This window comes from Zootoca vivipara, chromosome 6 (genome assembly GCF_965207765.1).
Source record: "Zootoca vivipara chromosome 6, rZooViv2.hap1.1, whole genome shotgun sequence".
In the NCBI taxonomy this organism is placed as follows: domain Eukaryota; kingdom Metazoa; phylum Chordata; class Lepidosauria; order Squamata; family Lacertidae; genus Zootoca; species Zootoca vivipara.
This window is the reverse complement of record NC_142589.1, coordinates 63,983,363-64,044,310: the sequence shown is the minus strand read 5'-3', so window position 1 is coordinate 64,044,310 and position 60,948 is coordinate 63,983,363. Positions and strand designations below refer to the sequence as shown.

The following is a 60,948-nucleotide window of genomic DNA, read 5'->3' as shown; positions in this document are numbered from 1 at the left end:
AAAAACAGGTGTTGGTCTGATGTAGTCGAAACAAAATAAAAAAATTCCTTCCAGTAGCACCAGAGACCAACTAAGTTTGTCATTGGTATGAGCTTTCATGTGCATGCACACTTCTTCAGATATTTCCGTGTGCATGCACACAAAAGCTCATACCAATGACAAACTTAGTTGGTCTCTAAGGTGCTACTGGAAGGAATTTTTTTAGTTTATAGAAAAAACAGTTCATCCGTGCAGAAAAATAGCAGCATGTGAAACATTCGGGATAAGGAAAACAGCAGCAGCTATTGGGCAAAGTGCTTAGAGGTTTAGGTGGCTAGTGGGGAGGGTCAGGATGTACTGATTTCTTGAAGAGGAAAAGTTTACTGAGGCAATACTGCAATGCCTTTTGACTTCCGAGGCCCGTTGTCCCTGATCACAGATGGGGATGACAATAAAATAAACATGCCCTTGTCATTGGTTGTTTAATGGCGAAGATGCTTTCAAGTGATGCAATACATAAAATAACTGCCGCCAATTTTCCAGCAAAGATTCTTCCCACTCCCCACCCCCCCTCTGCCTCCTTGGTGCAATTTCAGAATTCATTTTGGATTGTTTAGGCATATGCCTCAGTTGGATTCCGTTTGGACTGCTAATCCCATGGCGAAACAAAAGGATGGATTGTTTTCACAAATGGAGATTTAGTCTTTTTGAACAAGGGTTTAAAAGAACAAATAACATGCTGGAAGATTCCTAATGGCTCATGCTACAAAGGCAAGCATTGTGGTTTTATTAACTGATGCCATTTTTTTCCTTTTAATGGAAAGCACTAAATTGTATGCTACCTGGGGCAAAGTGCATGAAAAATCTTGAAAAACAGGGAACATTAACGTACTTGTTTATTACCGTAGTCTAAATGAGTGGAGAACCTGCATAAAAAGGGAAAGCGTCTATAGCCACTGCTGGATGGCTTAATGAAAACCTGTTATGCACACACAGAGAGAACACAAAAAGTGTAGCTTGTGTGGTCAGTGGTGGCTTGTTCATTACTTCAGAACACAGGCAGTGCAACGCTTCTGTTGCTACAGCTCAACCTATCAAAGAGGAAGTGAGGAAGGAGGGCAGTTTTTCAGCAAGTGAGGAGCTTCAGAAGCAACAAACCAAAAAACCAAAACAAAACACAAGTCTGAGGCAACAGTTTTGCACCAATTTTGATTTTCAGCCGGAGTTGTGCTTTTGGTATTGGAACACTCACTGAAAGCAAAGTATTCTGGCAAGTATTCTCAATTATATTTTTCTCCCAGTAACAGAAGAGATAGGAGGCAAGCCAATTGTTGTATGAGCACAGATTGATATCTGGGCTCTGGATACTGAGGACTGTTCTCTTCACAAGACAGATGCTGCCAGTTTAAAAATAATAATAATAATAATCTCTCTGTGTTGGGAACTGTACCAACGCTTTCCAACAGAACCACCATCCGCACAGAACTTCACAGATATTTTGCTATGCAGTGGGTGTCCACTGCATCCTTAAGAGTTAAAGGGACTTGCAAGGTGGACCATATTGGAATTTAGAAGAGGAAAAAGAGATGTTTGCTTCGAACAACCTATAATGAACAGCCCTCTCTCTGGCTCTTGCCCTGATGCCCTTTGTTTTTTTCGCAACCCGTGCCAATACTGCGACCTAGTTTCAGAGTCATAATGTCTTTGCTCATAAAACAAATCAAAATATCTATAAACAGCAACATTACAAAGAGTAAGAGGGAAATGAAAAAAAGAAAACAAATCCTCTATAGCTGTTTCTAATACTGTTCCCCAAAATACCAAAATATTCTGTCCGTTGGACAACCACTTACACCATAAATCACTCTGAAGGCAGAAAATAAAGTCTGTGTGTTTCAAGATACATTGTGTTCTCTTGGGGAAATATGTTGTGGGGTAGGGGTGGGGAGGGGAGGAGGCAGGGCCTAACGACTTTTGGCAGGTCTCCCCTCAAAGTCAGATATTGCCGCACAGTTAAAAGGTACGCTTCTCTGCAAAGCCTTAAAAAAGAATCCCACGGATGACGTCATGGGTACTCCACAGCTTGAGGTGGATTTCCCGCCCAGAAGAGCCATTTTAATCTCCCTGCCATTCCCAAGCATTATTTCTTCGTTGTTTTGCGGATCAGCGCCATCCTCTGAAAAGAGAGAAGAAAAAGAACAGCGAAAATCAGGAAAATGGACCATCAGCAAGCTTCAGTGGAAGGTAGATTATTTTGGGCCCAGAAAACTATTTCCACTCACCTGGCCACCATAGTATCCAAATACCTCAATCACATAACTAATCCGCTTAAGAGTCAAAATGAGGTATAGCTGCATTTCCGTATCAGCTTTTTTAAATTAAAAAATAGCAGCTGTTGGAGGGTCCTCAATCTGAATTGTGACCACAGTGGAGGAAGGTTTGATTCACCCCTTTTCCTAATGAACACTGCTCTGCATACTCTAGCTTTTATTACTCCTACAGGATGAAAAATATAGAGGTGCACATACTTTGTTTCCTTTGAGGACAAACAGCAGCTTTAGTAGGGAGGGGATCCATCTCAGTCAGGAACTGTGCAGGGAAAAGATGAACCTGTACCTGATATGTTGCAGTCCTGACTCAGATGAGGCGCCCTGCTAGTTTGTGTTTTTAAGTTAAGAGATGGAAACACATTTCTCTCTCTCACACACAAACACACACACACGCAGAAAGGGAATGTGGACATTAGAAAGTACAGTATAAACACCTGTTTTCTCTCCTCTCACTGACATGTTTGGTTTATCTGATGCCATTTACCTCCAGATTCTGGCTGCAACACCTTCCTTACCTGTTTGTGAGCTTCTGTAGTGCAGGCTTTTTTATATGGCCTGATTTCTTCAGAACCAAAACCTGGGATCCACATATTCCACTGCCGCTCTACATCAAAGAATAGGGCATGGGTGGAGGGGATGAGAAAGAGAGGTAGAGGAAACAAGAGTTAAGGGGAAATATTTATCGATTCAATCATGTAAGCAGAAATCATTGTCTGGTTTCTAAGAACTGGAACAAAGTGAGAAATGAAAAAATAATCCTGTTTTGGCAGGAGTTGTTTCTCTGCATTTTAGGGATTTCTTTGCATTAGGACAAATTCCAAGGGGACACTTCTGAATTGCATGTGACAGCAATTCCCTTGGTGCAGGGATTCACTACAGGCTATTTTCTGCACACCCTAACACATGGAGGAAGACTGCAGTAGCCTGACTGGCTTGGTGAACAGTTATACATGAAAGGCTCACTACACGGGGAAAGTAGGCACATACAGCCACCTATAGCAGCCTTCATGAAACAAACAACTCATGCACTGGCACTCACCAAGATGCAACTGGACATCTTTCACTTCCAAAGTGTTGGACTTGCGATGCCGTGCAAGCTGGCAGGCAGCTGTCACAACGCTTTCAATGAAGTCGTCAGCGATCTGCAGCAGCATCTGTCAAAAACAGTGAAGCACCAAGCACGTTAGTGATGGGTTTCGGCATGAGATATAACAATGCGTGAAATGATATTTAACTTCAGAAGCTTCACATTCTTCAAACAAGTAATCACCATCCCCAGTGACTTTACATCAAGGAAAACCACTTTGTTTCCTAACTGATCAGATTGAACCAGTGGCACTGTTCAACTAAGGATGAGCTCGGGCAAGTACCAAGGGGTCTGAGATTATTCAGGACTAGGGATACATGCAGCTCATTTCCCCCCGAAAGCCTACCTCCTCCACATCTTCATCCAGTTGTTCATTTGGATCCACCTCTCTGACAAGATCCTGTAGTTTCTTCTTAGTTAAGATCTGGGGCAGGGGAAAGAGATCACCAACATTAGTACAGTTCAACCAGGTCAATGGGCACCAAAGAGACAAAAGGAGATGGTGCCCATCTAATATTCATGGGGAGGGAATTCCAAAAGGCAGGTGCTACAACACTCAAGGCCCAATTCCTACATTGTGTGCAATGGACCTTCTGGAAAGATGGTATCAGTAGGAGGGCCTCACCTGCAGAGCACACATAGACTGGGCATGTAAGGAGTGAGGTTATCTTCAGGTATCCTAGTCCCAAGCTGCATAGGCCTCTATACACCGGAACCAGCACCTTGAACTTAGCCTGGCAGCTAACTGGCAGCCAGTGCAATTCTTTCAACAGCAGGGTAACATATTGGCAATGCCCTGCCTTAGTGAGCAGTCGAGTTGCCACATTTTGCACTAGCTGCAGCTTCTGGATCAACCTCAAGTTTAGCCCCACATAGAGCACATGGTTCTAAACCTAAAACTCAAGCTTTTATTCATTTCAAGTCACAAGATGGAACAGGGAGATTTTGGCAACTCTTGGGCATGCTCAGAAGCAGCCAACCAATGTTATTTTTCAACCTCACCTTACCCCACTCACTTTCCCAGTATCGCAAGTGCCATTACCTGGTTGCTTTCAGGACTGAGGCGCCCGCCACTGCTAGGGGTCCCTGGCATCTTCGCCACAGTGGTATTGTTTGCCATGGAGCTATGTGGAGGGGTGCTGGCTGGTTCTGGCTTGATTGAGGAGAAGTTGGATAAATTGATCAAGGTAGATGGGCCAAACTGGTTCATAATCTGCTGAGCTTTAGCCTTCAGATCATAGAGCTTGTCCAGATCTTGCTTCTTCTTGGGATTGTGTGGGCCCAAACCAATCAGCTGAAGAAGATACAAATCCCAGGGTTAAAATGAGGAGGAAGAGAAGACAGAGGCGATTGAACAAATTACCAATTTTAGAACAATTCCCAGCAGATTGGATCTCGGATATTCAAAGCCTTTGGAAGAACAGGTTTTCTGCAGCGGCTGAAAAAACACCTTAACTATGTCACCATCAGTCCTTTTTTTCTGGGGGTATGCAGGGGAACGCGTACCCCTAAACATTTTGTGAATCTAAGTTTATCCTAATTGAAGGGAAGTAATTCAATATGATTAGGAAAATGAGAGTACCCCTAAACATTTTTAAAGAAAAAAAACCACTGGTCACCATTATGTCACCCCATGGGAAGCTTTCAAGGCCTGAGTTCTGTGAGAGCTTTAATGCAAACCAAGTATCAGATCACAACGTGGAAATCTGAGCACAAACTGTGTTTGTGGGTGATCAGAAGCACTTCCCCAGACACTTGGATCTGACACTTGGATCTAATAAGAACTTCCCTCTCTCCTCCTAGGGACCCCTGACCATTAGGTCCAGTCGTGACCGACTCTGGGGTTGTGGCGCTCATCTCACGTTATTGGCTGAGGGAGCCGCCGTACAGCTTCCAGGTCATGTGGCCAGCATGACTAAGCTGCTTCTGGCGAACCAGAGCAGCACATGGAAACGCCGTTTACCTTGCCGCTGTAGTGGTACCTATTTATCTACTTGCACTTTGATGTACTTTCAAACTGCTAGGTTGGCAGGAGCTGGGACCGAGCAATGGGACCTCACCCCATCGTGGGGATTCGAACCACTGACCTTCTGATCGGCAAGCCCTAGGCTCTGTGGTTTAACCCACAGTGCCACCCTAGATTGCACAGAAAGCAACTGTGAGGCACTTGATGACCACTGGTGTCCGGAGATGTGCGTTTGTAGTTCTTGGACAACTTTTGATTATGCATAGGAATCTTCCACACCTGTCGTTTTGATAGTTCTAAGAGAAAAGTGCTAAAGGGAAAACTCCTGTTATATAGTCTGCTATAGATGAAAGCCAGTAATCTAACTAAAGGATGCTGTACACTTGTTTCAAACTTGATATTTAGCTTCCTAGAGCTTGACATTTCCCCCAAATAATACAGATTGGGATATGTTATGTTTATACTTCCATTACGGACTACATTATGGAAATGGACCGTGTTTATCAATCCACGGTTCCACCTATTAACCTCCAATATCCATTTTCTTAAACCCACCAGTGGCAAAGATACCTTAGGGCTACAGTTAAGTGGCAGCATTTCTCTGGGAATGTTTCTTCTCTTTGGTTCTCTCCAAAAATAGACAAAGGGCTTCGTCCAGGATAAGTTAGAAGTACTGTACTTATTTAAGCCATGACTAATTTATCCCATTGATTCCACCTGGAGCTAGCCTAGTCTGAATTCCAACCAAAATCTGTTTTCTGATCGTTCCAAAACATTCAAGACGCAACATCAAATTTCAAGGAATCTCTTTTCGGAATCTTTCAACATCCAGTCTATAATGCTATTGGCTTGTGTGTTCAGTTCAGACCACTCAGCAGCAGCAGCTTGTTACCAATCAACACAGCTGCAGAAAATATTTTAAAGAGGTAAACATTACCAACGTCTCAAGAATCAAAAATGAACCTTTCTTGAACCTTAATATACAGGCGATTAGCATGCGATTTTACCATATGCAGTTATTTTAATTCTTATGCATTTTGCTTAAAATTGTAATCCAACAATGACACCAACGTCGCATCAAAACACAAACCATGCTGAACACGGACTACCCAAGATGCAAGGAAGTCAATATGAAGGAAACGGAAACCACGCTTCATTATTATTTTAAAGAGCAAATTCTCTGTTAGTACAGTATTAATCCACACAAGAATTAATACAAAGGCTGCAATTGAAATGCTTCATTCCACCTTATAACCATGTATTCAATACAATAAAGGTTGAAAGGTAATGTAAACTTAAGTTGTTGGGTTTTTGTTTTTTTTAGCTTCACCCAGAACAAATCCTTAACCTTGTGCTACAACAGGTTTGCCGATAAAAATAGCCTGCCCAGAGGGAGGAAAAAGGATATATGCCTGGGAAAGGCAAGGCTCAGTGCCAGATGAACTTCAGGGGCTCATAGCCTATAAAATTAACCACTAGCAGATTCACACCTTTATAGATTAGTAGCTGCAACAGTCAGGGCTTTGTTTGTATGTTGACAGGATCGCTCATTCCACTTTTGTTTACACTAGATAATAGATATTGTTACTCTGTCATAGAAAATGGCACTGTTGTCAAAGTTGCTGAACTACAACTCCCATCAGCTCCAGCAAGCATGGCTCCACACATTTCTGCACACATGGTAGATATACTTAGAAGTTGTTTCCTCTTCAAGCAGCTGGCAGATGCACATAAAGGCCCTTCAAAGTATGAAGGTAGTTCTCCTATCATCTCAGCAATGGATGCAACCTTTGCTTTCTATCCTTACTTTCAGGACACCCAGCTCCTGCTCTCTCATACTGTATTTTAGCCAGTCTTTCTACATTCCTTCCTTTTCTTTTCATTCTGCTGCCTCCTTTTGACAAATCCATTGTGCTCTTTTCTGATACCTGGCACTGCATTGCTTTACTTCTTGAATCTCCTTCTGCAGCGGTGGGGAATCTTTTTCAGCCCAAGATCCATTCCAGCCTGGTTTTGGCACTGAAATGGACTTGGTCACACTGACTGATTACCTCTATCAGAAGAGACAGGAGAAACATGACCCTGTTGGTTCTCCTTGACCTCTCAGCAGCTTCTGGCACCGTTCAGAATGGTGTTCTTTTGGAATGATTCGGGGCGGGGGGGGGGAGAGTTGGAGGTATTATGTCACACTAGTTTAGTTCATACCTACAGGGAGCTACCAAAAAACAGTAGTAGGATATCGTTTTTTGGCACCTTTTGAACTATGGTGTCCCACAAGGGTCTAGCCCAGGCATCCCCAAACTGCAGCCCTCCAGATGTTTTGGCCTACAACTCCTATGATTCCTAGCTAAGAGTATCAGTGGTCAGGGATGATGGGAATTGTAGTCCAAAACATCTGGAGGGCCGAAGTCTGGGGATGTCTGGTCTAGCCTACTGTATCTCCTATGCTCTTTAACATCTACCTGAAACCACTGGGAGCTGTCATCTAGGGATTTGGAGTATGGTGCCATCAGTTGATGGCATGCAGCTCGATCTCTGCACTCCATTGGAATCAGGACAGACTGTGAAGATGTTGGGCAGGTGTCTGGAAGCAGTGGTAGAGTGGATTATCACTGCTGAATCCTGGTAAGAAGGGCTGCGGTTGGGTGGTTCCTGTGTCTAGGAATTAGGTATCTAACCTGTTCTGGGAGAAGTTGCACTCCCACTGAAGGATCAGGTTTAGTAGTCTGAGAGTCCTCCTGGATTCCAACTTGTCACTGGACTCTTAAGTGGCTTTTGTGGCCAAGAGTGCTTATGCCCAGCTCAGGCTGGTTTGCCAGCTGCAGCTATTCCTGGACCAGGATAGCCTGGCCTCTGTTGTCCATGCCCTAGTGACCTCCTGCTTGTATTGTAATGTGCTCTATGTGAGGTTTTTCTTGAAGATAGTCTGTAGGTTCCAACTACAGTAGTGAAAATCACAAAACCAACTAGGAGATGCATTACATTCCTCTGGGTAGGGGTCACCTGTAAAATGTTCCACATTCCTGTGCATCTCTATGGAGAAGAGTAACGCTGGCAGGAATAAACTGAAGTGAACAGGGAGATTGATTACTTCTTTATCAGGGAGGGATACAGCAATGATGCTGGAGAGAGATTCCAGCACTCAGTTCTACTAATTTTTGTCATCTTCTGGGAGACCATATTCACCAACCAAGCACACAAGACAGGATCATTTCCTACAAAACATTTTCAAATCTTAATGGAAAAGGACAATGCACTCTTGTACACTTCAATTCTGGCACACAAGCAAAACTGAAAAGCCACAAGCCCACCTGCAGCTTCTCACCATGATGCCATCATGCCATGTCCAGTGAGTTCAAGCCAACCTACTTACAGCTATCTGAGTGTCTAGATCTTTAATTACATCAGAAACTGCTGTGGGACCATTGAATGGAGAGGCCATTTTCCACAAAAACCTCCTGCAAATAAACAGTAAGGGTTAACCTATACAGCCATTCTTCCCCTGCTGCAAATGCTTATACAATTCCCCCAGAGCATTTTACAAGCCATCACATCTCTCTCTCTCTACTGGTTAAAATGGATCTCTGTAGGCAATCTAACACAAAGAGAAGATCCCCTCCACGCAGGCCTTACATGGTACAGGTGCATTAATCTGCAATGGCTGGATGTATTACAGCACCGGTGTGAAAGCTCAGTGACCAATCCACTTGTTTATAATTAAGCATAGTGGATAGGATTGTTGGCTGTGAAATGGAAAAATCACATCAGTTACAGACTTTTTAGGTGGTAAGCCACCATTCTCTCAGCTTCACCTCCCCCAATTTCAAATCTGATATACTGGACTTCTTTACAAAACCTCAGAACAAAAATAGTGAAATCATGCAGATTAAGTGCTTGGACAATGGCATTTGTTTTCTTTAAGTGATTAAAAAACGTAAGGGAACACAGTCTTATAAGATGTTGGGAAAATATTAACTTTATGTCCCAAAATGCGGATTAGGATACCGAGAGAGCGAAAGTATGGATGCAGTGCTTAATTAAAATTGCATTGCAAAATGTTTGAGAACCTCGTAGCAAAAAAAGGAGGGGGAGAAGGTTATGCTGTTAAATGAAACAAACAAATGAAGTTATTCAAACTGCTATAAGCATTACTACTGCTATTATAATGCAGTAAAGGAAAAATAGCGGAACAGGGATGGGCAACCTGTGGCCTTCTAGATGTTATTAGACTCCAACTACCATCAGAAAGGCCAGCAGCATTTCAAGGGCAATAGGTTCCCCAATCCTGATAAAGAATAAGAGCAGGTGTGCTCTCCAGAAAACTGCAAGACAAGAGCATAGGTGGGGCGGGGGAGAAGTAAGAAATATGTTGCTTTTTTAAGGAGACTCTGCAGATTCTACGGCAGTGGTGGGCAGAAAATAGATGACAATCTACTGGTAGTTCTCAGAGTCATTTGAAGTAGATCAGCAAGGATTTCTCTGACACACAGTTGCTTAACAATGACAACAAAAATAATTCCTCCTGTAAATCATACTTCTGAAAAGAACAACGAAGGGGAAGAGGATCCAGAGAAGATTTTTATGTGGAGCGACCATGAGCTCATGTCTGTTTTGGTACAATTTTTTTTATAAGGCTATATCTTTTGCACTTTGCTCTGGTTGCTAGATCTTAGGGTACCAGTGTAAAACAAATTAGATTCCACAAGCCTAAAGTCTGCCCACTCCTTTTTAATAGCAATGTTTTCCAATCTTATGTTTGTGCTTTAAAATTAATTTGTAATCAGCCACCTGGGAGCACACACTCCAACAGTCTCTATGTTGTGGAACTTGCATAATTTAAGCTTTTGGCAGAATAAATCCCTACTGATTTATGTCTATGTTGTTAGGAGTTTTCATTCTTCATAGTTAAACTCTCTTACCCTGGTTTTGGGGGTGGGGGTGGGAAGCAGCAGCATCTTGTTTCCAATGCCACATGAACGTATACAGGGACAGAAAGTAACTAGGCTGCACCACATTGACACCCCCAAAGCCTCTTCCCCGCCAATCTGGAGGTTTCCTAAATTGCAGCCATGCCTCACTTTAAGCAGGGCTCCCGCCACTGCCAATTGCCTGGGTCAACTTCCCATCACTCGGGAAGACTTCTCTGTTCCGGAGAAATGAGGCTTACTAAAAAGAGAGAAATAAGCATGAAATCTGATGACACTTGTTCTTTCTCTTCTTGGCTAGTGTCATTTGGTATCAGTCACCATTGCTTTGAAGACATCGATTTGTTGCTGCATCTTATTATATTACCGTGTATAATCTCGCCCTCAGCGCGTGTATGTATGTATATAAATATGAATGTGGCGAGCGCTCACATTTTGCCGGCCACCATAAAATGTCCTGAGTAAAAACAGACGGACGAAATATGCGCGTGTACATATATATACACGCGCGCGCGCCGAGGAAAGTGTTTTAAAGCGCACGATGAATTAAAGTAGACCCTGTCAAGCGTCGGGAGGCCTGTTGTCAGGCGAAAGGAAAAGGGAGGAAGCGGGACATGGATAACGTATTTTGGCCGCTTCGTGCGCCCCGGAGGCAGCCCCCTCTCCGGAAGACCTTCAGAGTCAAGAGCTCTGCCTTACTTTCAGCGGGGAGCCGCCGCGGCCACCCGCCCGCCCGAACCGGGGCCCCCGCTCCGCTCACCGGCGCCTCGGCCGCCTACCCGGCCATTTCCCTCCTGCGAACCGCTCGACGCTTCCGACCGATTGCCGCCTTTCCTCCCTCACTGGGACGCCGCAACACAGCACTTCCGGGGTCACGACCCCAGGAGCCCCACGAGCCGCTCCAGGAAAGACGCTTGGCCCACACAGTGGCAGCCAATCGGCAAGTGCCTCCGTCTCCCTTTTTAAGGTTGGGCCGCTTGGTCTCGTCTGCACATGCGCCGATGCTCCTTACGTTCCGAGGCTCTCTCGCCCCCGCTCTTTCTTGTTTGTGGCGAATTAAGGTCTGTGGCGCGCCCGCGCGCCCGCTGTCAAATCGTCTCTCTGTTTCAGCACCGCAGTGCGCAGGCGCACTTCGGCTGGGCCCTTATGGAGGGGAAGGGTGGGAAAAAGAAACGCGTTTACTATATGTAGGTGTTTTAATAGGCGGCCGCGGCGCCTTCTTGGTTCTCCATCCGAGAGCGCGTGGCGGGCTGCGCTTTTTTTTTCTTAAGGTGAAGGGTGAGTGCCGTTTGTCTTGAGCAAGTATGATGGGGAAACGCGAGTTCGAATCCCAATGCTGCCTAGCCCACTTCACAGGGTTGTCGTGTAATTTTTTTTTTTAAGCACAGAAGAAATAAGTGTATAAGCAACCGTAAGTGCTTTGAAAAGAGGATGGTAAATGTGTAATAGAGTACAATGAGTCTGGAAAGTAATTGCAGTGGAGTTCAGGGGTTTGCAGTGGCATCCATGGTAATAGCAACCTCTCGCCCAGCCGACCGAGAACTGTCTGTGCACCCGCTCTACGCATCCCAGCTCAGGCAAACCTCAGCTGGGTTGTAGATCTCTCTCTGCAGCTTTGCAAGAACTACTGTAACGTCGCGATCCTAGCAGGCGCACTTACTTGGGAGTAAGCCCCATTGCCACATAGTTTCCAACTACTCCCCCGAGCAAACATGCGAGCACCCGCATGGCAAAAGTGCTGCGATTTCCGTTTGTACCGGTAGGGATAAGATTTTTCACTCCCTCTCAATAGCTCTAAATAAGGGTGAATCTTCTTTGCAGCTGCTGAAATGCAGGGTTCGGAAAGGTACCCAGAATGCACTGCCATTATTTGCATATGTATAGAAACGCGGGTATCGATAACTTTCTGCAGAAATACCGCTGGATATCGAGCAGGAGAGGCGGGGAGGGATCAAAGCGAACCTGAAGCCGCTGTGGCATTATGCCCTCCCCAAATATTATTGTGGTGCAATTTTGCTCGCTGTGCCTTTTAGAGGCGTTTCGGGCAGCTGGGTAAGGTGTGAGCCTAAAGTCTTGTTAAAAAGGGCTTCTGCTGTGAGTGGCACATGGAGAGGGGCGGCTGCGGCTTTGCCTCTTTCTGTGCGGAATCGCTATCAAGAGATTTCGGAAGCATAATTTTTGTGCCTGGGGCAGCTGGTAATCGCTTGTTCTGGCTCCCCTACATAACATTGTTGAAAGGAGAGAAGAGTGAAAATGGAGCTTTAGGTGCTCAATCTTCAGAGAAACATAGCTAGAGTGTTTATGGGGTGGGTCGAAAGAATCTGAAGAAGTGTGCGTGCACGCAAAAGCTTATGCCAATGACAAACTTAGTTGGTCTTTAAGGTGCTACTGGAAGGAACTTTTTTATTTTGTTTTGACTACAGCAGACCAACACGGCTACCTACCTATAATTAGAACTGTGGGGTGCGTGTTAAGGGTTCAGTCCAACAAATATACCGTGTTTCCCCTTTTTTAAGACACCGTCTTATAACTTTTTTCCCTCAAAAAAACACACAGTGGCTTATTTTCAGGGGGTGTCTTTTTTTAAAAAAAGTGCTGGTACAACTGGGACCCACTGGCTCAGGATGCTCAGTGCTCTCTTCTGCGCGCTGCTGGGCGCGTTGTTGGCGCTGCCAGTTCCGAGCGCCTGCAGGGTGGGGTGGGGGTGGCAGTGCTTTAAACCCCCAACCCTTTAGAAAGCAATGGAAGTTATGGACCGTAACAATCCTTAAGAGGCGCAGGTCTTAAAAAACCCCTGGTATCACCCTTGAAGCACAGCCTTCCAAAGTCGGGGGGAAGAGGTCTGTTTAGACAAAGGAAAGGATCGGGGTGATTCTGCGCCCTGGGACCCACAGAACTACTTTAAAAATCCCAACCTGGGGGGGGGGGTCAAATAGTGAAGCCCCATAGCCCTGTAGCAACAGAAGGCACATTCTGAAGCACCCGAGCTGTTCGGTTCCATAAATAATCCAGGAATTGTAAAATTAACAACAATAATGGGGGGCACTCTATCCAAAGAGTTAAGAAGGAATGGGAAAGTGTTGAGTTATATATGGAAAAATATGGAAAGGAAAGTTAGTTAAAGATAAAAAATAAATAATTATCGCAAGGGAAAAAATAACATCATAAAGGGTAATAATATTAAATATAAAATAGACAACACAACAGAAAAAGCAAGTATATGACTAAATGAGATCGCACAGGAGTGAGGGAAGTGGGGAGAGAGGGAGGGGGGTAAGGAATGGAAGGAGGCAATGGTTGGAGGAGGGTATAGGGGGATGAATTAAAGGAAAATTAAGACTGGGAGGCGCATGGTTTTTGTTTTTTAAAGATGCAAAGGCTTGCAATCAGCCAAAGTATAGAGCCCAACTTCCAGGAGACTGCGATCTACTTGCGGATTTATAAACTGGAGGTGATCTACCCCCGTTTTATTGGTGTTCAGGTCAGAGTTGTTTTTAGAGAGAGGAAATATCCCATTTTTGAGGTTAAAGTAAAAGTTCCTGACCTTTTTTTTATAATGAGGAAATGCTGCTAAAACTCCGTTCTTCATTCCACGAAGGGGAGAGGGGGCGGGGCCGGGTGCTCAAAGACAAAAGAAATGGAAAAGGAGATAGCGATCAACTGCAGCCTCCTGCAGCCGCCGGGAGAGGCAGGGGCTGCAGCCGAGTGCTGCTTCGCAAACAAACGGGGGAAAGTGCTTAGAACCCAGAGAATCCAGCTGAAAAACACGAAGCAGCAACAGCAATTGCACACACACCATCCCAAGCCAGCACAGTAACCAAGTCCCAAAAGCAAGAAAGGACTCAGCAAACACTGCTGTGGCTGGCGTTGCTGCTGCTGACTCGGGGAGCTCAGTGCTCTCTTCCGCACAGCGCCTATCACTATGGCTTATTTTCGGGGTACGGTTTATATTTCTCAAATGCTTAGAAATGCTGCTATGGCTTATTTTATGACTACGCCTTAAAAAGGGGGAAACACGGTAGTGTGTGCTGCTTGCTAATATGTCTCCTAATGAACTGGTTGTTTTAGATAGAGAAGCAGCAGTAGCCCCAAATAAACATCCCCAACTCTATTATAAAGACACAGGAGCCTCGTTAAGTGGAGGGTGGGTCCAGTTTCTAAGAGTCCCCCCCCCATAATAAATTAATAGCCACTTAATAGCCACAAGTTGCATGTCAATTCCTGCCCTTCTAAATGGTGTGCAATTTTTTTTCTAATGGGGGTATTTTGTCCTTTCTTTTTTATTTAGAGAATTTGTACCCTACTCCTGGGACGTGGGTGGCACTGTGGTCTAAAACCACGGAGCCTAGGGCTTGCTGATTGGAAGGTTGGCAGTTCGAGTCCCCACAACGGGGTGAGCTCCCGTTGCTCGGTCCCAGCTCCTGCCAACCTCAGCAGTTCGAAAGCATGCCAAAGTGCAAGTAGATAAATAGGCATAGCTGTCAACTTTTGGACTTGAAAATAAGGGATCAGCAGCCTCACCTGTCCTGGGGACAGTCAGTATATCTAACAATTCAGGATAGCAGCGGGAAACGGCGCTGGAATAAGGGAATTTCCAGCCAAAAAAGGGAAGGTTGACAGCTGTGGCTTGGAATAAGGGAGTTTCCAGCAAAAAAGGGGAGGGTTTACAGCTATGTAAATAGGTACTGCTCCAGCAGGAAGGTAAATGGTGTTTCCGTGCGCTGCTCTGTTTTCACCAGAAGCGGCTCAGTCATGGTGGCCACATGACCCGGAAAAACTGTTTGCAGACAAACGTCCGCTCCCTCGGCCAGTAAAGTGAGATGAGCACCACAACCCCAGAGTCGTTCGCGACTGGACTTAACTGTCAGGGGTCCTTTACCTTTACCTTTTTACCCTACTCCTAAATCAACAAGTTTCCCAGAGTGGCTTGTGCATGACCACCACAAGAAGACAGTCCCTGCCAGCAGTCTTACAATCTAAAAGTGATGACACGCAAGGAAAAAGGGATGGAGAGGGAAGAAGAAAAAGGCAATCTTGGTGCCAATTTTTAAATTTAAGTAGGATTTGAACCTTGCTCTCCCAGGTCCTGGTCAAACACACTAGCCATTAAAAAAAAAGGTAAATAACCCCTGAACGCTTAAGTCCAGTAAAAGGCAGCTATGGGGTGTGGCACTCATCTCGCTTTCAGGCCAAGGGAGCTGTCCACAGGCAGCTTTCCGGGTCAGGTGGCCAACATGACCAAACCGCTTCTGGCACAGCGGAACACCATGACAGACGCCAGAGTGTGTGGAAGTGTCGTTTGCATTCCCACTGCAGCGGTGCCTATTTATCTACTTGCACTGTTATGCTTTTGAACTGCTAGGTTGGCAGGAGCTGGGACAGAGCAATGGGAGCTCACCCCATCATGGAGATTCGAACCGCCAACCTTCCCATCGGCAAGCCCAAGAAGCTCAGTGGTTTAGACCACAGTGCCACCCACGTCCCTTGTCAAACACTAGCTATTCCACCACACTGGCTCATGTGTTGGCCCTGCCTTGACCAACAGTGATAGTGGAGATCACAGCTTCCCAGTCCCTGAAAGGCATGCTCTCCAGCCTGCATCTCAAACTAAGAGGTTTGTCTGCTGTTGCTTTGTATGGTGAGTCACTAGAGTTACAGGCCCAGTAGTGAGAGTATCTTTTTCGTGGCTGCTCTCTATACTGTGGACTTGTTTTGTGGCCCCCTTGCCAAAGGCCTAGCCCCTTTGGTTCTTAACGAAGATAATCCTTGTTTTGGCATCATTTTTTGTCAGCATTATATGCCTGTTTTGGCCCATGGGGACCATGGTACCACAGCTCATGTCGATGAGTATTTTGATGTATGAACATCAGAAGAGCCTGCTGGATCAGGCCAGTTTCCTGTTCTGACAGTGGCTGGCCAAATGCTTGTGGGAACCCTGTAAGCAGGACCCAAGCACAAGAACATTCTCCCTTACCAGAGTTTCCAGCAACTAGTATCCTGAATGTCCTGCTGTCTTGAACCCTGTCATACCTGGATGTACCGTATTTTTTCACTCCATAAGATACACCTGACCATAAGACGCACCATGTTTTTTAGAGGAGGAAAGGGGGAAAGCCCCGGTTTTTTGAGGATCAGCTCAAAGTTGTGCAGCTTCTTTTGCAAAGGGAAAAAATCCTGTTTTTATGGGGTTCAACTCACAGTTCTGCAGCTTCTTTAGGAAAGGGAAAGGGAGCCATTTCTACAGTTCCCAGACAGATAATCTAACCAGCCAGTCACATGTCGCTGGGGAAACGAACAGCCTCCGTCTGCAGAACATTCAACAAATGGAGGCCAGGGCAAGAGGGCGGGGCCGGAAAGGGAGTCAGCGATCGACCACACATTTGCTCCATAAGATGCACAGACATTTCCCCTTACTTTTTAGGAGGAAAAAAGTGTGTCTTATGGAGCGAAAAATACGGCAAGTCTTGCTGGTGTACACAGTCACAAGGGCCATGCTAGAGAATAGTCAGTCCTAAAGGTAAAAAAACAAAAAACAGTCCAGTACCACAAGCAAACAGTAAGGCCAGGTTCCCCACCATTGCAGCAGACCCAGGGTCAGAAAAAGTCCCTAAGTCACAGTCCAGTGGCGTTTGTGAAGCATCTAAGCCGTGGTCCATCCACGTAGAAAGCTGAGCAGAGTCTCTGCCTTGCTTCCCTTTTCTCCTTCCCATCTTGATGGACATATTTGGGTTTGCTCCACTTGACGAGGCAGGTGATCCTCACCTGCTCTGAGCCTAATCCAGGCATAGGCAACCTTAGCTCTCCAGGTGTTTTGGAACTGCTACTCGCTTGATCCCTGACCACTGGCCCTGTTAGCTAGGGATCATGGGAGTTGTAATTCCAAGACATTTGGAGAGCCAAGGTTGCCTATGCCTGGCCTAATCCAACCGAGTGACCACAAACCTCCCAGAACTAACAAATCCCGTGATCTTCACCTGATCAACCAGTAAATTTGGCTTGTTCTGTTGCCTGTCTCAGTCTCCTCCCACTGTGCCCAAAGCCTCAGAGCCTGCTGTGTCTGTGGAGATGGGAGGGGCACCTCTGATTTCTGGTGATGTGTCCCCCTCCCCTGACTCCCCTGACCTGTCAGCTGCCCCCTTGCCGTCCTCTGATGACCCGCGAGTACCTCCTAAGTCCCCCAACTACCCCTTCCCCATCTTCAGCTTGCCCTGGGGTGTTCAAGTCGTGGCTACACCTGTTCGCCCAGATTCCCCTCCCCATCCTCGGTGTTCTACCAGTTCATGTAGCTCATGGAATTAGTCGCCACCGATAGCCAGCAAACATTTTCTTGATGTATTAATGTTTTTGACCCTCCACGAAGTGGGGAAGGATATATCAATGAGCAGCAAATGAATAGTTAAAGCAAGCAAAACAAAACATCTGGCGGATTTGTGGTGACTGCTGCTGGGAAGAGAGCAAAGGATTTTGATTTGGTTTACGAAATGCCTTCAAGTTTTTAATAAGGGAATGTGATGGAGGATCAGGGAGCTACAGTGGCTCTGTTCCTCCTAGGAACCTCATGTCACAACATGTATATATATTATATATCTGTTATTCACAAAAAGTAATTGCAACTGCAGAGCAGTGAGAATAAATGTTACCATATGAATGCAATTTTTCGACCCTCTACTCAAATACCTGACTGGTTCCTTCAAGTCCTAATGAAGATAAGCCAGAGGCATTTGCTAAATTAAAGTAAGCCCGTTGGAACTGAAAGCCTGCCCAGGCTCCATAGGAGTTGAGCATGGAAAAAAATGAATTAATTTTCCTTTGCTGGTGGGAGGAAGAGTGCTATGTTTTTCCTGCAAGAAGGACCACAGTTCAGGGGTTAAGCAAGCCCTTTGCATGTAGAAGGTCCCAGAACACAAGACAATTTTTTTAAAAAAAGGATAAGGTGGCAAGCATTAGGAAAGATCTCTGCTTCAGAGCTGCTGCCAGTCAGTGTTGACAATATTGGGCTAGGTGGACAGAGAGCCTGATTAAGGCTTTCCTATGCCCTTGACCTGAAGATGCTCCACAAAAATCCACCTCTTTCCTAGCAGCCTGGGCACCAGAAGATCCTTTCTGCGCTGCTCACAAGGGCTCGTGATAGACGTGTGTGAGTGGGGAATCTGTGATCTGGAAGCAGCGGCTCTGTGGAGAGGTAGCTGGCTGCGCCGGAGGGCGTTCATCTCTTGGGCTCAGAGTCTGGTTGCCGTGAGGCTCTGTGTAGATGGTGCCGGTTTGGGCAGGTCCCTCCCGCAAGTCAGCCTCGCCCGCTTTGCCCTCTGGCTTCTCTGCCAGCCGTTGAGCTGGTGAGTCGTATTGCGCCAGGGCCTCTGGGCAGACTGGCGAGACCAGGGGTCCTGCCTGGCTTTGGGGAGAGGAGATGACTTTGATGATGCAGACGTTCTTCCTGAACGCGCCTCCTTCCGGCTCTGCAGGAGGAGACTGATCTAAGAAGGGGGTGGCATACTCTGGCTCGGGAGGCAAGGGCTCTGCGTACTCGTGGTGTTTTCCCGGCACATCGTAGTGATTCACCACCAGGGGGAGCGTGTAGCCTTCGTCCAGAGCTGGCTTGAATGTGGATGGGATGGACTGGGTACTGGGGCTAACTTGGACCACATCTGGCTCGGCGTATTCTGTAAAGGGGGAAAACAGAAATCCCGGTGAAATGTTGGATTCAGCCCTCTGAGACACATCACCTAACATCAGCCTATGTATGTATGTACTTACGTACATACAGTGGTACCTTGGGAACAAATTGGCTCCCGAATGCCGCAAACCCAGAAGTAAGTGTTTCGGTTTGCGAACGTTTCTCGGAAGCCAAACATCCGACATGGCTTCCGCTTGAATGCAGGAAGCTTCTGCAGCCAATCGGAAGCCGTGCCTTGGTTTTCGAACGGTTTTGGGAGTCGAATGGACTCCCGAAACGGGTTATGTTCGAGAACCAAGGTACCACTGCATTCATTCATTCATTCATTTACAAATAATTGTATGCCACTAATTTAGTTTACAGGTATATATCAGAGTGGATCACCACAATTGCATATAAAAGCCATGCCATAAAAGCCATATTAAAGAAGTTTATTTTTTTATTTTAAAAAAATCATGTCACTGTTGTGGAAAGATGTATTTTGAATTGCCTGTATCACCCTGACGGAATTAAAGAGTTTTTCAACAGGCATATTTAAAAGTTGAATCGGAAAATGCCTGCTGAACCTCCATTGGCAGAGTATTCCACAATACTTCCACATTAGAAACCTTATTTGTGTTTGATGTAATACCATCTCAGGATGTCTCTTGTCTGCATTCTTGTATTGGTGCACAAAGCCCTAAGCGGCTCGGAACCCGAAGGATTGTCTCACCCCTTATAGTCCCAGTTGATCACTGCGCTCTACAGCTGAGGGCCTTGTGAAGCTACCATCTTATCAGGATGTCCCTTGCATCCAATGTAGGAACTGGGCCTTTAGTGTTGCGGCACCAGCCCATTGGAATGCTCTCCCCTCTCTTTGAATATTAGACAGGTCCCACCTCTGTTGTCTTTTCCCACCTACTGAAGACCTTCCTGTGTTGACAAGCTGCCTAATTGGAGATCTTCATCCTACTTTGCATCTGTATCATCCCCCCACTCCCAAACATGGATTCTGCCAGGACAGATTTCCTTGGTCATATTCCTACAAGCTCTACTGACATCCTGCACTCGCCCCTGAGAAATGTGCAGCAACAGGACTTGTTCCAAGTGGCTTTGTATAGCAGGGACAAAGGGTTGGGCCATGGCAGGGCGCAAAGTGGAGATTCCCCCGAATTCCTCCCGCCTCCCTGCTTCCTTCCTTCCTTCCTGTGGGCCTGACCCCTTTGCACGAATGGCACTGCCACCAGTTGCTCCAGAATGCAGATGTTTGCTGATGGCCTCATGCCCAGTTCTCTGCCCCCCCCCCATGCGTGCTTAGCATCATGGATGGAAATCAGCAGTCAATGGGCTGAGTGTTTGGTCCCATCTGTGTGGGGTGAATGGAGAGAATATGCTGAGCACGAGCTGGTAATAAGAGATCTCCAAATTTGCCGGAGTTGATTCTGCACAATGAGCTGCATTGGCTCGAAACTAATTTATGGGCACCCGAACCCGGTTCCTTAGAATTAACCCTTTGTTTTCTCCACCACAAAGGAACAAGACAGCCATTCAGAAAAGGCATTATTTTCTCTCCCCGCATCCCCAGTGTTTGGAGGGAAATGCAGGGCAGGTAAAGAAAAACAGGTGTCTGGTAAGTTGTATTTGGGATGGTTTGCTCATAAATATTGTTATGCTCTCCCTACTTCTCCAACCAGGAAGTGATTCCTGGGTGGGTGGATAGTACTGTACTTATCTGGGTCTGTGGAAGCTTATGGCATTTCATAATAATTTACAAATATGCAAGTTGAGTAGTGCTGGCACGTGGCCCCTGGAAGGTTACCCAGAAGGGAATGCGGCCCTCAGGCATAAAAAGGTTCCCCAGCTCTTGCTATAGGCAACAGTGTGTGTTTCTCAAACTCAGAACAGATGCCACCTACCTGGAGACTGAGCTCTGCTGAGATCTACTGGTGTTCCAGACCTAGGGAACGAGGCGATTTCCGAGGTGGACAACTGCAGGCTCCCTCTGGGACACACCTGGCTGGCCTCTGATGTCGGGAAACCTAAAAGGAAATCTTGAGGTCAGCAGGAGTAACAAATAAGCAGCGTGAAGCCACTTTGCATGCTGCAATCAAACAGTCTATTTTTCATTTTGGAGAAAGAACTCAATGAGCAGACAGCTCACCGCCACCAGAAACACCCAGATCCTGCATTGGGGCTTGGACTAGAGGATCTCTAAAGTACCTCCCAGATCTGTGATAAGAAATAAAAGAGCGTTCCTTTCCAGATATAATTGGAGCAATTTTTAATAATAATGAGGCAGGCCGCAAAAGGAAATGACATTCAGTTTTGGAAGTTAGCAAACGGAAGCTGATGGGAGGCTGTTATTTGTCTGAATGGGGGTAGGGAAAATACATGCCCTCTAGAAGTTGCTGGACTCCAACTCCCACTGGCACCAACCCGCATGTCCTATGGTCAGGGATGATGGGAGTTGTAGTCCAGCAACATCTGCAGGGCACCATGCCAGCTAACTCCGGTTGAGGAAATGCACATACAAGCCAGCCTTTAGCATTTCACTCCTTGAAAATACACAGTGAAAACCTCTCATTCTCCCTCAAAACAGAACAATTTAAAAGATGGAAAATGTCATCACCCACCCAGTAGGCCAGGCGGGAGCATAAAAGCTATGAAAACCAGCAATTCAAAGAGCTGGAATGCCTTGTATTCACCTGGAGCAAAAATACATCTTAGTGAGTGTTGGCCAGGTTTCTCTGGGTAGGGCATTCTAGACGCAAGGTGCCATGAAGAAGATATTGGAATGATTTGTGGGTCAGCTCTAAAAAAAATTGTGGGGGAGAGCTATTTCAAAACAGGTGTGCAGAAACACAAAATAATCTGTCTCCCTGTGCCTTACACACTTGTACTGGAAAGGCAGGGTGATCTGCTCACCAGTTCCCAAATGTGACTGACTACCTGTGCCAGTTCTGTGTGCTGTTAGGTGCTTTACCTTTTATGAGGTTGCAATCCTGATCTGCTGGTGTCTTTCTGCTGGGGAGAGAGAGGGAGAAAACTTATCAAGCAGGTTCAGCCACATTTTCCATTCCGACCCCAAGGTTCTGGATTTCTTTATAGGCGGCAAGAGCCCTGTTTTGCCAACTGGTCTCCATAATGGGTAAGGGAAGGTCAACTTCTAAATCGCAGAAGCAATCGGTGCCCCAGATTGGCACCTGGACAAACTCTGCAGCAAACAACCCAACTCTCTGCCCCCATTTGGGCAGGTGCACTCACAATTTATCCCGTTACCTAAGTGGTTCCAGCAGGGCTTTTTTTCTGGGGGGACACAGGGGTACGCATACCCTAAACATTTTGTGAATCAAAGTTTGGCCTCATTGAGGAGCAGTATTTCAATATGAGTAAGAAAATGAGAGTACCCCTAAACTTTTTTTTAAAAGAAAAAAAAGCACTGGGTTCCAGGAACACTCCCAATTCATGTACCTGCTCCTTTGGAGGTAAAGGTAAAGGTAAAGGGACCCCTGACCGACTCAGGGGTTGCGGCGCTCATCTCACTTTGTTGGCCGAGGGAGCCGGCGTACAGCTTCTGGGTCATGTGGCCAGCATGACTAAGCCGCTTCTGGCGAACCAGAGCAGCACACGGAAACGGCGTTTACCTTCCCGCTTGGAGCGGTACCTATTTATCTACTTGCACTTTGATGTGCTTTCGAACTGCTAGGTTGGCAGGAGCTGGGACCGAGCAACGGGAGCTCACCCCGTCACAGGGATTCGAACCGCCAACCTTCTGATCGGCAAGCCCTAGGCTCTGTGGTTTAACCCACAGTGCCACCTGCGTCCCAATTCAGGGCAGGCAACTGGAGCCAAGAACCACACATTCACAAAGCCTCTGTCTTCTCAGGATTCAGACTGAGCCTAATGGCCCCCTGAAGGCTGCTACAGGCCTCTCAAACCTAGAGATCTCTCCTGTCAGCACGGCCAGTGCTTAGGGGTGATGGGAATTGTAGTGCTGCAGTAGGTTTCTGGAGAGAGTCAATTTGTGTGAAGTGAGAGGGCAACAGCTGCCTGTCCCCGGTGCAACATGATCTCAGAAGGCGCAATCTATTTGCAGACTCTTTGCAGTGACTGGATGGGAACTCTTCTTGTACGTATGCGCTCAACTTGTGTTTGTGGCTGTATGCGTATCGTACCGTTGGAGCAAACCGCTTTCCCCCAAGGAATCCTGAGAACCGTCGTTTATCTCTCACAGAGCCACAATCCACAGCACCCAGTTCCCAGGCTTCCTTGTGTTTGTTTATTAAAGCCATGTGCCTTAAAAGTATGGTGTGTATGCAGCCTGTTGTCAAGGGGAGATTGCAGGAAAGCTATAGTTCATGGACCTTGTTATGACTGTGACATCTCCCGCTCTTCCAGGATGGGATTGAAAGGAGCGCCCCCCCCCCCAAATTACAGGGCGAAGTGGGAGTGGGGGCCCTACTCACCTCTTCTTATGACAGAGGAAAACCAGCAGCAAGAGAGCCGAGGAGATGAGCACAAAGCCTCCAATCAGCAGCATCACCAGCAATGGGGGCCCTGGAGAGAAAGGAAGGGAAACAGTTCAGTGCAGGAAAAAGGGGAGAAATGTACAAAATCAGGCAAGGTGTGAAGGAAGTGGAGACACAGAGAAGGCTTTCTCCCTCTATCATAATACCAGAATGTGGGGTCACCCAAATATGCTGAACGTTGAGAGATTCAGCACAGGGGAAACAAAAAGAAAGTCCTTAGAAGCATAGAATTGGAAGGGACCCAAGGGTCATCTAGTCCAACCCCCTGCAATACAGGAATCTCAGCTAAAGCATCCCTGACAGAAGGCCATCAACCTCTGCTTAAAAAATGAAGGAGTCCACCACCTTCTGAGGGAGACCGTTCTACTGTTGAACAGCTCTTACCTTCAGAATAATTCTTTCTAATGTTTAGTTGGAATCTCCTTTCCTGCCATTTGAATTCACTGGTTTGGGTCCTAACCTCTGGAGCAGCAGAAAACAAGCTTGCTACACCATCCATGGAACAGCCCTCCAGATATAACCCGTCATCATTTCTCCCTCTGCTCCGACAGCTAAGCCAAGCCACTCCTTGTCGCCAGCGAGCGCTTACCTGTTTTTTCCGAATTGATCACTATTCCTGGGATTCGGGTGAAAACGGCTGGGCTGCTGGTCAGGAGAGGGGACTCCTTGGGGCCACTGCGAACTGCAAAGGGGTAGAGCTTCAGGGGACATACTTAACGCACCACAATTCAGGTGCTGCCTCCTAACTCTTACTCCATAAGGGTCCAAACACAGCCCGCTGTCAACCTCCGGCTACAACATGACATAGCTGCCAAGTTTTCCCTTTTCTCGCGAGGAAGCCTGTTCAGCGTAAGGGAATTTCCCTTTAAAAAGGGGAGAACTTGACAGCTATGAAAATGGGTTATAGGGGGCAGGTTGCTTTTCTCAAGTCAGAGCATGTCTCCATCTGGCCTAGTACTGTCAAGCTCTCCAGGGTCTTGGGCAGAGAAGAGTTTTCCCCAGCAGCTGCTCAACCGACGCTCGTCCATATGGGCAAACCTCAGCCTGCTCCAGCTGCCTTATCTTCTTAGAACCAGTGCAGAGCGTGGCACAGACTTGTCACATTCCTCCTTATCATTCCTCTGCATTGCCCTTCTAGGCCTCATCAGGGACAAAACTTGAACTAGTGGGATCTGGCTCTCATTTGCTCTGCCTCTTCCTGTCAGTAGCTCTGGCCTCACCTGCAGGACTTGATGGTGCCGCCGCCACCAGGGGCTGCCTGGTTGGCCTTGACTTGTGGCGGCCTTATACAATGCGTAAAATGTTACAAACCCCATTAAAACCCACAAATAAATAAATTGTCTTTCCAAGAACCAAACATACAGCCGGCCCCACCCCACCCCTTACTTCCGCCGTCGCTATAGGGGTGCTGGGACTTCAGGCGAGCCACTTGGCACCCCAGAAGCGCCACTTTCAGAGCGACTCTCTGGTTCCAGCTGTGGGGCACGATGCGCAGGTAGCGGGCCAGGATCGGGGGGATGAAGGCGTTGGAGACTTCTTCGTGGCTGTTATTATTTCCTTCGAAGACCTGGGGTGGGTTAGAGAGGGTGAAATGGAGGGTCAACTGCGGAGACCTTTCCAAGGCAACCTTTTGCTACCCGTTTCCCATCCTGGCCTAAACCATTCACCGGTGCTAATCCCTCCACACCTTCTCCTCATGACCACCGTTGGATTTGTAGACCTTCCAGTTCTTTCCATCCCTGCTGGAGAGGACTTGGTAGGACTTGACGTAGTAGTCGTGCTTGTGAGACGATCCCTTAGTTATGATTCCTGGAACAGAGATGGGTTAAACTGGTACCTCACATACGGCAACGCTGCTAATGTGCGAAATAGGCTCCTGTCATGCCACCATTTTGTCAGCCGTGGAGCTGCAATTCCCAGAGTTCCCTGGGAAGAGCGAGTGGTTGTTAAAAACACTGAGAACTGCAGCTCTGCAAGGGGAAAAGAAACCTCCTAACATCTCCCAGCACCCTTAAAAAAAACCCACTACACTTCTTGTGAATTGCCCAGAGATCTTAGGGTGAAATAAAATTAACCCACTTCCCAGGATTCTACAGGGGAAGCCATACATGTTTAAAGTGGTATGATCCTGCTTTAAAAGTGTGGTCCAGATGGGGCCTATGTTTGCTCCATAGTTTAAACTATGCCTTTCCTGAATCCTCTCACATTCAGCTTTATCGGATGGCCCCAAGTTCTGATATTGTGAGGGACTTGTAATATAGAACAACAACAGCTACCAAGTCGCTCCTCTGTGGACCACTGGGACCTGATTCTTGAAGCTTTTTGAGACCAGTCAGCTTGTATGTTTAACCCTATCCCCTTGCTCTGCCAAACACCAGCCGGAGAGGCAATCAGATAAGCCCCCTTTCCATTCATGCGTTCCCTTCCTGCATTCCACTCAGCCCCCAGCCACTCAGCGTCACAATGCCTCTCTTCTTCCTCATGCCAATTAACAGGCTAACATTCTGGGTTTGCCACAGCAGAAAGGGCCCAGCTTGTCCTCGGGCCTTGCCAAACAATAAAGAATGACTCTGAAAGGACATAATATGAAATTTGTTCCCTGCGATGGTGGCCTGGGCCATATCCCTGAGGTAACGAGGGGCAGTGGAGGAAGTAATGGGGGAAAGGAAGCAGAAGAAGGCAAGAGGAAGGCCTCATCTGCCTTGTGCATTTAAAGTAGGATCATACCACTTTAAACAGTCATGGCTCCCCACGGCTGACAGCCAGGGCCACCCCCCTGGACTGGATGCAATAAGTAAGAAGGAAGACTGAAGTTGGGAGGGCAACACCCCTTTCCCCCTAATGGACCAGTCCCCACTGAAGTGATGGGAAGGATATCTGCTTAGGACTCTGGAAAGCTTCTGCCAGTCAGAGCATATTGGGTAAGAGTCATGATGTATCTCCCTCCACTCTGCCTGTGGAAACAAACAAACAAAAAGATGCGGATACTTACTGACCTGTGATGTTCCTCTTTCCACCCAAGTCTATTTCCAACCACTCATCTGCAGAGCTCTGAAGTGCTGCCCAGGAAGTGCCGTCGGCACCGAAAGAGGCTTGCTCTGCTATCCAGGCCTTGTTCTCCCCCATGACGTTCTGTTCGTGCCAGTAGGATGAAGCGTTGAAGCCAGATACTTCCAGGAAACTGGAGCAGGCTGCAGAAGGAAGGAAAGGGTGGCCTTTGGCTGAACGCTAGGAAAAAACATGTTTCCAGTAACAGAAGTTCAGCAACGGGACCAATTAACTACAGAGGTAATGGGCGCACCTCTCAGTTTCGTTTCTCTTAAGGGTCTTGTTTTTGCAGTCTTAAATTAGATTCTCCACATTTTTGCAGCAATTTGTGGTTGTTGTTTTTAAGGTTGAAGACTCATCAGCATCATAGCGGGAATAGAAATCCCTTTAAACAAATACACCAGCAAATTTGTATGAGTGGCATACCTTTGTGAAAGATGAGGCGTTTTTCTGATAAAGATCCCCTATTCAAAAGGAGACAGAAAGATGGATAAGATTAAGGACTTTGAGACTCGGGTTGCTTCCAGACAACCTCTTTATTGAGCATCCACCCTTATTTGTTTGCAGGGAGATTAGACAATGTTGGATATTTAATGAGCATCCGTTCTGATTTGTCCCCTCACCTTTTTGAGTAAAGTCCATTGGCAAAAGTTGACTCGTAAAGAGTGATGCCCTTCTCTCGAGACACAGTGACCTGTCCCCCTTGCTCATCTAAGATTACGCCGGCATGGACAGCAGCTTTGCAAAGAACAGATGTCTGCAGGGAACATATATTATGAGATGGTGAAAGGAAGGCGATGGTGGTGACAAATCCTCAGGCAACAGAAATCCATCGGGAAGACACAAGGGAAATGGAGAACATTATTTTATGTATTTAACAAAATTGGTATACCACTTACTTGATTAAAAAACAACAACACCCACGCACCTCTAAGTGGTTTACAAAGTAGAATTGAAAATATTCCTTAAAAATATATAAAAAACCCATTTAAAAAAATGAAAATAAGCAATCTTAAAACCACTCTACATAATACTAAAATTACATTCTGAGCTTAACTGCTGATCTTCCCATACACCAGATGTGTTGCAGGGATAACTTTACAGAAACAACGGTTGTATCAGCATTGAAGTTCTATTTATTGTTCACTGCCTTGGTATCTTTGAAAAAAAGCCATTTCTAAATATCTTAATAAAGAGAAATAAGTAAACAGAGGCAAAAAAAAGGGAATTGGGAAATAGATGTGTGTTTTGTCCATGTGAAGAACCACCTGTAAATAATGTCATGTTTCTTTTTAAAGAACTATTTAAACACAATCTGAAACATTTTAATCAACGCCGCTCCTGTCTTTATCATACAATACCCTGTTTGAGGCTGGGGACTAGCGGGGTTTATTGGTAAGGGGGCTCAGCAAGAGTTGAGGCTCGGCTGCAGAAGGTCAGGACCACGGTCAGCTCACTGTGGGGCTGCTCAGCAGAGACCTTGGGGGTACTGCTCTGGCCACCATCAGCGGCCAACTGGGAGCTTAAAGGTGGGCATTTCAAGCCTCACTCTTTCTGAGCGACACTTGAACCTTTCAAAAACAGTGCAGTGTTTTCTGCAGCCCCGCAGGAAAACATATTCAGTCAGGGACTTTCCACTGTGACAATTTCAAAGCTCCCCTGTTTAGGGAGGCTTTTTAATGTTTAATAGATTATTGTATTGTATTTTTCTGTTGGAAGCCGCCCAGAGTGGCTGGGGAAACCCAGCCAGATGGGCAGGGTATAAATAATAAACATTATTATTATTATTATTATTATTATTATTATTATTATTATTATTATTATTATTTTGCAGCCAAAAATAACTTCTGAAGAGTCTTCTGGCTAATTAAAAAACAACAACAACAAATTTGTTACGGCATAAGCTTTTGTGGATTATTTCATGCCCCTTCAGATGGTATGTATGGACTACAGCTCCCATCAGCCTCAGTTAGCTTGGCCAAGGGTCAGGGGTGATGGGCGTTGTAATCCGAAACACCTCTGCCTTTCTGAAAGCATGACTCACATCTCGGTAGCCTTGGTTCGTGTTGCCCCAGATGTCTCCCGTTACTCCTTTGCAGCCTGCAGGGCAGTAAACTCTGCAAGAAAATAAAAGACATCATAGTGTTGGGTCCTTCTCTCTATGTGGGAGCAGCTCTGTAAAGCTAGCCAGTTTTCATATATCCTCAGGTGGCATTTGCATGCTTTTTAGGGTTCCATTTCTACCATGCTATAACTACTCTGTGTCCTTGGGGCTCAAGGACACTAAGACTCAGTCCTAGTTGAACACAGATTCAAATCCCTACACTAGGGTAGCACCACAGAGGGCAGCAGCCCCACAAACCTACTTGGAGGACAGGTTTGTGCTGGCCTAGAGTTGTAATTTTTTACCCTATGGTCCCAAGACGGGTTACAACAATTAAAACACAGCATTCATATTAAAACACAATGTTACACTGTATAAAAATAATTAAACACTTAAAATCGCAAGAATTGGTGGGTCCTAAATCTCAAGCGTCAGAGGTCAGGGTAAAGAGCTGTACCTCCAGCATTTTCCGAAAACTGTATAATGACAGTGCCAGAGGGACCTATGTGACAAAGGAGCTCCACAACTTGGGAGCTGCTAGAGAAAAGGCTCTCTCCTGAGCCACCGCCCTGAAGCTTCTGAGGGTGGTGGAACACCCTTGGGTGATCTTAGCACCCAAGAGGGTCTGTGGGGAAGTAGGCGGTCTTTCAGGTATTGGGGGGCCCTTTAGGGCTGTAAGAAGAATCCCATCTATGCTTGGAATCTCACGTAAGGGAACACTCACCTGATTTGTTCCATCTCATAATGGATTCCCTTCTGCAAACAGGAGATCAAATCTAAAAGAGAAGGGGAGAGCTCCATTGGGTAAGAGTTCAGAACTTAGGGCCTGGCTGATTGCAAGTCACAGTGATTCTGATGCTCTGACCCCTTGATCTGGATACAGTGGATTGCCTTCAAATAAGTCCTACTCACGAGTAGACCCACTGAAATAAATGAACCCAATTCAGTCATGTCCATTAACTCCAATGGGCCTATTCTGAGTAGGGATCCAATCCAATGGCACCATCAGAGCAGGACATTTGGGCAGAAGTCTATGACCAGCAAAATAGGCAGCAGGGTAGGCTTACCTCATTTTAAAATAAGTGATGAAACTCACACTTCCAGCTAAAGTGTGTGTGTGGTCCAGTGTGGGGTGGGGTGGGAGAGTAAGACCATTTAGTCTAAACCAGGCATCCCCAAACTGTGGCCCTCCAGATGTTTTGGCCTACATCTCCCATGATCCCTAGCTAACAGGACCAGTGGTCGGGGAAGATGGGAATTGTAGTCCAAAACATCTGGAGGGCCGAAGTTTGGGGATGCCTGGTCTAAACTTTGGGTCTAAAACAAGCTTCCTCAACCTGGTGCCCACCAAATGTTTTGGACTCCAGTTCCCATCAGCTTTACTCAGCATGGCCTATGGTCAGGGATGATGAGAACTGTAGTCCACCAACATCTGGATTGTACCAGGCTGGGGAAGACTAACCTAAAATTACCTAACCGCATCACAGTCTGGATCCAAATGTAGTCTGGGCTTATAGAAATCAATTCAGCTCTGCAGAACTCACTTTTTCCTCTGTATGTGAGGAAAACAGAGGCAAATCTGTTGTGCACCACAAAATTTCAGGCAATAGAAACAGAATCAGTTCTACTAGTTCAAAACTAACAAAATGAATCCCAGTAGGGACAAATGTAAGGTTCTGTACTTAGGCAGGAAGAACCAGATGCACAAATATAAAATGGGGGCACCTGGCTTGCAATTAGTACACGCAAGCAGTGTAAAGGGCTGTCACATAGAAGGTGGAGCATGCCTGTTTTTCTGCTGCTCAAACTACAAGAAAGGAGATTCCGACTAAACACCAGGAAGAACTTTCTGACAGTAAGAGCTGTTCGACAGTGGGACAGTCTCCCTTGGGAGGTTGTGGACTCTCCTTCCTTGGAGGCTTTTAAGCAGAGGTTGGATGGCCATCTGCCATGGATGCTTTAGCTGAGATTCCTGCATTGCAGGGGGTTGGACTAGATGAGCCTTGGGGTCCCTTCCAACTCGACAGTTCTATGACTCTATTCTATCTTCTGGAGAGTGTCATGGGTTGGCTACCCTGGCATTAGGAGATCCAGCAGCACAAGCTCAATGGAAGTAGATGGGGAGCTGCACACCTATGAAACATGTTCTAGGAATCTGTTACTGAGAGAACTGCTTAGGCAAGAGTACCTGATTGGCAGTGCTATGCTTGTAGCAGATTAGAAACAAATGTCAAGAATGTAGTCTGTTCCAAGATGGACACAGCGGGTTTTGTTTTCCCCAATTCTCGTAAGAGAAAGAATACCAAGCAGTCCAATGTCTAAAGTTTCTCATCAAACTTGAGAAACTCATATCCTCTTACAATCCCTCTCAAAAAATCTCAAAGGGATGATGGGGTGGCGGTGGATGGTGACTCACAAATGTTTGTGGTGTGGAAGCCCCAATGACTGGCTGCTTGTGTGGGGCCTTCAAAGGCAAAGGCCAGCTGCAGATGTTTCCCATTGGCATTCTGCCTGCCAGTGTCAAAACACTGCAAATGCTTGTGCATATAATGGCTCATTTACGCTGCTTTGGGGAAGGGCTGTGGTTTTGCAGGTTCAATCCCTGCCTGGCATCTTCAGATAGAACTGGGAATGCCCAAGCTTGGAGCTCTGGAGAGCTATTGCCAGTCAGTGTTTAGACAATACTGAGCTACATGGACCAATGGCATGACTCACTCTGAGACGACGTCCTCTGTTTCTCATCCTTTGGGAAAGGGCCACAGCTGAGCGGTAGAGCATCCGCTTTGCATGCAGAAGACCCCAGATTGAATCCTAGGCATCTCCAGGGTTTCCCTTGCTTGAAAGCCCAGAGAGCCATTGCTAGTTAGCGTAGACAGTACAGTGGTGCCTCGCAAGACGAATTCAATTTGTTCCGCGAGTCAATTCGTTTTGTGAAAAATTCATCTTGCGAATCACGGTTTCCCATAGGAATGCATTGAAATTTCTTTTTTTGCCCATAGGAACGCATTAATTAAATTTCAATGCATTCCTATGGGAAATCACGATTCGCAAGACGAATTTTTCGCAAAATGAATTCGTCTTGCGAGTCACCATCAGATCGCAAGACGCATTCGTCTTGCGAAAAATTCATCTTGCAGGGCATTCGTCTTGCGAGGTACCACTGTATTGACTGAGCAAGAGGCATCCATGTTCTGACTTGTTGTAAGGCAACTTCCTAGGTTCCTACGTCCCACCAGCAGGTCCGTCAGCTGGCAAAGGTGGAGAAAAGGGCAATTAAAATGATCAGGGGTCTGGAGAACTTTCCCTACGAGGAACAGTTTACTGTATGAACAAACACAAGTACTTAAAAAATAAAAATATCATTATTTTTATTTTATTTTTAATTAGAAAGGCATTCCTCAAAGGGCAAGAGTGGCATATGGGTGAGTTCACCGAGATGCAGTGATGGAAGTGGAGAGTGTCCACTGGCAGACTTTTCCCAGTTACCTGAAACTTTCCCCAGTTTTCTCAAACTTTGCACCAAATGCAAGGTGAGTATCTCTCTTACCTGACTGGTTGCCACTGGCATAAGAAAGGAGGAAGCCACGTCCCGAGCGATGTGCTGTTGTGTTGAACAAGATGGTCACTGAGGTGGAGTCCATCACCAGGACTGTGCGTGGGGGATTTGAATTGCTACAATACGGGCCTGGAGAGAGAGACAGAGACAGAGACAGAGACAGAGACAGAGACAGAGACAGAGACAGAGACAGAACAAACAAGTTATACTCATGAATCATTACATCAAGAAACACACTGGTCATTCAGCCCAGCCTTAAGCAATCATCTTCATCTTCAGCAATGGATCATCAGAGAGCTCAGATTGATCCTTGATGTCTTAACTTTTCTACCTTCAACTTTTGAATGCAGAGAAGCAATCAAAAAGATGATTCCCACACTTTTTATAGAAATATTTTTATTGGTTTCCCATATTTATGATAAAAACTATGAAATAACGTTAAAAAAAAAACCCCAAACCACAGTGTCATTGCCTTATTCCTGAAGTTAGCTTAGCAGGTCTCTCCACAGGTTGCCATGAGTCAAAGGCAGGTTCTGAACACTGTCCTCATGTTGTATGAAGTCAAGGAATGATTACCAAGTATCGAAGATATTAAAGGGGTTTGAGTTCTCATTAGCTGTTCATATCTGGCATGTCAGTTTTTCAGCAAATGCTATTGACCAGATCCTCATGTACCACAATTCAATGTTCAGACCATCAACTGGTTATCCAGTCCAGGCTATCTCCATGCACACTGCAACTAAAAGAATGGTTCAAAGTTCCTTGTGGCGGACCTACAAAGCCAAAATCAGGCATCCCCAAACTTCGGCCCTCCGATGTTTTGGACTACAATTCCCATCTTCCCTGACCACTGGTCCTGTTAGCTAGGGATCATGGGAGTTGTAGGCCAAAACATCTGGAGGGCCGCAGTTTGGGGATGCCTGGCCAAGATGCTTCCCTTACTAACCTTCTTACAAAGGCAGCAAGACTTATTATTGCCAAAGTGAAACACTGGACTATTTTGAAGAACAGTACAGTGGTACCTTGGTTCCCAAACGCCGAAAACCCAGAAGTAAGTGTTCCGGTTATCAAACGTTTTTCGGAAGCCGAACATCCGATGTGGCTGTCAGTTATTGTTTCCAGTGCGCCTGCACCAATCAGAAGCAGCGCCTTGGTTTCTGAACATTTTGGAAGTCAAACAGACTTCTGGAATGGATTAAGTTTGGCGCTTTTGTTTTTGCGATTTATTTTGCGTTTTTGTTTTGAGGCTTTTTTGGTTAATTTGATTTTGTGACTGTGTGGAACCCAGTTCAGATACTGATTGATTGATTGATTGACTAATTGTGTGACTGTGGAAATGGATAAAAGCCCCCCATCCAGACAATGACTATCATCAGTGCAGGTAAGAAAATAAATTAATTTTAATTTTTATCATCTACAATACTGTCTTATTTATTTTATAGTACAGTAATTGATTATTGCTTTCATTTTATGGATCAATGGTCTCATTAGATAGTAAAAGTCATGTTAAATTACTGTTTTACGGGTTGTTTTTAAAAGTCTGGAGCGGATTGATCTGTTTTGCATTACTTTCTATGGGAAAGCGTGCCTTGGTTTTGGAATGCTTTGGTTTTGGAACAGACTTCCAGAACGGATTAAGTTTGAGAACCAAGGTACCACTGTAATATCAAGTATGGACACTGGCAATAATGAAGGGGAGAGGAACCATATCAAGCAATTGCACATCATAAGATACAACAAGGAAGGCAACTTTTTTTGGGGGGGGAAACAACCACTTTGCAAAAGGAGGTATTCCTTTATTGATTAAACCTGGTGAAGGGAACCTTTGGCCCTCCAGATGTTGCTGAACAGCAATTCCTATCAACCTCAGCAAGCATAGCCAATGGCTCTGTTGAAATCTTGAACCTTTTTCTACAGTACTGCCAACGTTCCAGTTTCTTCCTCCCTCCTTTGTTACGCAAAGTGCAAAAGTGCTGCTCCAGATGGCAATAACCCAAGCTTCACCTGGGTAAGCCTCGCAGATCAACTAATAAAGCAGAATGATGGATGGTCCCATATAAATCCACCACTAAATGCTCTATAACGGCCTTGTTGACATGTTACACTCATGCAAAAGCAAAACCAACCCTTCACCAATCTGGAAGGGACCCAGAGCTGATGGCAGTTGGGAGTCCAGCAATATCCGGAGGGCCACACTTTCCACATCCACAGAGGACAAAACCCTCTCTGTCTCTTGAGGCTGGGGACAGGTAAATCTGGCAATTTCAGTTCTTCTCTGTTTCTCAGTTTTCCACATCAGTTTGCAATTTTATTACCATTTTTAGGTTGTCATGAAAATTCATCAGCCAATTCCTCCAGATACTTTCGTAGGCCGTTTTGCCTAATATGTGCATTTTGTAAGCACCTTTCTTTAAGACAACACACCTTTGCATGTTACTTTCACTGGCATATGCATTTTAATGCTCACTTTACTATAGTGTATGCATTACTGTGCACCTTATTTGGCCTTGCAACATCCTTCAAATTTAGAAGGATGCCTGCGTTTCGGTTCATGTGCTGCTTCAGGAAGTGTGAATCTGAGAGGCTCACCTTTAAATTCCAAACGGATCCCCATTCCCCCCCCCCCCCGCCATACATGTGACCCAAACAAATGAAGAGAGATTTAACTACCAGCTATGGCCACCCAATTCCCCCCTTTTTTCTTTCGGCTCCAAAACAACTCAGAAAACAAATCCCCTCGTGCTCTCAGCCATGTAATCCAAATTAATTTGCAATCTCCCTCTCCCCATTAAGACCCCGGATTAACAAACTACCAGCCTTTGCCCAGCACTTTGTAGGAAGGGTCTGATCAATAAGTCCCTGTTTTATAACGGGCAGATTTGCACGGCACAGCTTCCCCCTCCCGCAAGCCCCAGCTGTCATTTCAGCAGGCCGGCCAGGAACACCAAGACCTGTTGCAATGCATTCTGCTCTTATTCGTTTTATGGCTCCCACTTCACTTTAACAAGAAAGGCTTCAGGCCCATGTTCACGCATTCTAATCCTCCGTGCAACTGAATGGGCAACCTAGACGGCAAGCCAGCTCTGCAACTTAAATGAGGGGCAGGGAGAGAGGGTTACTCAAACTGCCAGTGCGGAGGGCCTGATCCAGATTAGGACTGTAGCTTGGGGTGTGTGTGTGTGTGTGTGTGTGTGTGTTGGGGAAAACTTTGACCCTTTGCGCCTCAATTCAGATCCTTCCATGCTGGCTATTTGAATTGGGGAGGGGGGGATTCCATTCACCGCAATGTGAACTTATTCCCCTTAGGTCAACTGACTGGGTGGGTGGGAGCAGAGATCTATATTGGGAACATAGCTGGGGGCAAATAATTAAAGCTCTACTTCTTCCTATATTGGGAATTTGAGTTGTGTGTGTGTGTTTGTATATGTGTGTGTGATATAGATTGCTGCTGGATTCAGGGCATCTGAAAATATATACAGGCAACACCCCATTTGTGGGTGGGTTGCATTCCAGGTCATTGCGTGCTTGTGTGAAATCACATGAAATCGGAAACCCATTGAAGAAACCTGCCAACACCTGCCCTGCCCTCCAGTCTGCCCTTTTAGAAGAGAAGAAGAGAAGAGTTTGGATTTGATATCCCGCTTTATCACTACCCGAAGGAGTCTCAAAGCGGCTAACATTCTCCTTTCCCTTCCTCCCCCACAACAAACACTCTGTGAGGTGAGTGGGGCTGAGAGACTTCAAAGAAGTGTGACTAACCCAAGGTCACCCAGCAGCTGCATGTGGAGGAGCGGAGGCGTGAACCCGGTTCCCCAGATTACGAGTCTACCGTTCTTAACCACTACACCACACTGGCACTGACGTTTCAGTGATGTTTCCAGGTCATTTCCAGGTTCAGTGCTGTGCCCCTGTGCACAATTTTCATAGCTTTTCATATGCCCTCAATCCAGCAGCAATGCACACACAAGAACTGGAGGCTGCAGAGGCACCAGTTAAGGAACTGGACCATTTTCAGGGCTCCGAGTTGACTGTTGGAGATCAGACGACCACTGGGATGTCTGAGAGGACCCTCCAGAAGAAGCTCCTGGACCATCAGGGCCTACGGGACCAGATCCAGGACCCTAACAGGATGCCTTCCCCTGAATCTGAGGAAATGACCTCCCAAAGTCCATTCTATCCCCGAGAATCTAGAATGAAAGACAGCAGATGAGGCAAAGAGGAAAGCCTTTGCCTTCACACACTGGAACGGCCTTGCATGTCCTCTGTGAATCATCTTAGATGGACCATTAATGTTTGCATGGATGAGCTTCCTTCCAGTACAGACTTGATAATGGAAAGGAGGTGTAGATGACTAGAACAGGGTGGGTGGGATGCATTTGGAAACATTTCTGGCTGTGTCTCTCTCCTACTCTTTGTTCAGGCCTGCTTTATAGCTGGCTTGTGAGCATATGACACATTTTGCTTGCCCATCAGATGTTACACAAGCATTACTGACAGCTCTTGTATGGGCCATTGCAGGCCAGCGAGTGGGAGGGCGGATGGGAATCTGTGGTCTCAAAGCGCTATGCCAGAAACTCAGTAGAGGTGACCAAATAAGCAAAAACACCCACTCCAAATCACACAACACTGTCACGTCCCAAAATCACTGGGAAGTGTGGGAAATCAATTTCTTCATGCAAGGTCATCTAACTTTCCAGCAAACAATTCAGAAATGAATGCTTAATGGGGATGGAAGAGAAAATTCATTTTGTTTCCATTTTAATGAGAAAATACCTATCTCACACTTCTTGAACCAATCCCTGCACCAAAGCACAGCTATCTTTTGAAATCTGCACATCTCTGAATTTTGCAATGCAGTTCTCCAATCAAACAATATGTAGACAAATGTGTCTGTTTGGGGGAGACAGTGGAAATAGCATTAAAAAACAGCACTTTATTATAAGAGATTGCTTGCAAAAAAAAAAATCAGTTACGGTATATCTAAATCTAAAAATCGTTTATTAGGAAACATTGCATGAAAATACCGACAATTTTTTTGTGAGGATTTTTTCTTTCTTTAAAAAGTTTCAAAGTGCTGCAGAAATACAGAGAAATGAATTTCAGACTGGGGAAATGAGAAACCTAGAGCACCAAAAGGTCTGTCCATTCTTAATGCTCAATGATTCGCTTATACTGTCTAATCTGCCTGAACATTTTCTGCAAACAAAGCAAGGAGGGTTATAATAAACAGATCAGCTGAAAACCAACCTAATTCTTGCTAGTAAGGGCATGCAGGGCAGACGGGGAGGGGAGCTCCTTGAGGCAAGACCCTGAACCTCTGTGCTGCAAAGTCTCCTGTAGATGCTTCACTCTGATTAACCAGCCATAAAACTATGGCTGAGTCAGAGTGAGTGATTCCCACATCCTCATCTTACCCAAACACCATTCTGCAAAGAGCTCTGACTGGGACAATAGGGCAATCATGAATTATAGAGCCATCACTGGAGTCACTGTGTGCCAAAAAAAAAAAAAGGCGCCTTGTATCCTGCCTGCAGCTAGACACCCACACACGCTTTTTAAACAAATAGTCATGTGTGTCTCCATCCTCATCAGCCATTAGACATGCCTCGCCCCAGCTCCTAACTCCAAACTGATCCATCAAGGAAGATGAAATGGTGGGGAAAGGGAACAGATTCAGAGCCAAAACAGATCTGATGATAATAGTAATAATAATAATAATTTATTTATACCCCACCCATCTGGCTGAGTCTCCCCAGCGACTCTGGGCGGTGATGTGTGTGACAACCACAACAGGCCATTTACTGTATACCTGAAGGAGCGTCTCCACCCCCATCGTTCTGCCCGGACACTGAGGTCCAGCACCAAGGGCCTTCTGGCAGTTCCCTCATTGCGAGAAGCAAAGCTACAGGGAACCAGGCCTTCTTGGTAGTGGCACCCGCTCTGTGGAATACCCTCCTATCAGATGTCGAAGAGATAAACAACTACCTGACATTTAGAAAACATCTGAAGGCAGCCCTGTTTAGGGAAGTTTTTAATGTGTGACATTTTAATGTATTTTAATCTTTCAAAAAAAAAAACCAAGAACATGGCCACTGGTCTCATCACCTCCTGGCAAATAGAAGGGGGGGATGGAGGCAGTGAGAGATTTTACTTTCTTGGGCTCCTTGATCACTGAAGATGGTGACAGCAGTCATGAAAGTAAAAGACGTCTGCTTCTTGGGAGAAAAGCAATGACAAACCTAGACAGCATTAAAAAGCAGAGACATCACCTTGCCAACAAAGGTCCATATAGTTAAAGCTATGGTTTTCCCAGTAGTGATGTATGGAAGTGAAAGCTGGACCATAAAGAAGGCTGATTGCCAAAGAATTGATGCTTTTTAATTATGGTGCTGGAGGAGACTCTTGAGAGTCCCATGGACTGCAAGAAGATCAAACCTATCCATTCTTAAGGAAATCAGCCCTGAGTGCTCACTAGAAGGACAGATCCTGAAGCTGAGGCTCCAATACTTTGGCCACCTCATGAGAAGAGAAGACTCCCTGCAAAAAACCCTGATGTTGGGAAAGATTGAGGGCACAAGGAGAAGGGGACGACGGAGGACGAGATGGTTGGACAGTGTTCTTGAAGCTACAAACGTGAGTCTGACCAAACTGCGGGAGGCAGTGGAAGACAGGAGTGCCTGGCGTGCTATGGTCCATGGGGTCACGAAGAGTCAGACACGACTAAACGACTAAACAACAACAAAATCTTTGTTGGAAGCCGCCCAGAGTGGCTGGGAAAACCCAGCCGGATGGGCGGGGTACAAATAATAATAAATAATAATTATTATTATTATTATTATTATTATTATTATTATTATTATTATTACCAACACTCTTCCTTTCCCCCTTTGTCTGGCTCTCCTTCCCTTTGTTTGTTTCACTGCTGCTCTTTCAAATTGCAGATTCCTAGGGAGTGGAGACTTATGTATACATCACCCCTGCCCTGTGGGAATCCCTTGCAGATGACAACAGAGAGCAGAGGAGGAATGACCGCTGGGAGGAGCCCAGGAAGAAGAAACGCAGTGATACACCTGCATCAGCAGAATCGGACGCCTTCATCTTCCCCAGATGCAACAAAACATCTCTCCCTCATATCTCTGCAGTCACACCAGGCACTGTAACTCTCCAACAGTTTGACTTTACGGCAAGGCACAGTCTTCCATTCTCTCCCAAGACAGAGGGGTGCCAACAATTCACAAGTGCTGTGGGACACAGAGGGTGCAATAAAAACTGGGGGTGGACCACCTGCAGCCTCCATTAGGCCTTGGCCTCATTTGATCTGGGTGGGAAGGAAGGAAACTACCAAGTGGGGAAGGGGTAGTTGGAATAGGGAGGGAGGGGTTCTCCTCCCTCTTTTTAGTCCACCCATCACTGGGCTACGCCTTACCTGCTGACAATGGAGGTTAGTCCATTAGTGCACTGGTTCACCTGCCTACCTTCCAACATAACCAGTTCAGAGGGAGTGATTGCCGGCTTAGTTCCATTCAGCGTTGCCCTTCTAGAACTCAGCAGGGAGGAGGATGGGAGCAAACCTAGAATTGGTTGGTTCTGCCTAGCTTTGGCTCTGGCTCCAGCTATGGCCCCAACTGCCACCAGTCACCACTGTCCGCCTGACAGGTGATCACTCTGGCCTCCACAGAAAAAGGATCATCAGATAACATCAGCTGTGCTTCCCTGTTGTATATAAAATAATAATGGGGCTTTTTTTTTTTTTAGAAAGGATGAATCTGGCAAGAAAAAAAAATAGTGGCTGGCCAGCTTTGAAAGCATTCAGATGAGAAGCGTGGGCTGCAAATATGACCAAAGGAAGCTGCTTCCAGGCCTTTGTAGCCCTCTTTGCCACAGGACTGCGGCATGAAATCCTTCATTCCACCCCACTTGCCTCAATCTCCGATGAGACTGCCAGTTGCATCATTTCCCACAGCACACTGGAACAAAGTGATGACCAAGAGACGCAGCCAGAGCAGAGACCCCTCCTCTCCCTTCCTCGCTGCTCGCGCATTGCATTGTTCTAAGGTCATGCTGGCCCAGAGCTTCCGTTCCAGAGAACTTCCCGAAAGTCAGCCAGGAGCCAGTTCTGCTGAAAGCTGAATTGGACCAGAGAAGCCTCTGCTTTGAAGTGAGGATCTGCTCTGGGTGCTGCTGCCAGGAGCAGGAACTGGTCGACTGAGGGGGGAGAATCCCAGCAAAGGCACCATGCTCCAGTTAACTCAAAAAATGTGCTTTCACTATAAACCCAAACTCGTGTGTGTGTGTGTTCTTTATTAAAAGATAAAAGTACAGAATTACAAGTGCACAGAGCAAGCTAAGACACCAAAAAGCTATTGTAGTTAACCAGACCTTAACCTAATATAATATTTATAAAAATGAATTCCAAATATCATTGAATTTGTCCGCAGCAAGTCTATGTTTGTACCCAACTTGTTCATGTGTAGCGAGTTTGTAGATATCTTCAATCCAATAATTGACAGGAGCTGCATTTTTATTTTTCTAGTTGGTTAATGCCTGTGTTTTGCCGTAGCAAGGGTGCAGAGAATCCATTCCTATTGTCCCTTTGTTAGATTCCATGTATTGGGTATATCATTCAAAAGGATCTTTTCCTCTGCAAATTTAAGATTATTTTGTACAGTCGTGTTGATTGTCTCTATTACCTTCATCCCAACTCACATGTTACAGGAAAGCAAAACCATGCAGGGAGCTGTTTTCTAACAATCCAGACCACGAGTCTGTATCAGGGATGTAGAGCTACATGTTTGCATCCTCGTTTTCCTGTTGCAATTTTGCACAACTCTGCTCATGAATGTCTTGAATGCTGAGGCCGCTTATTTCCTACCACTTCCTGCATGCCTGGTGGTTCCTCCCCTTCAGTTGACATACTTCACACTATCAGGCAGAAGCTGGCATTTCAGCAGTTTCCTGAGCATCTGTTCATTGGGGTCTTTCAGTCAACAGGATTCCTTTGGTGGTATTCATGCAGTCAGGCAGAGGGCACCTTCTCTTGGAACATGAAATTCTGTTCAGAGAAGAGGAAACTCAACCATTGTTGTTGTGTTTGGAAGCAGGCAAAGAGGAATTCCAACCCTTTTTCATTCCAGGAACTGTAGGACCAAGATCAGGTCAAAATTATTTTGTTTTTCCCCCCTGCTAGAAAATGAGAACACTATAGCTGCTGAGTGAAGAATCACTGCAAGGTTGGTAGGGGTGGAGGAGAAAGTCAATTCCTTTCATATTTAAAGAAAAACCAACCCAATACCTAATTCCCAAAATGAGGTGTGAATCATAACACAGACATCCTTTGAAATTTGCACAGTTTTGTGAATTTTGCATTGCAGTTCTCCAGCCAATGCATGTGTGTAAAAATTCATCTGTTCATGGAAATAACATGCAAAAAATACTGGTGATTAGCAAGACAGATTGCTTCAACAAATGGCAAAAATATATTTCTAAATATATCTGGCAAGGGAAAAAACCGAGAATGAAATATAAAATACTGATACACACAAAAGAGAGAAGAAGTTTCTCCCTGCTGGATCTGAGATTATATTAGGAAGCATCTTGTCTGTGCTGGTTAAAGGAATGGTTGCTATAGAAGAATCAGCATATTTTAGATTTGGATGGTCATGATAATATTTTTGGTTGGCACACTTATTTGTGGAATGAAAAGGTGAAAGTACATAAAGGTTTTACAAACCATATAATTAGGAAAAATTTGTATAGAATATGGGACAAATATAAAAATTTATTGGAAATTAAAACACCACTTTGTCTTTACCTTTGGAAGCCATAGCAGTGAAAAAGAAAAATATGATGGAAAACTGGGCAACTTATAGAAATTTGCTAAGAGAGGAGGGTGGAAAATTTAAACTAAAAGAGTTTAAGGATTTACCAGGAATGTTAACAACATGGTTATAATATTATCATTTGACTGAAATGTTTTAAAAGGATATGATGCGGGGAACAACTATCACAATTAGAGAGAGACCTGTTAAATTGTAATGTTAAAGTGATGTCTAAAATGTATAAGGTGTTATTGGAATGGGAGACAAAGGATGAACAAGTGAAATCTACACTGGGCAATAGATGTTCATCATAATATAGAAATGGAAGCATGTGAACGATTACAGAATACGGATATAAAATTTACAGCATACTATGCTTCATAGCTGCCAAGTTATCCCTTTTTTTAAGGGATTTTCCCTTATGCTGAATAGGCTTCCTCGCGAGAAAAGGGAAAACTTGGCAGCTATGCTATGCTTTAAGAGAAAAATATATGAAAATGCTATATAGATGGTACCTAACACCTAGTAGATTGACAAAAATGCATAAATCAAAGTTGAATAAGTGTTGGAAATGTAAAGAGAAAGAAGGCACCTTTTCACATGTGGTGGTCTTGTAATAAGGTTAAAGCTTATTGGGAAATGATATAAAATGAATTGAAAAAAGATGTTTAAGATAACATCCTGGGAATTATAAGATTACTGTAGACCTATCCAAACAGATAGAAATTTATTTATGTATGCAACTACAGCTGCAAGAATGTTATTTGACCAAAAGTGGAAGGATGAAGAGGTCCCGATGAAAGAAAAATGGATACAGAAACTAATGGAGTATGCAGAAATGGTGAAACTTACCGGAAGAATAAGAAATCAAGACAACAAACTTCTTAGAAAGGAATGGAAGTTGTTTGTTGAGTATTTACAAACGAACTGTAAACAAATCAAGACATTGGCAGGGTTCTGGTAAAAAACCTGCAGTTTTAAAAATATATATGAGATATGAGAATAGACGATTAAAAGAGTAAGCTAAAGCAATTTGGAGTACAGGAAAGGATGAAAATAAATGTAGGAAAGAGGGGGAAGGGAGTCAAAATTGAAAATGTTAAGACAATGGTTAAATAATTGTTGTAATTTATATAAATGAAAATTATAAATAACTTTTTTAAAGAAAATAAATTCCTTGCAGGAATCTAAATTCCATAGGCACACAACAATTTATTGTAGCGTGTAGCCAACAGAGCAATTCTAGCTAAAAGCTGCTACTCCAACGACAGAGGAAGTCAAAGAGAGAGGGTGTGCTGCGTGTCTTGTCCTTTTGTTACCTGGGCAGGTAATGTCACGCCCACCTCTAGTCACATGCAAAGGAAGTATGTCCCAGCCAGGAGGAAACAGGAAGTTTTCGACTGGCTGGACCAAACATTCCCCCGCATGTCCACTCTAGGAAAACACGGAATGTTGTACTTGACTGCTACCGTATTTATGTATCACATCCTACAGTTTTTAAACAGCAGTTGCATGGGGTTGGACGTGAAGACACTTGGAGTCGCTTCCAGCTCTACAGTTCCATGATTCTATGTGGACACTATAAAAAAGTGCAGGGACGAGCAGCACCGAGTCCACATTAAACTTCTGTGTGGAGGCACCTCCATCCATGCCCACTTTAAAGCTTCTTCACACATGTGCACAGCTATAGCCTGAAAAGGAGTGTCTGTGTGTTCATTCAGTGTAATGTCCTAGATCAGGATCAAGTGATAGAATGGGGGGCGGTGGCAAATATAGATCTGCCTTTTTAAATATCTAGATGGGAAATGGGCCACATGGAGGGAACTTAGGCAAGGAGCAGGGGTGTGTGTGTGCGCGTGCGCACCAGTTCATTAAGTCTGCCCCCCCCCAAAGGAGCAGTGCTTGAAATATTTTCAGGATTTCCTAGGAGAGATTTTATGGATTTAAAGGGAGATTGGATGGGCCTTGAAGCAGTCTGTAGAGAGGGAAACTGAAAGAAGGAAGGAGGCAAGCAAGCAAGGAAGGATGACCTTTGGAAATGTCTTCCAGGAACTGTCTCTCCCAAAGAATAAAGAGAAAGCAGCCTCTGCCAGGAATCGGAGGTGATGGAGTCAGAGAGGCAAGGGGTGAAGGAAAGGGTTGGCAAGTCCCTATGCCAAGAGGAAGCAAAGTTAATTATAGGATGCAGCAGGAAAAGAACTGTCAGCCAAGGAAGCAAAGAAGGGACAAGGGCCAGGAGCTCCAAATGTATATTGCAAAGAGAAGACCCCTTTGTGTTCTGCCAGAGCGACACATGAGAGGGTCAGCCAGGAGATCATTCAACGTTTCCCCTTCTTCTGTCTGAATAGCCATAGAAATCAGAGATGGAAAAGACCGGTTCGTTTCACTGAGCACCTCTCGTCTCTCGTTTTTCCAAGCCGATAAGGGAGTGGGGGACGGCCACCCTATTCCTGGGACAATAATGTGCTTTAACTGCATTAAGCATTGAATCTTAAATTGTTGTAACAAAATGGCAGGAGAAAGGCAAGAGCCTTTTTCAAAGAGAAACTTATTTCTGGCCAGCCGTATTCCTCCCTATAGCCATGCCAGACTATATGTGTCTATGGAGCAGGGACACTCTCTGCTCACGTTTTAGTCCGTTTCTGTGGCTTTTTAGACTTCTCCCGGAATAGAAGTATGCTGGGGACGAGACTGAATAAGGGTCCACTGTGGTGGGTAGCTCAGATGCCTAGCAGTTGCCATCATAGCAATAGCCGGGGGGCCAGGAAGTGATGGCAGGAGCTTGGCTGTAGCAGGTGAGACTTAGATGGACCAGGCATGCCACACCACACTCACCCCTCTCCCTGCAACCAGACATAGGCAGGGCCAGATTTAGGTTTGATGAGGCCCTAAGCCACTAAAGGTAATGGGGCCCTTTATATGTCCAGCTGTCCTTTGTCAACAACAAATTGCTGCTGTTTTTTGTGTTGAATATATGCTATATGGTAATTTATGGACCTAATATAGTGGTGCCTCGACTTACGAATTTAATCCGTTCCGAAGGCACCTTCGTAAGTCGGAAAATTCGTAAGTCGGAAAACGCCACTGGAAATGCGATTTCCCAAAGGAATGCATTGAAAACGGAAAAATTCGCAAGTCGAAGCAACCCTATCTAAAACCGCCACAGTTTTCCCCCAGATGTCAAGTCATTCGTAAGTCGAGGTACCACTGTAGGTATCTAAAGCCATTTGCACATGCAGAATGCAGGCACCCTATATATAAGAAATGAGCAAACGAGTGATATTTTAGGGAGCAGGCTAGCATGCGGGGCCCATTACTTACATCATAGGAGCCTACACAACACAAAACACTGTTGATGTATGTAGGTTTTAATTTATTTGATTTTTATCTTATATTTTGGAAATGTACATCCCGTTTTTTTCCCTTTAATTTTTTTGGTGGCCCCCAAGAGAGTGGGGCCCTAAGTTATAGCTTGTTTAGCTTATACGTAAATCTGGCACTGGACACAGGGTTAGGCCAGAGGGGAAGCTCCTTGCTGCTTTTCATTTAGCGGCAATGCTAAGCCCTGTGAATTTTGAGATTGCTATTTTGAGATTAACAATGGGCCTTGCTAGTGCTGTTAAGCATAAATCGAAAGGGGATACATGAATGTGGGAGTCTGAGGTCTGGACTGGTTGAAGACCATTGGTCTGCACTGATTGGTAGTGGCTTTCTAGGGTTTCATGGAAGGGACATTCCTAGTCCTACCTGGAGTTGCCAGGAAGTGAACCTAGAGCTCCTCTGCACGCAGAGCGGGTGCTCTCCCACGGAGCCACAGTCTTTCCCTCTTACCTCTATGTGAAAAGGACGTGTGCCGTTTCCCCTTCCTGACCCCTCTCTGCAGAGTATGCTCCACTCCCATGACCCCAAGCTCTCCGTGACTCCTGAGACCCTGACGACCGAGAAGTCAAAACGGTTGTCCTTACCGTAGCGAGTTCCATCCGATGGGGAAGAAAGCAGTAGGAAGCCGGATTTGCATTGCTCCGAGGCTTCAATGTCCATGTCTCCAAAGATCAGGCTGAGGTAGCTCCCCGCAGCTCCGCGAATCCTCCACTCGCAAGATGTGAAGTTGGGATAAGTGCCGGGGTAGTTCTTGGAAGTCAGAGTCCCACTGTAAGGCGTCAGCGTCGAGTGACCACAACCATCCCCTGGAAGGCGAGGAGATAAGACTGATGTACACCAGCACTAAGTACTGAGTGCCAGTTACAGGTAGGTAGCCGTGTTGGTCTGAGTCGAAACAAAATAAAAAAATTCCTTCAGTAGCACCTTAAAGACCAACTAAGTTTTTATTTTGGTATGAGCTTTCATGTGCATGCACACTGTGTATCTGATGAAGTGTGCATGCACACGAAAGCTCATACCAAAATAAAAACTTAGTTGGTCTTTAAGGTACTACTAAAGGAATTTGTTTATTTTGTACTGAGTGCCAAGCACTTTAGGAAGCTGCTTTGCATCAGGTCAAACGATCTGTCCAGCTACTCAGGAATTGCCCACTCTAACTGGCAGCAGCTCTCCAGGCAGAGGGCTTCTCCATCACTTGTTACCTGATCCTTTGCAGGCTGCATGACTAGTAGACTACTAGTCATGATGGGGAAAATTAAGAGAAAGGGCCATAGCTTGGTGGCGGGTAGCATCTGTTCTGCATGCAGAAGATCCCAGGTTTGAACCCCAGAATCTCTCATTAGGCCTGTGAGAGAATGCTGCCTAAAATTTTGGAGAGCTGCTGCCAGTCAGTGTAGACAGTACTGAGCTAAATGGACCAACAGCACACGATGTTCCTACCACCTCCAATCTCATTTTCCCAGTCTTGAACCTGGGACCTTCTGCATGCAAAGCAGGTGTTCTACCACTCAGTAAGGCCCCCTCTATTGGCTTAGCTGGGATCAACTACCTTCATCTTTCTGCTCTCCCATAACTATCTACTGCAGTGACCATTCAGCGCTAAACTGCAAATTTTCCCAGGGGAAATCGGCAACACAAACCGGATAAGCCCTCAGTTTGCTTAATTTTCTCCTACAATTCCTTTTAGCCTCTTAGAACATAAACCCCATCATTTTACCGGTACAGTATTTAAAAATGCAACTGGCTAGGAATATATCAAAGCCCACTCTACTCCCCCACCATCACATGCTTGGTCCAGGCCTCGGTCAACTTGATCAGAGATCTAGATAAGATCCTGTTTATTAGTACATTGGGGCTTGTTCCCAAATGAAGTGTGTACCTGGTTGCAGCTTTGAAGCTTTCTCCCAAACAGGATGGTTAAGGGAAAATGGCATATTGTGTTTCTCTCCTACCTTTTCAACAGGGGGTTTCTAATTTGGGGGTGGAGAAGCTATGGCCCTCGAGATGTTCTGCTACTGACCTGTGGCCATTCAGAAGGGGAAGGGTGGGAGCTCAGCGACAGAGCGTCTGTTCTGCGTGTTCAACCCCCCAGCATCTCCAGATAGAGGTGGAAAATTCCCCACGGCCTGAAAACTTGGAGAGCAACTGTCAGTTAATATAGACAAAGCTGAGCTAGATAGATTAGTGGTCTGACTCAGTAGAAGGTAGCCTTCCTATGTCCATGGACTACAACTCCCACAATCCCTGACAATTGGCCACCCTGGCTGGGGCTGATGGAAGCTAGAGTCAAATAATATCTGGAGTGCATTAGGTTGGGGAAGGCTGCATCAGATGATTCTATGATTAAAACACAGGGCATGACCTGTTAAAGTACACCTTTGTCATTCCGTCAGTTGCAATTTTTTTGCAGAGGGCAATCTTTTAGTATGCAATACTTGCACTGTTTTAATGCAGAGCTGTGATGCTTTATCATGTTTAGAGATACAAAATCTTGTATTACACACAATCCCTTTGACAGGTAAGAGCTCTCAGTTCTGTCTACTATCTGATCATTGGTCCATCTACTTTTTTAAGCAAAAGGCAGTCTCTCTCTCTCTCTCTCTCTCTCTCTCTCTCTCTCTCTCTGTGTGTGTGTGTGTGTGTGTATGTGTATGTGTGTGTGTGTAAACATAATTGTCTTTGGTCGGGGAGTAAGGTATTTATGGGAATTGGTTTTAGACTATGGCCCACTATCCTGATTGAAGATGCAGATGAATGAGATTATGAGTCGGGTTAGAGTTTAATCAAGGGCCTGGGAGAGGGAGAGGGTAATCTGCTTGGCCAAAGATTTCCTACAATTCCACAAGTTTCTGGCTTTGCTGGTTATCAGCTTCCTTCTTAGCTGTACAACATTGCGGGTGGACGCCTTCTCTCTCTAGCTCTCTCTCCCTCCCTCTCTCTCTGGCAAGTGCATGAAGATGAAAGGTCCAATAAAGTATTTACTCTGCCCGTGTTCAGCAGGGATGGGAGAGAAAAACAGTGGAAGAACACCAGCAGGGAAACTAGACTGGATAATGAGTGCTTGATAATGAGCACAACACAAGAAATTGTTTTAAAAATACGAAGCAATATAGAAACAAGAGGTGGCTGATTTGGGTATACTCTGAGAACTGTTTGGGGAGGACATGGAGAGATGGGAGGTCTGAACTTGGGGAGGGAGCCAGCAGGTTGTCACCCAGCTGGTCCATGCAGCCCAACCTATAGTCCTGCTACCATCTCCCAATGTTCTTCAGCAGTCCCCAGATGTTGGACTATAATCATCCCTGACCACTGGCCATGCTGCCTGAGGTTTCCGAGAGTAGCTTCCAGATGACCTGGGAGGTTGCAGACTCTCTTTCCTTGGAGGCTTTTAAGCAGAGGTTGGATGGTCATCTGCCATGGATGCTTGAGGCTCTGGCTCCACATACTGTTTCTGCCTTACCAGTCCCAGTGAGCATCAGCCAGGTGTGAACAGTGGATTCCGCCCACCTTTCTCTTTTGTTCAAAACCTTATAAAAAGCTGTAAGCAGAAAGCAGAAAGAAAGCCCTGCAGTGGGATGGAGGGTTTCTCCCATGCTTGAACAATCATCAGGTTATGGGGGCAGAGATTTGTGGTGGCAGTGGAGTAAAGGTAATGGGACCCTTGACCATTAGGTCCAGTCGTGACCGACTCTGGGGTTGCGGCGCTCATCTCGCATTATTAGCCGAGGGAGCTGGTGTACAGCTTCCAGGTCATGTGGCCAGCATGACTAAGATGCTTCTGGCGAACCAGAGCAGCGCACAGAAATGCCATTTACCTTCCCTCTGTGTTTTGCAGTGGTCCAAAGTCAGAGAAAGTTGGTATCTGTGTGGATCTGAATTTATTTAATATATATGATGTTGTGGTTAAACTGTTTACTATTGGTTTTAATTGGTTTTTTATATATGCAAATGTTGAAACTGTTTTTACACATGCAGGTTTTTCTATATACATTTTTACTGTAGTGGAAATCACTTTGGGATGCCTCGTGGTAAGCCATTCAGAAATGAAATATACTGCAGTACATATTTTGGAAAGTTATTTGTTGCTATGCAACAGAGCCATTACAAAAGATAAACTAAATAAAACAGAATAAAATACATTCCACAGTTAAAACAATTATTAAAACCAGACATTCTGTCAGATAAGAGTTTGCTCCCATGAAGAATTTAACTTACTATCCCCCAAACTTTACTCCTTAATATCATTGCTCTGAAGGCAAAACAAGCCAATTTTTCAGAGACTATGCATTTAGACACTTCTTAAGAAAAATGATGCTTTGTGACATCAAAGAGCAGGTTTCTCTCTATGTTTGGATACATTTGCACACCGCTGTGAATCAAGATGAAGGACTGAACCGTTCAAAACTGCTCTGATTTTAACCACTGATTTCAAAACTGGAGTGATTTTTTTTAGTGTCGTAGAATTTCTGAGCAATGCTGGGTACAAGCTTGCTAGATGATAACAGCAGTAGTGATACAGCCCATCCTCTCATTTTCTGGATCTGCTCTTATGGATGGATGGCTGCTACATCCCTGACCTGGCATTAACAGCACCTCCCCCCCCCCAAACCCCCCCACTTTCCATAACTATGTTGGAGGGAAGCAACGGGAAATTCCATGTTAGAAGATGGAGTCACAATTCCCAGGACATTTCACTGCCAAAAAAACATAAGCAAAAATCCAAACAAAAACCACTTATAAAGAAATTAGACACAACTCAGATATTGAAGGTTCCCAGTGCAAAAGTCATTGCATTTTTCTGGAGCTCATTCAGCAGAAAGACATTACCATGTTGGTGAGCAAATTCCAGGCGGTATATTTTTCAACAGGATGTGGAGAAGACAAAATACAACAGATGCTACCGGGGTGGGTGGGGGTGGGGAGTACTTCCTTTTGGATTAAGACCTAAAACCTCAGGACTAATATTTTACACACACACAGAGAGAGAGAGAGACAGAGGAATAAAATTTCACCATGGCCACTGTGCTTGGTTCGTTTTTTTGAGATGAGTATATAGAAGGGTTATTTTGCAATTTATTTGCTGTGGTTCCCAGAAGTGATGTGAAGCACCACTTGAAGATCATCTTTATGTTGGCTTGATGGCGTCTCTCTCTCTCTCTCTCTCTCTCTCTCTCTGTGTGTGTGTGTGTGTGTGTGTGTGTTTGTGTGTAGACATCTATACCTATCAGGAGTATCTATTGTCTTCTTATGGTTGCTGGTGATGCTGAAATCCTCCTCCTCATTTATTAAAATTATAAGTTCTTTTAAAGCCATTGGATGAGCAGAAGCATCGATTTAAAGCAGTCCTATTTGCATGGGCATCCACTCAAGAATATTGAGGGACCGGCTTCTTTGTGGAAGGGTCCAAAAATGCAAGGACAAGAGAGAGGGAGAGAGGGAGGCAGCAGCAGCAGCACATAGCACAATACACAATTTATTAGGATCAGCATGGCTGCCTGTAGCCCTTTGCAGAGATTCCTCTGCTTGTAGGTTCAACTTGTGAAGCACAAACATGTCAGACTTTATTGAGCAAAAGTTTTCCAGACAGCTGAAATTCAACCTGAAAACTTTCAATAGGAACTGAAAACCATATTGCGGAGATTGCTTCATTCAGTTTATTGCAGCAGTTTATTGCTGCTTTAAAGTCTTTCAGAATTATTCAACTCGTTGTTTTGAACTGTTTCCCCCCACCAATGATTTTATCCCCCCACCAGCACCCACCTCTTCGTAAACTGCTTTGAGGTTTCTTTTACAGCTCTCTATATTGGACAAACAGGCCAAACCCTACGCCAAAGGTCTGACATCAGGAACCATAAGACAGAGAAACCAGTAGGAGAACACTTCAATCTCCCAGGACATTCTATACAAGATCTCAAAGCAGCTGTTTTATTACAGAGAAATTTCAGGAACAGACTGGAAAGAGAAGTTGCTGAATTGGAACTCATTACCAAGCTTAAAACCATGGAGCCACCTGGGATGAATAAAGACATCGGATTCTTATCTCATTATGCATGATCAAGCTTTCTTTAGTGCCTCAGCCCTTGCTCCCCCCCCCCAGGACTAATTGCAGTCATCAGCAGTCGTTAACAGCCATCTACAGGTTTACCATTCCCACCAGCCCATCACCCATTCCCACCCACCCCCACCACCCTCTGTATATATATAAGGGTCTGACACTTCTGTTTCAAGTGTATCTGAAGAAGTGTGCATGCACACAAAAGCTCATACCAAAATAAAAACTTAGTTGGTCTTTAAGGTGCTACTGAAGGATTTTTTTTATTTTGCTTTTACAGACAAATAGTGGTGTGTACACCTAAATAAATAAATAAATAAATAAATAAATAAATAGTGTTCCTCTGCATCCAACCAATCTATGACAGCAATGGATGTGAATTTTATCTTTGTATGCTAAGCTGGTTTCTACAACACATGCTCACCCCCTTCTCTCTCTGCCTCTATCCAGGCAACCAAGAGACATTATCAAAGTTCTAAGACATGCCTCTGCCAGATGACAACACTCAAGTGTTGAAGAGGGTGGGTGGCCTGAAATGGGTCCAAAAGACCAGCTAGATATTGTGCCCAAAATCAATTGCCCATTTGATCATTACTTCTTTTACAATCTCAATCTCATCCATGGTATACCAATCTAGTAACAAATTATACATTTTCGATAACACTTTGCCTCCATTCCCCAGCAATTCAATTTGAAATTTTGACTTTTTTTCTTCAAATCCCCAATTTCTTTTATCTTTATTAAACAAATCGTTAACTTGATGATATTGTAGCCATCCCGTAAGTCGCTCTTAAATTTGATCATAAGGTTTTAACTCATTTGTTTTTACAATGATTTCTTCATAGGTGACCCCATTTCCATCCATATTGAGTTTTTGTATTGACAGCATGTTCACAGGAGAGATCCGCCATGGCGTTTTCTTTTCTAGAAGGCCAGCTAGAGAAGGGGCTGGGCTTCCCCATCTATGCCATTCTGCTGCCCAAGATTCAGGAGTCAACACTTTTCAGGTATCTGCACTGCTTGCCAGGTAAGTGCATAGCAGGGGAGGGGGAATCCATGACTCCGTGTAACTTGTTGCAATTTCCATCAGCTACAAACAGTTATCAGGGATGATGGGAGACATAGGTTGTCTATACATAAAATAAAATAAAAAGCCTTCCAGTAGCACCTTAGAGACCAACTCAGTTTGTCATAGGTATGAGCTTTTGTGTTGTGCATGCACACTTCTTCAGATATATGATACACATGAAGCACACTTCACCCCGCCATCCGGGGGGGGGGATCCTGGGAAATGTAGTTTTATTAAGGCTGTTGGGAATTGTAGCTCTCTGAAGGCTAAACTACAGCTCCCAGGCTTCTTGGGAGAGGGAATGGGCTGTAAATGAATGGTGTGCATGCAGCTATAGTCCTGCAGGATTTGAGGGCCATAGGTTCCCCACCCCTAGTTTGTTGTCTGCGATTGCAGCTGAGTATCATTCACTGAGCTGTGCAGCTCTTCAAATAAGCTTACAAGCTCTGAAGGGGACAGGAATAAGAAAACAGGGACTGCAAGCAGAAGCCTCTAAGATTTGCCCAGCTGTTTAACCCTAAGCTCCACAGATCCTCTTAGTGCTGCCATCTGGAATGAGAGCCTAGGCCAGAAACTTCGCCAAGCCAAGTTCCCGCAGATGTTTTGGACTACAACCGCCATCAGCTGAAGGGAATGAGTGCTGGCTAGGGCTGATGGGAGTTGTAGTCCAAAGCATCTGGAGGGCCAAAGGTTGGCAAAGGCCGGCCTGGGAAATTATCGCCCCATAGTCATGGCTTCAGACCTGCATTACACATTTCCCTAATAGAATGGGCAGCGCTGAATTGCACCCAGCATTGGGGGGGGGGTCGCTGCGTGTGCACGACATCACATATGCGACCCCCCCCAACCCAGCCAAGCCAACTCTGTCCGCCATCTCACACCCACCCATTGCCAGCCAACTTATCTTTGTGAAAGGGACATGTGGGGTGAAGATGCCACGCTAAATCCGATCCCATTTTTATTCTTTTGTCTATGGAAGCATAGAAAAGTTTTTTTTAATGCACACTTTGAGCAACGGAACCTAGAGAGCAGCTTGCACACTTTTGACATTGCCATAGGACTCCCACCTGCAAAAATGATTCGCCTACCATTTCTGGCTCACCCCACCCCACCCACGGGTGAAACTTACTGCCACCGAACCATGTCTTCCAGATAACAAAGAAACATAGGGCAGTACACAACTCAGTGTTACTCAGAGGGGATCTGTTGAAACGAATGGACCTAACTCCGTCCTGTTCATTCACTTCAATAGGTCTGCTCTGGGTGAAACTCAGTTGACCAGTACCGCTAGAGTTGGGAGAGGTTTCTGAGTTTGTCTGGTTCAGTTCCTTGCTCAGGGCAAGAACTGCAACGTGGGATAGAACAAGCGCACCCATGACAAATGGCTATCCAGATTCTGCTTTAAAAGCCCCTCCAGTGAAGGAGTGTCTGCCACTTTGCAAAGCACTAAGTCATACCATGAGGAAGTTTCTTCTAACAATTAGCCCATGGAGACTCATTTGGACAAAGGGGGCAGTGCTCCACCAGCCTCCGCCTCCGCCTCCCTCTTCCCTCAGTCTACCCAGTTCTAGTGGGGCGAAGGCACTCGCTCTCAGTTTCCTCCACCTTAGTTTCAGCGTTGCCCTTGGAGAACTCAGCAGGGAGGAGGAGGATAAGGACAAACTGTGGCCCTTGATGTTCAGCCCCAGCCAGAGTAGCCAATGGTCAGGGATGATGAGAGCTACCATCCTGGCCACAAGATCTCCATCTTAGGTTGCTTCCAGACAGTGAAGCATAGTGAACATTCATCCTGGTTCCATTGCAGGGAGATTGGACGACTTGGATATATATTGAAATCCCTCCTTCCTTGGAGGTTTTCAAGCAGAGGTTGAATGACCATCTGTCATGGATGCTTCAGTCGACATTCCTGCATTGCAGGGGGTTGGACTAGATGACCCTTGGGATCCCTTCCAACTCTACACAGTTCTATGACTCTATGAAACGAGCATCCGTCAGGGAGGTTAGACGAGGTTGCATCACTGCAAGTGCGTCCAACGCTTCCCAGCAGCCACTTTCCTTATCCCCGCTCAGGCATAAAAATAAAACAAAATCGGATGTTTTCGAGAAGCGGGTTTGTTGCGCAAGATCTCCCCATCAGCTGCAATTGGGCAACCGGAATTTGCCATGTAAGATTGCAGCCCGCCCGAAAGCAGCGAACCAGCTTGGAAGTGCCCCCTGATTTCAAGACTGTGCGCTTATCGGTCTTCTGGAGCGCCTTTTCTTGTGCCGGCAACAGGCGTAGCTTCACTTAGCATTTACAATGTTGGCTTGGCTTCCCATCGCCGCCTCTCCCAACTCCTTGCCCCTTCTGCCAAGTCCTACCCGGACGGCGCCGCCGCCTGCGAGCTCCGCCGCCTCTCCTGCGTCCCACCGGCAGGAGTTTCCTAGCCCGGCTCCCACTCCCTCTGCCGCCTCGGCCACTTACCCGTCTGGCCACTGGCGAGATCCAGGTGCTGGAGCAGCTGGAGCAGCCCGAGCGCGCGCAGCGCCGGGCGCATCGTCGAACCGGAACGGCGCCCAGGATGCGCGCGAGCTCAACCCGCCGCTCGCTCCACACCCGGCGCCTCCACGAGCGCCGCTGCATTCCCGAGCCCCACAGTCCCCGCCTCCCGATTGGCTGCAGGCGCCGAGCCCGGCCAGGGCTACTGGCCCCGCGGAAGAGCCAATCACCGGGCAGGGACTCCCCCAGCCCGCCCACCCCCCCCGGCAAACTCTCTCTGGCGGGCTGTGCCGACCAGCAGGCAGGGAAATCGCGTGTGGGTGGCTGGGAGGGGGGATACCGCCCCTCCTCTCACTGACATACATAGTACCATGGGGACCCAAAGAGAGGGAGGCTGGGCGGTTTGCACATCTGTGTCTGCGTCCAAAAGTCTCAGCACCTCCCCTACTATACTGTACAGGTGAAACTCGGAAAATTAGAATATCGTCGAAAAGTGCATTTGTTTCAGTAATGCAACTTAAAAGGTGAAACCAATATATGAGATAGATGCATGACATGCAAAGCAAGATATGTCAAGCCTTAATTGTAATTATTTGTTGTTAGGCGGGTCAATTATAAATGGAATGTTATTAATGAAATGTAATAGCAATGCTTATTTTTGTATTATTGTAACTATTTGTTTTATTACTGTGGAATTTCCAAAAGAAAGCATTTGTAAAAATTAAAAGAAAAAACAACAACAATAAGTTGCATTACTGAAATAAATGCACTTTTCGACGATATTCTAATTTTCTGAGTTTCACCTGTATGTATTCAGAATCTATCTATTTGCTCAGTGGCAGCAGGATTCAAATTTGCTTCCACATTACCAGTGGTAGCACCAGTGTTACCAGTAGAGTACTGCCAGGTGCTGGTGCTATTTTTTACCTATACCTTGTTTACCCGCCAGGTACCAGTACTATTGCCTGTGGTGCTAACACTGGTGCCGCTAGTATACGTAGGTAATTTTTGAGTCCCGCTTTTGAGTATATCGGGATGGCTGCTTTTTAAAAACAGGAGTAGCCAGTGTAGAACCCTCCAGATGTTGTGCTGGGCTAGAGAAAAATAATGAAGGGGAGGGCAGGACAGGTGCATATCAGCTGGTGCATATTTTTCCACCCCTGAAAAGACTTCTTGTTGAGGACAAGCACAAACTATTGTGGATTAAGAAAACTGCATTTCAGTGCTATAACTGGGTTAGCGTATGTACAGCCATTGTCTGATTTTAGCATCCTTCTGTCTCTTGTGGAACCGAAGCAATAGAAAGGCGTGCAAACAGAATGGAAAATAAAATATATGGACTTCTCCATCTCTCACTGTAAAACAGGGAGCTGCTTCCTGAAATTGCTTTCATTTAATGTCTAATACTTGGCAGTGCCTACTTTCAAAACTTGGCATTCACTCTTTTCAGTAAACAGATGTCGGTCCTGACACCCAGCACGCCAGGTGGCATTTGGCGCCATCAAGTGGTCACGACATTTGTCCTGCTAAAAGTCCCTTAGAACAAAACAACTTGCTTTGCCTGTGCTGAGTAGCAACAACTTGTGGGCCACCTTGCAAAGAAATAATGGGTTACAGGGCAAAGGCTAGCTTGCATATTGAACATTTACTTGAGCAGCATTTAATTGCATATTGAGGAGTAGATGTGCAGAGCTCCTTTATGTGAGGTGGGTTCGTGAGTGGCCCAGGATCCCCACCCCCGTGTAGATTCCCCTTTATATGATCCTGAAGCATACAACCAGGGGAGGCATAGCTGACGTGTTGGGGCTACACAGTGTGATCCCTTACATGCAGTGTCTGAGAGGGAGGGCCAAATTGACCTCTTACCATTAGCCAGTAGTGGCTAGTACTCATGGGAATGGTAGGGTGAAAGACAGACAGGTGTGGGCTGGCTAAGGGCAGACTGAGGTTGGTGGGTCAGGGCGCATTCACACTAATGGACCAGCCTCCCCTGGTGTTAATTCCCAATTTGTGGTCCGTGGACAAGCTTCATTAAGCTAGTTTACGGTGGTCTGCAAAAATGCAATTAAAAATAATACAGCAACTACCACAGTGCACTGCAATTGCTGCAACAGGCAGAAAAATAATTAAGTGGTCTGCCAAGACCCTCAGCAACTTTCAAGTGGTCGGTGGGGAGAAAAGTTTCACAATCACCAGTTTAGCCTGTGAATGGGTGTTTTTAAAAATACGATTTCTTACCTGCCCTTCACCATAAACTCCCATGGCAGGTTACCAGATAATATATAGTTATAAAAACAAATGCACAGTTACAACTGTACAAAACGAGTTAAGCCCTTACACCCAGCAAAAGAGACGGGTCTCACAAAACAAAACAAAAGCCGTCAAATTGCATGTTGATTAATTCATTAATTTGATACAGGATTGTTCTGATGTATGTGTTTGCCATCCTGAGAAACGTCTTAAAGGTGTCATTCCCTTTTATGCAAAAGAAAAGGGGTTATGTGATTTTTTTTTATACTTGCCCCACTTTTACAGACATGAATAATAGAAGTAAAACAAATTATCAAAGGCAGGATAAAACAAAAATAAAAAACATCTGCTTAAAAAGCCCAGCATAGCAAATAGTAGAAGCTAAAAGAAACTTAAGGCTTGGTGAAACAGAAGTTTTGAGTTGGTGTCTAAGTCAGCCTTGAGAAACCTGGGGCCTCTCCAGATGTTGTTGGACTGTGACTCCCACCATCCCTTCCCATCGGCCATACTGGCTGGGGCTGATGGGAAAGAAGAGTCAAACAACATCAGGAGGGCCACAGTTTCCCCACCCCTGGTCTAAATATTAGAAGTGGCCCTAAAAATCTCAAAGGGGAGGAAGTTGCATTGGCTGAAACTATAGTATTTAACTCGGGTCGGCAACCTAAGGCCCATGGGCCACAAGTAGCCCATGGGGGTCGTTTAACTGGCCTACAAACCGTCCCTGAATCGAGCTGTCCGTTTGGCGAGTCCCTGCACGCTGCACTGCGCCAGTTTAGCGCAGCGCAGGAACTTGCTTCCACGGCACTGAAAATCGCATCTGCGCAGATGCAGATGCCGGGAATCACGTCTGAGCAGACGCTGGAAATCACAGGCACGTGTGCTCACGCACATGCGATCCGGCCCACGGCTCACTCTGCTAGAGTGAACTGGCACAGGCGAGGTAAACCTTGCCAACCCCTGATTTAACTGAATGGTGCTTTGAGATATACTGGGTTGTATGCAATTAAATGAAAATATTTACAGACTTTATAAGAATACATCTATGGCCTATGGAAGATACAATAATAATCAATCTTCTGTGCCTTCACACCACCGAAATGCAGACGCTGTATATAGTATCACATTCATGTCTGCAGACTGCACCTCAGTCATGATGTCTCATGCAATTATTCCATTATTATTGCATTGTTGTGCACAATCCCAATCTCTGAGCGAAAGACTCCAGTGGTTCATGTGCTTATTTGTTTATTTACTATATTTGTACGGTATATAGCCTGAATATCATAGGTCAGCTCAGAGCAGAAAAATGCAAAACGAGAACATAAAATACATAAAACAAAAACTAATACCCCCCCTTCTAGAAGCACATTTAAAAGGCCATAGAATGTTAATTAGCCAAAGGCCTGATTATAGAGAAACATTTTCATCTGGCACCTAAAGATATGTAATGAAGGCACTGCAGAGAGCACTCCACAAATGGGGAGCCACTGCAGAAAAGGTCCATTCTCATGTTGCCACCTTCTGGATGTCTCATGGAGGAAGGGCCTCAGATGATAAGTGCAGGGTTTGTTTGGGAAAAGGTGGTCCTTGAGGTATTGGTGTCCTGAGCAAAGGAACTGGTTTGCTCTTATAAATTCTACCCAAAATATACAGGATCACAGGTTTCAAAGGGACCCACGAAAGCTCATACCTATGACAAACTTAGTTGGTCTCTAAGGTGCTACTGGAAGGATTTTTTATGTATATTTTGACTGCGTCAGACCAACACGGCTACCTACCTGTAACTAGTAAAAAATATACGTATTCCTAGACTTATGCTTTGTAAAGGTTTTATAATTTTCTCAAACCTACGTTACAGAAATATGAGTATTTATTTACGTAGTTACCTTGACTTCACTCGCTCTTTTGCATCTATTGATTTGCTTGGAGTTCTATTATCCAGGGTTGCTTTTTTGCAACTCACTTCTACTCAAGAGTAGACCCCACTGGGATTAATGCACCCAAATTAGTCGTGCCCATCCATTTCAATGGGCAACTCTTGACTAATGTTGGGTAACACTCTATGCCTTTTTAAATGTGTTCCTGGAAGAGGGGTTTATTGGTTTGTTCCTGTTCTTATTTATGTATTTTGTGTTCTCGTTTTGCATTTTTATGTGAACCACCCTGTGATCTTCAGATGAAGTTTAAAGAAATAAAATGAAAATAAGCATCCTTCCCATTGCTGAAAAGCGGATGAATCCTAAACCCTCTTGCAAGGTCTACTTCCTAAAGTTGTTGAGCTTTTTTTGGGGAGAGATCACGGCCCATTGAAATGGATTTGTTGTTTAGTCATCTTACTCTGTTCTACTCTCCATAACCCCATGAACCAGAGCATGCCTTGGAAACTCTCACTTTATTCTCAAAGCTTCTTTTTTATGTCCATGGAGTTTCCTTGGCAAAATGCTGGAGTGGTTTGCCAGTTCCTTATCCAGGTGGATCACATTTATGACCTGTCCGTCTTGAGTGGTCCTGCACAGCATAGCTCATAGCTTCTTGGAGTTATTCAAGCCCCTTCGCCACGACAAGGCAGTGATCCATGAAGGCATTGAAATGGATGGGCATGACTAATTTGGATTCATTAAATTAAGTGGTGTCTACTCTTGAGTAGAAGTGAGCTGCAAAAAAAGGGAACATCACGGGGGGGGGCAGAGCCTCAGTTAACTTAGTACTTTCAATGCTTTTCAATAATTTTTGTGGATGAGGGGGCAGCTACGCCCATGCATGTTTATCAGGAAATAAGCCCGTTGGATTCAAGGGGCTCTTACTCCCAAAATACTCCCTGCATCTGACTGCGGCCTTAACGAGGTAAGAAATACATGCATGCAGTGAGGTGTCATGAATTTTGCGTGTTACTTTTTACCCGCTGCTTTGGACGAATAATAATAATTGCAAAAAGCATTGATACTATTCTGGCTGCCCCATTGCGGCTGTTGCAGCTGAGAAGCGACTACCGGCTCCCGACCACCCGCCCCCTCGCACCAACCAATTTCCTCAAGGGCTGCAAGCCGAGCCCTACCCGCCTTCGCCCACCGCCCCAAAGTTTAATCCGAGTTCCCCATATTATGGCCGTGGGGAGCAAAAGCACAAATTGCTCGCGGCCCCTTTAAGACAGGAGGCAGCCGGAAGTGCTGGCGGCCGAGTCGTGGAAACTCCTGCGCATGCTCGCTCCTTCCTTCTACTCCCCCTCCCCCCCCACTGCTTAACAGCCCCGGACTCGGCCGCTCGGAGACGGTAAGGGGGGGAGGGAGTAGAGGGCGACGTTGCTGCCGCCACCGCCGCGCTACGGGAGCCGGGAGGGACCAGGACGGGACGCAGAGTGCGTAGGGACGAGGGAGGGGGGCTGCGCCTAGAGTTGCGCACGGCCACCGCCGCCGTACGTGCCGCCGCCGGGAGAGCGGACGTCGCCGCGCCACTGCGGGAGGAGGGGAGGGGGGAAGGAGGGAGGGAGGGGGGAAGGAGGAGGAGGCTGCTGGCGCGTCGTCCGCTGGCCTGGAGCGAGAGGGAGGTGGTGGTGGTGGGCGTGGCCGCGGAGAGGCCACACCTCTCCTCCGGGGATCCCCGCCCATTTTCTTTCCCCATCTTGAGGGCCTGAGAGGGGGCTTCGAGGGCAGGGGAAATGGGCGCGGAGCGGAAGCCGCGCTCTGGGGTTCCCCTCAGGCACTTTGGGGGCAGGGGTTGAGGTT

General features: G+C 45.7%; 3 protein-coding genes, 1 long non-coding RNA gene and 1 other non-coding gene across 18 annotated transcripts in view; 3 read left to right on the top strand and 2 right to left on the bottom strand.

Moving 5' to 3' along the window:
* Positions 1-445: 445 nt before the first annotated feature.
* Positions 446-11,128, bottom strand: TAF12 (TATA-box binding protein associated factor 12). 9 transcript variants are annotated; one of them, XM_088672405.1, is made up of 7 exons: positions 10,987-11,128; positions 8,736-8,820; positions 4,439-4,690; positions 3,743-3,820; positions 3,349-3,463; positions 2,825-2,913; positions 446-2,155 (listed from the first exon to the last, which is right to left on the bottom strand). In XM_088672405.1, the coding sequence occupies exons 2-7, from the start codon at positions 8,802-8,804 to the stop codon at positions 2,120-2,122; spliced, it is 639 nt and encodes a 212-aa protein (XP_088528531.1). In that variant the 5' UTR covers positions 8,805-8,820; positions 10,987-11,128; the 3' UTR covers positions 446-2,119. The 9 variants fall into 9 exon arrangements, with proteins under 9 accessions (XP_088528531.1, XP_034975517.1, XP_088528530.1 ...); XM_035119626.3 differs by having other exon boundaries at positions 11,048-11,128; XM_088672404.1 differs by having other exon boundaries at positions 11,067-11,128.
* Positions 11,129-12,365: 1,237 nt separating this feature from the next.
* Positions 12,366-12,507, top strand: LOC118088068 (U11 spliceosomal RNA). The gene has a single exon (XR_004692928.3). It is a non-coding gene; the product is annotated as a U11 spliceosomal RNA (small nuclear RNA).
* A 5,248-nt stretch (positions 12,508-17,755) lies between these two features.
* Positions 17,756-55,108, bottom strand: LOC118087425 (discoidin, CUB and LCCL domain-containing protein 1). Of its 3 annotated transcripts, none has more exons than XM_035120049.3 (15): positions 54,962-55,108; positions 45,961-46,182; positions 32,169-32,306; positions 29,346-29,397; positions 28,562-28,634; positions 27,141-27,274; positions 26,944-26,981; positions 26,466-26,660; positions 25,157-25,278; positions 24,856-25,036; positions 24,059-24,151; positions 23,407-23,497; positions 21,924-21,964; positions 20,857-20,979; positions 17,756-18,947 (listed from the first exon to the last, which is right to left on the bottom strand). In XM_035120049.3, the coding sequence occupies exons 1-15, from the start codon at positions 55,032-55,034 to the stop codon at positions 18,400-18,402; spliced, it is 2,124 nt and encodes a 707-aa protein (XP_034975940.3). In that variant the 5' UTR covers positions 55,035-55,108; the 3' UTR covers positions 17,756-18,399. The 3 variants fall into 3 exon arrangements, with proteins under 3 accessions (XP_034975940.3, XP_034975941.3, XP_088528528.1); XM_035120050.3 differs by having other exon boundaries at positions 21,924-21,961; XM_088672402.1 differs by lacking the exon at positions 54,962-55,108 and adding an exon at positions 47,397-47,504.
* On the top strand, positions 32,009-39,471 carry LOC148685380 (uncharacterized). Its single transcript, XR_015950647.1, has 2 exons — positions 32,009-32,151; positions 39,119-39,471. It is a non-coding gene; the product is annotated as an uncharacterized LOC148685380 (long non-coding RNA).
* Positions 55,109-60,416: 5,308 nt separating the features above from the next.
* Positions 60,417-60,948, top strand: part of GMEB1 (glucocorticoid modulatory element binding protein 1) — a 22,310-nt gene continuing 21,778 nt past the window's right edge. For 2 of the 4 annotated variants that reach the window (XM_088672414.1, XM_035117902.3), the window contains exon 1: positions 60,417-60,496. The gene's annotated coding sequence lies outside the window, so the exon portion shown is untranslated. Of the gene's footprint in view, positions 60,582-60,847 lie in introns of those variants that run through there. The other 2 variants (XM_088672413.1, XM_035117906.3) reach the window with 2 other exon arrangements.

Bases quoted from the DNA above. Each gene is read 5' to 3' on its own strand.
- TAF12 (XM_088672408.1), bottom strand. From the start codon at position 10,377: ATGTGGTGCAGCCTAGTTACTTTCTGTCCCTGTATACGTTCATGTGGC. The intron at 3,821-4,438 runs GTAATGGCACTT...CCCCTGCCCCAG, and splicing joins TCAGTCCTGAAAGCAACCAG to ATCTTAACTAAGAAGAAACT. The intron at 2,156-2,824 runs GTAAGGAAGGTG...CTCTCTTTTCAG, and splicing joins CTACAGAAGCTCACAAACAG to AGGATGGCGCTGATCCGCAA.
- LOC118087425 (XM_035120049.3), bottom strand. From the start codon at position 55,034: ATGCGCCCGGCGCTGCGCGCGCTCGGGCTGCTCCAGCTGCTCCAGCAC. The intron at 32,307-45,960 runs GTAAGGACAACC...CTCTCTCTCCAG, and splicing joins ATCGGATGGAACTCGCTACG to GCCCGTATTGTAGCAATTCA. The intron at 20,980-21,923 runs GTAAAGCACCTA...ATTTCCTTTTAG, and splicing joins GGATTGCAACCTCATAAAAG to GTTTCCCGACATCAGAGGCC.